Source organism: Pinus tabuliformis, chromosome 8 (assembly GCF_031772625.1).
Source record: "Pinus tabuliformis cultivar Carrire ecotype Pingquan chromosome 8, CPIR1, whole genome shotgun sequence".
NCBI lineage: Eukaryota > Viridiplantae > Streptophyta > Pinopsida > Pinales > Pinaceae > Pinus > Pinus tabuliformis.
The window spans coordinates 1,716,140,835-1,716,212,923 of record NC_142294.1 but is presented as its reverse complement, the minus strand read 5'-3'; the positions used below and the strand labels follow the sequence as shown (position 1 = coordinate 1,716,212,923).

The 72,089-nt window shown below is 37.3% G+C and overlaps 1 pseudogene; it reads right to left on the bottom strand.

The window, feature by feature from the left end:
- Nucleotides 1–34,874: 34,874 nt before the first annotated feature.
- Nucleotides 34,875–61,777, bottom strand: LOC149242898 (chaperone protein dnaJ 10 pseudogene; annotated as a pseudogene).
- Nucleotides 61,778–72,089: the final 10,312 nt, after the last annotated feature.

Below are 72,089 nucleotides of genomic sequence, written 5' to 3'. Positions count from 1 at the left end.
TGAGGTTCATCTTAGGGACCCTGACTCATTAGAGAAGGCATTCAGGTTGGCAAGAAAAGTGGAAAGAAAAATTATGATACAAGGAAGTCTATCCCTCGCAACTATACATATGGAAGTGTTGCTTCTCCTAGCCTTCCAAAACCTACATGGTTCACATCACAACAATTGGAAGAAAAAAGAGCAAAAGGGCTTTGTTACAATTGTGATAACAAAGACGTTAAAGGTCATACATGTGCTGAGAAGAAATTATTTTACATAGATTGTGAAGAGGAGGAAGAAAAGGATCAAGAAATATTAAAAGAAGATGATATACACCATGAACAAACCCTAGAGAAAGAAGAAATGGATCCGACCATATCTTGTAAAGCATTGGAAAGAATTACTAATCCTCAAACTCTCAAGATAGAAGGACATATCAAGAAGAAAAAGGTTCATGAAGTGAAAGATCACATCGAGAAGGAAGAAATGAATTCGACCATATCTTGTAATGCGTTGCCAATAATCACCACTCCTCAAACTATCAATATAGAAGGACATATAAAGAAGAAAAAGGTTCAAGAAGTGAAATATCACATCGAGAAAGAAGAAATGAATCTGACCATATCTTGTAATGCATTGGCAAGAATTACCACTCCTCAAACTATCAAGATAGAAGGGCATATCAAGAAGAAAAATGTTCAAGAAGTGAAACATCACATTGAGCATCAAAAAATGAATCTGACCATATCTTGTAATGCATTGGAAGAAATTACCACTCCTCGAACTCTTAAGATAGACAGACATATCAAGAAAAAAAATATTCAAGCAGTGAAAGATCACATCGAGCATCAACAATAGGTTCTCCAACTTTTAAAGGATAACGACAATTTGGTGCAGAATCGAATGAAACAATAGGTAGATCAACATCGCAGTGAAAGAATTTTTGATGTAGGCGATTGGGTATTTTTATAGCTACATCTCAAGCAATCTATTTATGAGAAGGAAATTTGGGCAATACTACATGCACTTAAGAAATGGCGACCTTACCTAATGGGAATACACTTCAAGGTAAAAATGGATCATGATAGTATTAAATACATTTTAGAACAAATATTATCTTTATAAGAACAAAAAAAATGGGTCACAAATATGTTGGGTTATGACTTTGAAACCATCTACAAAAAAGGGAAGAAAAATGTTGTTGCAGATGCACTCCCAAGAAAGGATGAGGATGTGGAAGCATTTTTTATGCTATTTATATTATCCAACCAGATTAGATAAATGAAGTAAGGGATGAATGGAAGAAGGACGAAGAAGTGTGGCCACTCATTCAAAAGTTGCAGAAGATTCCAGTTCAAACAATATTGCTAGAACTTGGTGAGGAAGGAAAAATCATATTGGAACCTAGAGCAATCACATAAACAAGAACCTGACAGTTACGAAATCGATTAATTTCAGAGTATCTCATCAAGCGGAAGAACTTACCCGCTGAATATTCCACAAGGGAGGACAAGAATTTTATACAGAAGCATCAAGAACTACTCAAGCATTGAGGACAACACTTTTTGAAGGAAAGGGGTAGGTTAGGTCCCTATACTACTAGTGTAACCCCTTATTGTTATTAGTACAACCCCCTTATTATATTGGTGTGCCCATGTAGTCTTGTCATTTTTATCATCCAAGAATTTTTCATTTGTGTAATGAAAAGGAGGTTGCCCCCTCGAGGAGGCTTGTTTCTAAGGCGTTTATCTATCTTCTATATCTTTTTGTGAGCTGCTTTCATAAAATCTAGGGAGGACCTTCACTCACTAATGGTTCATCATTACATTTCTTATCATCATTATATATAACATTAAACATGTTCACTAAGTGTCCATCACCTAAACATTCTTCGATCATGATCGGTTCATTTTCTTCTCCACCCTACTCTGGTTATTCTTCCATTAATGAGGTGTCAACAAGATTGGTCATCATAGTGTTCATATTTTGATTCAAGTGTCGGCATTTTTTTTCTAAATGTTTCTCTTGATGGAAAGTACAAAAATTATCCATGCCCAAACGTTTGTTATTGAACATTGCATTATAACATTAAGAATATTTAGTTGGTTGGGGGTTATTATTATTTTTAAATAAAGGTGGCCTAAATACTTGTTGTTATCTGTGGATTCCTCACTTGACATCCTCTTTAATTCTGATACTTCACTCGTGAGAAACTTCAAAGACTTCGCCAAGCTTTCCATATCAAAAGAATCCTTTCCTTAGCCTTAATGGAAGAGGCTTGAGTTTTCTTACGAGTTTATTTGGAATATTTAGACTCACCTGAATCATTAATGGCTCCAATTGATCACGATACCTTTTCAACAGTGATAGCCTCTGACAATTTTAAGTCCAAAGTATCCTTTGCATCTCTCTTGGCAAACACAAAAATTTTAGTTGGCAAGGAAGTTGTATAATATTATTTTGTGATAGAATGGTGGGGTTGCACATCTATGGGGAAATTGTCCATTAAATGGGTAAATTTCTAATTAAAATATTTTATTTTCTCCTTTTCCCCATCTTAAGACTAATTATTTCTTTTAACAACATGGAAGGAGTTTTATCATTTTAAACAACCTTTTCTAGAAACAACTTCTCAAACTCCCTCCAAATATGGATTGAATTGGTCAAAAGACTATGATACCATACCAAGGCTCTACCTTCTAGAATGTATGGAAAAATTCTACAAGTAATTTCATCAAAATTTACCTCAAGGATTCACAAATTTATGTAGGAATCATTCATATGATCTTCAACATTTTTTTCCTTATCTCGATCGAACTTTGAAAGCTTATTTTTCATATGTTTCGGAATGCGATGAAGGTTGTCTAAAAGTGTGAGTAGCCCTTAGGCCATCCAATACAAGTCTTGATCAACCATGTAATCACCTTATACTTCTTCCTCATAATTTGAATCAAAATATTCTTCCCCTTTACCATTCAAATATTCATTATAGTCAGGTAGTACTTCTTCCCTTGGCTATTCTTCATCGAAAAACTAAAAATATCCCTCATCACCTTCTACACCTTCCTAAATAGGTGGAATTTCCTATTTTTGAGCTTTCTCTTCATGAGAGTCTACTAACTCCTCAAGATTGGCGAAAACCAAATCTTCCACTCATGAAAACAATACACCGACACAAGTTCTTTCTTTCTTTCTTGGATTATGAGGAACACTGTGAGAAACAGGAAGTATCCCAAGAGATTTTGCAAACCGACATGTAATGGGTCAAAGTGTCAAGATTTGATTGTAATTAACTTCAAAAGTTTGTTCCGGACCAAGCTGAGAGGACCCTCCTATTTCAGGAGTATGGGTTGGAATGGAACTCGACGTGTTATTGTCTTTTGTGAAAGATGAATTATTAGGATGAGATGAATTTTCACCCATAAAAATGTGGATTCCTTTCTTTTAGTGCCGAAACGTTGATGGTGTTGGAACTCACCAACATACAAAGGGGTCTCCCTGATGTGAAGCCCCAATTAGACTACACATCATTTGGTATAAGATCCCTTCGATAAATAAAGCCTGTCTATCATTATTCGTAAAAAATTTCCTTGCTTGTTATTGTTAGCATAAGAGAGTAATGAATATGTACTTTTGAATGAACAAGTGAGTATGCCTTGTGAAATATTCAATTCTAGAATGTATTGAGGTTCTTTCACTCAAGGGAGAAGAAAGTGACCCTTTCATAGGAGAGTAATAGTACTAATACAACAGAGACACAGAGGATATATATATATATATATATATATATATATATATATATATATATATATATATATATATATATATATATATATATATATATATATATATATATATATATATATATATATATATATATATATATATATATATATATACAAAACAATCGTTAAACAACTATAGAAATAGTTCACATAGTAGTAATGATCGTTAAAACACAAGCAACATGCATTCAATAATATAAGTATCAAAGTCACCGAAATAGGTTAATTTATTTAGTAGGAAATAAAAACACGTACACTAGAAACATTGAAAGAGTAGTCTTAAAACATTTATGATATACACATGAAAGTGTGTTGGCTCAACAAGCTTCAAGTATTAAGTGAAATTTCCAAAATACACCGATACATTGAACATCACTAGCTCCAATAGTGGAGCGTTAAAGCTACCACTCACTCTCCAAAAGAACTATCTTCCTCTCTAATGCCTCGTAGGAGAAGAAAATGTGAAAAACCTTTGAATGAGAGATGAGGGTGTATATATAACAAATGAGGTGATTCTCCACCCCCCTTTTGACTCTTGGACTCCTCTCATGACTCTTGAGATTCCATCTAACTTTTCAAATTTATGTAAGGTTGTTTGATTTCAACATGATTTTTCACATTCTACAAGTGACTATTGGGCTTCCACTTTACATTACATTTATCGTATTATTGAAAATTAAATAACTACATCCACAAATGATGCGGCAAATGATGACTCATATCACACCTTGAAGTGACACTTTGACATGACATGACATGACATTGATGACATGGAATTGATGATGATGTGAAAATATTGAGCCATACTTCTACTCCTATATTTGTGTCTTCTTGAGAGATGATTCATGTTATTCCTCTTCCTCCTCCATAAGGCTTAAATATAGGTATTTTTCACTATGGTCTTCGTCTTCCAAGTTCTGTGGCAATATATTGTCCCTTCATCTTCTTGGTCAATGATCAACCCATATTTACAACTTCATAGCTGTCTTGTAGAATTGTATCCTTATTGTCCTCTTCAATCATCATCCTGTCATGTCAAGATATAATACCTACAACTAGATATCACTCAGGAAAAGAGAACATCAGCCAGAAAAACTCTTAGTCTAACATGTTTCACGAACATCAATGGTTGAGCTAGAAGTGCATACTGGATAGGGAAGAAGGCTCAAATATTCCATAGTGTACAATTCCAGAGGGTAGGAGTGTAAGACTGAAGCTTGTCACTATGCAATGCATAGTATTGGAGGCCAATAGGACATGATTTCATATTTGAGGGTCACATTGAGGCATCATTTCCCACTGTGACTATGTAATAAACTGTTCGGGAGAGAGAGAGAGGCTAATGGGTCGTGTAATTGCATAGTTCATGAAGGTGGGAAGGTATAATATTGCTTGCGACTACGCAATGAACATTGTCCAGTTCCATGAGGTAAGTGTACATGCTTGAAGCCTGAAACTACACAATGTGCAGTTGGTAGGGCATGAAGCTTTCCCTAATTTTACTAAGTGTGGGATCAACAAGGCAGATATGAAACCAAGTTTGGACATCAACATGATCACACACTCAGAACAACCAATGACACAACACTAAACAATCAACACTTAGAATCAACATGTTCCACTTGATGCGATGACAAGACAACATTCTCCTCCAAGTGGCACACTTAAGATACACTTTGTGAAGACAATGACGACACTAGTACGACAATTCACGAAACTTTGGGAATGGGTCTCATACACATCTATATTCTAAATAGGACACAGACAGAAAATTTGACCCTTGAAATGAGCCATAACTTTTTATTTTGTGATATGCGAGACTTACCATGTCAAAATATGACACATGGGTTTTCTCCACAAAGGTACTTGAAAACCTAGAGGATACACATGGAATGCCTAATACTACTAGAAAGGATAGCTTGAAAGGTCAAAGTAGGCTCTGAAATCTGGATGTATGCAAAAATTTTGAGGTTGTTGTAGCAAAAACAACATAACCACATGTGATCCCTGGAAATATCATCAAATCATAAAATTAATGGTTCTCCATGGATAATAGTAAACTACTTGGATAAAAGCTATTAAAACTCTATAAAATGGGATTGTACCCATCTACAAAAAAATTTATTTCATGTTTTACATAGATCCATTATATTGATCCTTCTTTATTCATGTGGACATATAGGACCAACATTCCTACATTAGATAGAGTGCCAAATCTCATATATTTTTCTCAGAAGCATGTACATGTAACGATCAACAGTCACATTCCCTAGAGATTGAAAATATACAAGATAGAAACACAAAAGTATATCCTAATGGAAATAAGAATCAAGTGACTCCTCCCGAGATCACGAAGAATGTTATAATTTTAAGAATGGAATGACAAAGTTATGAAGATGACAATGAAAGGATAATTAGAGCTTCGGATGAAAAAAACTAGTTGAACATAGTCATGCTATAAAGCTTGAGTGACATACATAAGAAGATGAATCATGTAAATGATTAAAACAATGATAGAAAGAGAAAAAATAGCTTTAAGATTCATTCTAATAGGAGGTCCCATAGTACCAAAAGAAGACATAGAGATGGGACATATAAACTATTTTGATTCACTTCTTGTAGGAATTCATTCTTTGTGGAATTGTTCAATACCTCAAGATCTTCTAATTGAATCTAATTGTTAATAACAGGGGAACAAATGTTTCCGATAAACTCACATGGAGATTTTTGAAAGGAAAATTGATGCATCTAATTAACACATTGGAACTTTTTTGGTGCCAAAATTCCGTTATATGATGCCTCTTTTAGTGGCTTTTCTAGTTTTGTTTTTTTTTTCAAGATTTTTCCAAAATTATAATTACCTTTAGATTTTTTGGAAACCACTCGTAGAAAAGGGTGATTTTGTATTATAGATAAAAAAAGTGTTTATTTTTAATTGTAAAGGGGTATGGATAAATGAGTTCAAAGGATAATCAATCTATATTGGTTCGACTTGTTGTCAATTCTAGTAAGTTTAATACCATATAAATTGTAATCCATTCTTTTTTGTTACAACATCTCGTATCAAAGCAAGAAAATGGTTGGGAGAGGAAGATAAGATCTTGCTTAGATGCATAGAGATATGCAAAATCTATAATGACAAGTAGAAGACCTGACAAACATGTTGTTAATTCAAATAATGATACGAAGAGGATATTTGTTTGATGAATATCCAAACCACAGAGACATAGATCAACGTGCAGAGATTGATGAAGAACAATTCAAGTGCATGAATTTTAAAGGGAGAATTCTCAAGACTCTAGAAGGATAAAATGATGGGATCAAACTAGAATCTTCAGAGTATGCAAGTAGCCTTAAATTAGGGGAGTTAATAGATTGGTTGAACAACAACAAAACTACATGGGTAATTTTTTTTAAATGGAATCATATGATAGAGGAAAAGAAGGTAAAATTCACATGCAACAAATTGAAGGGTCATGCAATGATCTAGTAGGATAATTTGCAAAAGAAAAGAACAAAAATGGAAAATAATTTGAATAAGAAGGTAATTGAATAACTACTTTTGGTTATTTTATATTTCAGTAAGATGTATCAACTGAATTATGATGTGAGTGGATAAGAAATTGGGGTTGTTTTAAGTCAAAGGGTAAGATCAATTACATTTTTTAGCAAAAAGTAGACTGATGCCGAAAAGAAGTATCATGGTTATGATTAGGAGCTATTTTCTATCGTACAAACCTTGAAGAAACGAAAACACTATTTGGAGTTGATGGAGTTGATGAAAGGCTAATGATGTATATTCTTGGAATTTTTTTAGGATTATATGTGGATAAAAATGAGGACAATGGGATTTGGTTTTGGCACAAGATGAATTTTCTTACAAGGATTCAATTAACAAATATTTTGAAAGAATTCCTTTGATATTGTTTATGGAAAGCAACCAAGGGTAAATATGTTATATTTGAGAAGTTTTTTAATTCTCTAAGGAGATCATGGTCTAACCTTAATCATCTATTAAAAAATAATATAGTTTTCGCTCATTTCTTCTTCTCTATGAGTCAATATGCCAATAATTCCCATTTTGACCATGGCAAAATACTTGTTCCAAATAAATTAGAGCTTTTGGATTTTTGCAAACACCAAAATACTAGCATTTTGATTTGCAATAAGATTTGTATCAAAGGAAAATAGGCCCTTGTTTTGTTTAGTAGTACAAGAAATATGATAAGATATATATTTAATAACACATAAAGATAGATTATATATGAATGGAACACATAATTATGCTGAGAGGTGCTCTACAACCCATTACATGAGGAAAATGTTGTCACGTAACATTACATTAAAAAATAAAAAATATATATGTGTTTATTAATTACACCATAAGGCGTTCCCTTTGGGAAAAAATCACCTAGTTCCTACTTTTAACTCCTCTGCACTATTAGATCCAATGTGAGACGATTGAAAGTTTTTCGACCCTTATATCCCACAATTTTAACTGTCAAGTGAATCTTGATTTTTGGAACCGTTCAAATTCTTGATATTTATTATAACCCATAAACATAATGCGGGTACTTCTCGAGTAAGAAATTCATCCTTCCAACTATTAAAGTATTCAATTTACCTCTAGACTCGACCCTTCTCTATCTTGTGAAGGAAAACTGCATCAAAGGCTTTGTATATGGGGAAATTGTTGCAAAGTGTAATTTCTTGTGTATAGCTATGTTTCCCTCGAGAACGCGGTATTATAAAAATAGAGAGATGCATAAGGATGAAATAAAATCCCATTAATCGAACTTCTTGGATAATGAGTACATTATATAGGCACACGTAGATAGATTCTAGGACAACCTAGATCCAAATAATTCGGTTCACCAACTCGAAACACAAACTATAAAGACAAAACTCATGATATATAGACTCAAACACTAACTAAGAGAATAGAACTCATCAACTCGATCTAGAATGTATATCTTTTTTACATTTTTCCAACATCCCCCATTAATGGAGAAATTGATTTTCAACAATGCCTAGTTGTTGTCAACATATTTCAAATTTCATCTTTCCAAGAGGCTTGGTAAATATGTCAGTTACATTTTCACTTCTATTACAATAGACTAAATGAATCTCATTTGATTATATATTTTCTCTTACAAAATGATGCTGAACTTCACTATGTTTTGCTCTAACATGATAAATTGGACTATTTGCCAACTTCATGGAACTCTGGTTGTCACATTTGATGCTTGCTGGTCCTCTCTATTTTTCTCCAAAATCTTCAAGAATCATCCAAAACCAAATAGATTCACATGTTGAATTGGTCAAGGCTTTGTATTCAGCTTCTATGGATGATAAATGAATAGTTGGTTCTTTCTTGTTGCTACATTATACGACCCTCGATCATACATTGAATGCATATCCAGAGGTTGATCTTCTATAATTAGGATTTCTAGCCCAATCTGAATCAGAAAAACCTGATAACTCAACATTAGATTCATCTATATACAAAATACAAAAATAATGTGTTCCCTTCGAATATCAAAGGACTTTCTTTGCTACTTTCCAATGGATTTCACAAGGCTTAGCCATAAATTGACTAAGGATGCTAATATAATACGCTATATCTGGCCTGGTAGTGGTGAGGTAGTTCAAACTTCCCACCAATTGATGATACAAATTTCCATTCACTTATTTAGATCCATCATAACGGTACAACTTGGCATTCTTTTCCAAAGGAGTAAGCACTAGTTTTCATTTAAAAATATGGAATCTTTCAAGGATTATCTTTGCATATTTTCTTTGTGTGATGATTCTCTTACCAAACTCCCTCCAAATTTCAAGACCCAAACAATAACGAAATTCACCAAGATCCTTGATTTCAAATACCTGTAATAACTGAATTTTTATTTCTTCAATCAACTTGAGTGCACTGCTAGTTATGATAAGATCATCAACATAGAAACATATCAAGGAAATGTTCCTATCTTCATCTCGCTTGATGTACAATTGAGGATCACTTTTGCATCTTACAAAACCTTTGTCATAAAAGAATGACTCAATTTTCACATACCAAGATCTTCGTTATTGTTTCAAACCATACAAAGCCTTCTTTAACCTGCAAACAAGATGCCCTTTTCCCTACTTTACAAACCCTTCACGCTGAACTAAATAAAATTATTCATTTAATTCACCATTCAAGAAAGCAGATTCATCAACGGGGACTTGGATGGGGTCGGCTCTGCATCATAGGATGAAACCCTACTGGCAGGGGTTTACAGGCCGTCCTACGGCCCTGTAAGCCCCCTCTCCATCCGTACTATCCCCCTGTACTTCACTTTCCGAGCCGGTATTTCCTTTTCTCTCTCGACCCGCGGCTCCATATACTTTTTTACCCTTATTCCCCCGTTTCATTTTTTACCCTTGTTTTTACCTGGCTGCACTCCTCGCATCGGAACGACGCATCCTGATCGGCCGACAGCACACGGAGGTGGTCGCTTTCATTCTTCATCCGGAGAGAGCGACCTGTGAACCTGCATATCCACAACGGTCTCCCCGCGGTCGGTGCCGACGGTTACCAGGTTACGAGGCGGGCACTAGCAGGCGGTTACCAGATTTCCGAGGTGGGCACTTGCAGCTGTCGACATGGACTCAGAAGAGGTGGATTATTTGGATTCCCCGCTGGCGGAAAGCTCCATCTGGCACTCCACATTCTCATCATCTGGGGGTCTGTACAGTGGGAATATGTCTGCTAGTTTCGAGCATCTCTCTCCTCCGATTGACCCGTCTCTCCCCTCCTCCCTTTACCCTGGCGAGCCCTCCTCCTGGAACTCCTTTGCTGTTCCCTCCCTGACTTCTCTTGGTTTCCTTGCGGACTGTTTACAGTCATCCCCGAATGGAATTGCCCCCCATATGCCGGAGTTACCCTCCCAACCCCTTCTCCTTGCAAATCCCTCGGAGATCCCTTCTCACCCTGTGGAAAACCCTCCCCTTTTAGACTCTAACCCTCCCTCAGCCCCTCTTGTTCCCTCTTGCAGTTATCACGCCGTTCCCCCCCTCCCTGAAGCCATCCCCACCCCCGGGTCTAACCCGCTCCCCCCCCCCTCCTGTTCCCCCCCCTGCGGGCTCACAGGCTCCTGCAAACCAGGGCCGCATGTCCTCTCGTCCCTCTAAGAAACAACGTTGTTTTAAATCCACAGCCGAGGACGCCTTCCTGAGGCTGGAAGAGGATATTCAGTGGGGGGACGCCATGGATCTGGCGGACTGTGTCCTCGTGGGTCGGATTCGAGGCAGACATACCTCGGCGGAAAAAATCAAGCAATGGGCCACAGAGATCTAGGGTCAATACCTAGCGGAGATCCCATCTGTACAGACGTTCGTGCGAGGATGGTTCGCACTCAGATTCACAAGGGCGGACCACACGAGATGGGTTCTTTCATCTTTTTGGCACTTTGAAAAAGCCCCGGTCCTGCTCAAACGGTGGACGCCCCTCTTCGACCCGGAGACGGAGCTGCTAGGCATTGGACCGGTCTGGGTCAGACTGCCGGGCTTGCCCCTTCAGTACTGGTCCGACGATATCTTCAGGAGAATTGGGAACGCGCTCGGCACTTTCATGGAAACTGATAAATCCTACATCTCGACGGGCTCGATGGCTTATGCAAGAATTCTAGTGCACATGGATACCAGAGGAGGAGTGCCGGAAAATATCACAATTCAGTGGAAAACCACCTCAAGGAAGCAGAAGCTTGATTATGAGGGCATCCCCTATCGATGCAGAAGATGCCACCAGGTGGGGCATCTATACAAGGACTGCCCCCTTCTCCAGAAGACCCAGCAGGCAGCTACAGGCCAGGATCCGCCCACTACAGAAGGTCACCCAGACCCCCCTGCAGCAGTGGCACCAAGAGCAGACCACATCTTAACATCTGACATGGTGGAAGCGCCTCCAGCACCTCGCCGCAAGAAGCAAGCATCGAATTCGAATCGGTCGCCATCACCTCCACTGACGCGTTCAAGAGTTGCAAAGGGAGCCGTCTTCTCTTCGGGTACGTCCTCTATATTGTCTGCCTCTGTTTCTCTACTTGCATCTTTGAGTTTATCAGCCTCTAGCATGCCCCCCCCCATCAGGGTCCCCCCTCCCTCATCCTCGTCTGCACTTGACCTGGTCAAGACGGTTTGCCCTCCACACCCCCCCTCCCCGTTCACATTATGTGTCTTGCCCCATCCCGAAGCCATCTGGCTTTCCCACCTCCTCCTCGCTTCCCTCTTTCCCCCTCCCCTCTTTTCCTTCGCCCTCCCCTTCGGTTAACTCATCTCCGAGATACCCTACCCGCTCGACCACTAAGCTGAAAGTCTCGGACTCCATTGGGCTGTCGGTGGAGTCCCTTATCCTCTCGCCCAAGCAGGGGCGTGGTCGACCTTCCTCAATGTCAAAAGCTCAGAAACAAGCGGAGGACGAGGTCCTCCAGGGTAGACAACATACTATTCATAGGGCCCTTAGAGCGCAGGACACCCTCCCCCATCCCCCTCCATGAAAATCTTGTCCTTCAACTGTAGAGGGTTGGCCAGCCCGGAAAAAAAATCGGCCCTGAAGCGCCTCTTACTATCGAACCCGGTGGACATCATTTTTTTACAAGAAACCTTATGTAGCGCAGACTCGGTAACCTCCATTCTTGGTCTATGGCTGCCTGGGTGGACTTTTACAGCCATTGATGTATCAGGCCGTTCTGGAGGCATTGCTATTGGCTTTAAGAATAATTCCATACTTCTAAAGAATATCTGGGGTGGAGGGGGTTATTTGGGGGCAGACATATACTCAAAAGAAATGGAGGAAAATTTTAGAATCATCAATGTCTATGGACCCTGTCTAAACAGAGAGCTTTACTGGCAAAAGCTCTTCAGCTCCCCTCTTCTCCAAGCTGAGAATATTATATTGGGTGGAGACTTAAATTTCTCTTTGGGTTTCTCTGAATCATGGGGACATCTGGCACAAATCGATCCCCTCTCTGACTACTTTGGGCAGCTGCTAGAGGATCATCATTGGATTGATCTCCCTTCTGCAAAAATCCAATACACATGGAAGAACAACCGATCAGGGGACCAAAGCCTAGCCAAAAGGCTGGATCGATTCATCATCAAGGAACGGCTCTGCAACCATCACCCTAGATCTCGGCAGTGGGTGGGAAGTGGTGGGATCTCGGACCATCGGCCCATATATTTGGAGATGGGAGCAAGACAACAGACCCAAAAAGCCCCTTTCAAATTTAATTCCACTTGGCTCAGGGATCCCACTTACACCAAACTTATATCTGATTTCTGGAAAGCACATCCGATTCCTGAGGACGTGGACCCTGCCACTGGCTTTGTCAGGAACCTCTCCGAGATCAAAGGGATTTCAAGAGAATGGGCAAAAATGAAGAGAAAACAGGATGATCAAACTTTATCTCTGGCTGAACAAGCTATCGAGGCACTTGAATCTCACACAGATGGAACTTATATAACCCCAGACCAGAAATCTATGTATGAAGGCCTCATCAACAGGAGAACACAGGTTCTTAGAGACAGGGAGGACTCTTGGAGACTAAGGAGCAGAGCCATTTGGCTCAAGGAGGGGGATGAGAACACAAAGTTCTTCCATCATTTTGCAAATGGTCGGAAGGCGATCAACACTATCTGGGAGCTGCAAGACGATCAAGGACATCCGGTTAGCAACCCTGGAGAACTTGCCTATCTAGCCTTAGCACACTTCAGGAACATATACAAAGCCCCGGAACAAGCAAGTCTATTAGAAATCATGAGAGTGGCAGAACTCTTTCCTAGATTTGTGGATGATGAAGTTGCAGAGGAGCTTACAAAAGAAATTACATTGGAGGAATTGGAAGCTACCATCAGGGGATTCCAAAAGGACAAAAGCCCGGGACCTGACGGCTGGACCATTGAGTTCTATTTAGCTTTTTTCGAGCTGCTAGGACAGGACATTCTCAAAGCTATCAATCACTGTAGCCTTACAGGATCTGTCCCCTCGAGCATCAAAGCCACCTTCATTGCCCTCATCCCCAAATCTGATAAGCTGGAATCTTTTAATGATTTTAGGCCTATCTTGCTCTGCAACTACCTATACAAGATTTTGGCTAAAATCCTTGCGAACAGACTAAAGCCCATCCTCTCGGCCAATATATCCTCCGAACAATTTGCTTTCCTCCACCGACGCCAAATCCATGAAGCTATTGGCACTGCTCAAGAGCTTCTTCACTCAATGCAGAGCAAGAATCTGAAAGGAATGATCCTCAAGGTAGACCTCTCAAAAGCCTTTGATAGGGTAAATCTGCTATACATCAGAATGCTTCTCACCCATCTGGGCTTCCCTTTCCTTTTCATTAAAAGAATCATGAGTTGTATCTCCGATGTACCGTTCAGTGTCCTCCTAAATGGCTCCCCCACCCCTTTCTTCACAGCCGAAAGAGGCCTCAGACAAGGCTGCCCCCTATCTCCCCTACTGTTCCTACTCATCATGGAAGGGCTAAGCAGGCTGATTGCTTCTGAACACAGGAGAGGTCGAATAAAAGGGATTAAAATTGCGGACAACTGCTCCCTTACTCATCTTTTGTTTGTGGATGATGTACTTATCTTTTTAAATGGAAGCATGGCTGACTCATCCACGTTACAACACATTTTTGATCTCTTCCAGAAAGCCACAGGTATGGTTATAAATGTTCAGAAATCCACCATAACATCTCTTGGTTGTACTCCACATGAAATCATCTACACAAAAAATCGCTTCCCCTTTCAAATTCATCCTATGGAGGAAGGGCTGAAGTATCTGGGCTTCCGTGTGAAACATGGTGGATATAGGATAGCTGACTGGATATGGTTAATCACAAAGCTGGAGAAGAAAATAAATGTATGGTACAATAGATACCTTACAAGGGCTGGAAGACTCACTCTTATAAAAGCAGTGCTGGAAGCTACGCCGGTGTACTGGATGTCTCTGGCATGGATACCAAGAGGGATCTTAACCAGGCTTCAAAAAATTTGCTGCAGATTCCTATGGAAGGGAAACAAACAGGGAAACCTCTTTGCTTGGGTAAAATGGGACACCATTGCAAGACCAAAAAAATGGGGAGGCTGGGGAATAAAGAGACTAGATTTATTTGCAAATGCTCTGGCAGCAAAATTGGGATGGCAACTTCTCACATCTCATAGTCTCTGGAAACAAGTGGTTATGGAAAAATACATTACACCGGAAAGCATTTACAGCTGGATTCGCAGGGAACACAGGGGTAGTGGAAGACACTCAATCATCTGGAAAGCAGTGCTCAATTCCCTCCCCCTTATTCGGGAGGGACTTACATGGAGAATCCATCAGGGGAATTCTGTCCGCATTGGTATAGATCCCTGGATCGGATGCGGAAACATGCATAGGCTATCTGGGTAGCTCATAGCACATCTAAATGATCAGGGGGCCACACATGTTGCTCATATTGCAGACCAAGAAAACTCCTGTTTTCTTCATCAGGCTTGGAAGACAGCGCCAGATCTCCTCATTCTGGAACAATGGAGATAAGAATGGGAGTCATATACTGAGGCTCTCACACAAGCACACATCAGAATATCGGAGGAGGAAGATGAGATTGTCTGGGCACTAGCTAAAAATGGATTATACACCCCAAAGGAGGGATACTTGCACCTCATGCAACCATATCAGCCCGACAATACACAACAATGGTGGAGAGCTATTTGGCATCTAAAAGCAGCTCCCAGAACGCGACTGCTAATGTGGGCTATCCTTTACAACAAAATTCCTACTGGGGCAAACTTAAAAAAACGATCCTTCTATGGACCTTTCTGGTGCCATTTATGCAGAAGGAATGAAGAAGACACTGAGCATCTCTTCCTTTCCTGCCCGGTAGTTCAAGAACAATGGTCCCTCCTTACCTCACGCTCTCCCTCCCTCCAGCAATGGCATGGCCTCTCCATCATCGATGCTTGGAAAAACTGGCAGGAGCAGCACTCTGGAAAAGATAAGAACATCCCACTCCTCATGTGCTGGTCCATCTGGACAGCAAGGAACCGTGCAATTTTCGACCAAAAACTTCCTCACTGGCCTAACATTATTGCCCACATTTTTGCAGACCTAGCACTCATCCCTGATGATCCTCCACCAGCCCCTCCTCGGACTATAACCCCAGAACTCATAGATAAATCCATCCCCTGGGCCTACTTTGATGGCTCAGCCCAAGAGGAAGGCTGTGGGGGGGGAGCCCTCCTCTACCTCAGAGAAAACCACTATTTCATGCTCCAAATTCATCTGGGTCGGGGCACAAACAATTATGCCGAGCTCACTACTGCAAAACACCTCATCTCCTTTGCACATGAGAAAGGATGCACTAAACTACAATTGTTTGGGGATTCGCAACTTGTCTGCAATTGGCTCACCAGAAAATCAATTTGCAATGCTTTCTCTTTGAGACATATTCTGGATGAGGCACTCAGACTAACAGATGCATTTGAAAAATTTGACTGTCATCATATATACAGGGAGCGCAACGTTCGGGCGGACTACCTTTCCAAGCAAGCAGCGCAGAGGCAAGAAGCGGACTGGCTAATTCAGGAAGAACTGGATGGAACCTTCTTTCAACACTACCACAGACCCTTTGATGATCAACAGGCACAAAGGGGCGCTCAACATTGAAAGGGGTCCCATCATACACAGAATTCTGTTTTTTCTATGCTTTTATATATAATCTGTCATATATGAACTGTACCGTCCCAAGGCGGATAAACATAGTTGTTTTAAAAAAAAAAAAAAATTGGGCAGCAAGCTACAGCTGCACAGTATGATACAGCACCGGAAAACATACACAGTATATGTTTTTTCTTACTCTATTGTCTTTTTTGGATATATACCTCTCTGAGGTGGCACACTCCCTGCGTGGAGATAAACAGTTTGGGGAGAGGAACGACTTCTTTTTGCTTACCTGTTCAGTTTTGGAACTATCACTACAAGTTCTTTTAGACAGCTTTGAGAGGCATCTAGCCTCAGTATGCATATGCTCAGCATCTACAGAATGTAATTTCTTTTGACTTAATAGAAATTACGACTTTTTCTACGAGAAAAAAAAGAAAGCAGATTTGACATGTAACTGATGAATTTTCCAATTTTTTTTGTAGCTAATGCAATCATGATTCTAATCGTATTCAGTTTAGCTACAACTTTAAAAGTATATTCATAATCAATGCCTTCTTTTTGTGAATAGCCTTTTGCAACTAATCTAGCTTTATACTTATCAATACTACCATCAACATTAAACTTTGGTTTCAAAAACCATTTGCATCCTATGAGAACTTTATCTTTGGGAAATTTTGTTAATTCCCATTTTTCATTCTTCATTATGGAGCTATATTCTTCATTCATTTCATCTCTCCATTCTTTATATTATCTAGCTTCTTCATAACTTGAAGGTTCTACAACATTCATTACATGAGACATCAATGCATAATCTTTATATCTTATAAAATGCTGAATTTGATGTGATGACCTCCTCGGAGTTTTACTATTTCTTCAGTTCTAGACCCTGATCCAATAAGGATGAGGCGAAACAGAGAGTGTTGTTGACCCATTTTTTGGAGCTTCTTCCTGTTATTATCCTACCAATCCATTTTAAACATCTAAAGCAATTCTATTCATAAATAGTGACATATTTAACCAACACACCTAAATCTGCCCAACAGAAATATGTTTCAAATGCATAAAAGGAGAACAATGATGCATAAAGGAAAGGTAACAATACAAAGAAGGAAGCCCTAGGCTCTCAGTTTGGGCCCAACCCCGAGAGCTATGGCTCCTATAGGAAACTCAGAGTTGATATAAAATCGAACTGCTTCTCATTATCAAAAAATAGTCATAAGTCAAGAGTTATGCCAAGATGGCTACAAGAGAACAAAGTAAAGCTAGCAACACTATAGTGCAAAATATGCAACGGTTTCAAAAGTCCCTCACGAAGGCTGATGCCTTAACATTTATACACCACGAGGGCCCTAGCTGGCTTCCTAAATCTATGGGACTTGGCTGCCCAAACTTTGAGTAGACAGCTCCTTCCAAAATCTGCTTGGCTGCCTTCTAGATCCGGTTTTGGTGGCCTTTGGAGCTCGAAGTTGGGGTGAAGATCCCGAGGAAGGATAGTGAATGCCATAGACAACCTGCCCACGAATCCTCACCCCAAGCTTGGCTGTCTTCTAGCCCATGATTGCTCGGTTTTGCTCCAACATGTGTCAAAAAAAGCTGAAATGAGCACATATTAGCCACCTAGGAAGAGTGACTACCCTTATTCGTACAAATGACATAAACATACTGAAAAATAATGCATAAGCTATGAAAAATGAAGGATTGAACAAGGATAATTAGGCCAAATGAGCCCAACAAGTTACCAAATTTGGGGCTCATCATCACCCCCCTGATAAAAGGGTTGCTCATCCTCTGAGTAACTAGTCCAGCTCCTCGTCTTTCATTGCTTTAATCGCCACCCTCACATCCCAGGCTTCTGAAGTAGTATCCTCCTCACTATCATGGAATCTGGCCTTCCTTTCCACCTCTTCCCACTGCTTATGCTCTTCTTCTTCTGTGCTTCCTTCTAACAATCCCAAAAGCAAAGGTGGACTTAGCTTGAGGCCGATCCAGCTGGCCTGGAGGTTCTACATAGACTTCTTGTAGGGAGGCACTCATGCCAAGGCCCCTTAATTCTAGTTGGAGTGTGATATTCCCTGATTTTGAGGCTGTGGGACAATGTGTTCCACCTACAGGTGCAAGCATGAACACAATTGTCCCCTAATAATCGCTCCATATCCTCAAAGTGTGCTATGGCCTAAGCCCGCCGATCCATGTACTCTAATAAAGCCTGAGAGTTGGTTGCTAGGTGCTGGTGGGCTGATATCAATGTTGTGGGGTCCCCTGGCTCTGCTCTAACTAGCAGTGGTTCATGTAGTTCTCGGTTCATGACATTTCTGACCTCTGTTGTTCTCTTTTCTTCGTGGTTTAACCATGAGGTCATTGCCATCAACTGCATATCCCCTACTGTTGTGTTGGGGTCCCATGAGGTTACATTTGGAAGGGCCAAATTATGCAGGTAGAACTCTGATAGCTTGGCCTTGTCTTCTAATGAACTGTTGTTACATAAATCCATGAACTGCTGGGAGTTTTGGATTTGTTAGATACCCCTCTGTGCCAATGTGTTAATTTGGAATTGCAGCCACTGATCTCTTAGGTATAGGCCATAGGATTTGGCCGGCTGCCTACATTGCAGAGCGTCCATTGCCCAACTGGCCATGCAGGCCAGTTGTGCCTCCTTTTCTTGCATCTGCTGTTTTAGAGATTGTATCTGTATGCCTGCCTGCAATTCCATTTCCAATAGTTGTCGGTTTAGTTCCTCAAGATCAGCTTGCACTCCTTCTTTTTCTTGGGGTTCTGTTGTGGTGTCCTTGGCTGTTGTGTCCTCTTCTTTCCTCTGTCCCTGTAGCTGTAGTTGTCGTTTGAGCTGCTCATTTTCTTCCTGTAGAAATACTCGCTGGTAGTTTCCCACATGTTTTGCCATAGCCAATTCTCTTCTTGCCTCCTTGAGTTGTTCCTCCAAGGGACCTATATCTGCTACTCCTTTAGACTTGACTATTCTCATCCATGTGTGGGTCCTCACTCTTTCTTCCTCTAGTGCAAAGAAAAGCGACAATGTGAATTTCTGTGGAATGATTTTTTCGGCCTCCAAGAAGTTATAATAAGAGCCCAAGCCGGGCTGGGGGCTAGGTTCCATAATGCGCTCTACCTCCTCTTCCTTTTGTGGTGATTTGGTTGCCTCCCCTTCCATTCTTTCAGTCTCCTTGAGCCTAGCCAATATTTCTTGTAGAATAGATTCAGCATCCTGTAGAGAGGCTTTTGAAGCCAATCTTTCCATTCTCTCCCTCCAGGTAGATGTCTTCGGGCTCCCCCGCTCATAAGTGACTGATGCTTTGGAGGGAGACTTCTCCTTTGGCAAGGTAGGGGTGTCTTCAATGGTAATTGGGTCTTTGGATGGAGGTTGGGGTCTGCCGGTTTTAATTCTTACACTTCTTCTCACTTTGAAATACAGAGGAGTCTCTCTCTTTCATTTTTCCTTTGGCTTGGGAGAGGTACCTAGGGTGGCCAGCACAGCTGCTGCCTCCCTAGCTAGAATTTCGGCCGATTTCTCCTTCTTCTTTCCTTTTTCCGGACTTCCTGTAGAAAGTCCTGTAGTGGTTGGTTTCTGGCTTCCTGTAGAAGCCGTTTTTAAACTTCCTGTAGAAATAGCCTTTTGGTTTTTTGTAGAAGCAGATGGCACCATTTTAGCCTGCTTGGTGGAGGGTGCTTTTTCCTTTAGCTTGGCTGAGGCTGCCTTAGGGGTGCCCTCACTAGCTTGGACTTTCTCAGTCCTTTCTACCCTGCTCTGTAGTCTTTTCTCCCTGGGTGTTGGTGTAATTTTACCACCCCCTGTTTTGGCAGCTTGGCTTTTTTCTTGTGTTCCCTTCTGTTCTTTCTTTGGTGTTTTGCCCGGGGTTTCTTGTCCTTTAACTTTCTTCTCTGCCTGAGTGTGCTCCTTCTCCTCGCTGTTGGAGGAAGTGAGCTCCTCAGCCAAAATTTGGATGTCATCACCCTTAGACAGATTCTGAAAAGTTTCCCAGGAGAGAGGGACGGTGTAAGTGTGGAGTGCATCTTCCACGAGGAGCTTGATAAGCCCATGATGGGCTAGCTGGTCTGGCATCCCCTCTCTCAGTTTGGTGGCACACTCAATCATGGACTGCAGGAGGAAGTAAGGAATGCTAAACTTTTTCTCTAAGGGTAGGTCCATTTGGTGCCTGCGTTCTGTGAGCAACCGGAAATTACAGCCATACACAATTCTAATTCGCGCTTCACACGTAATATACTTCATAATTTGGAGGCTGACTTCACTCCAGAACGGCTGTAGGCTAGTTCTTCGAACTCCATTCTTGTCCTCTGAAAATTGTTCCTCTGGCAAGAAGAACTCTTTTTTAGCTTTCTGACCCAATTTCCTCTCCTCCTTATCCCAGGGTACCCCCATCGGTAGATCAGTTACTCTGCTAATGAACTGTGGGGTGAGCCTGAGGGTCAATCCTCTGAAGTTGACAACAACCAATGTCTTAGGCTTCGGCTTCAAGGACCTTAGGAATTCTTCTCTAATTTCGTCATCGTGACCTTGAATTTTGTCACAGAATGACATCCAGTGTGCACAGGAAAACAAGTCCACCACCTCAAGGGTTTCCCGTAATTTCTTGGAGTCCGAAGGATCTTTTCTAATGAATGCTCCTCACATGGTAAAAAACTTGTTTTTGTTGTTCTGAACTTGCCTGCTCGTGTACAGAAGGAGAGCTTCGGGGTTTTTCTACACAGAACACAGAGCTATGTCTCTGCTATGCACACAGTCATATAAAATTCACAATTTCCCACTGGTGAGCCTTGACAGTGGCTCAATTTTGATTCAAAACCCTGGAGAAAATCTTGCGTGCAGACTACGACGACAATTTCATGCAGCGATAAGAAAAAAGCTTTTGAATTCATAAACAGACTTGATTCACACTCTCAACACGTCGAATTCACCACCTTTTGAATTATTTGCATGGGAAAGTTATGTTCAGGCCTACCTCACTAAGAATTGCCACCCTCGACGTGAACAGTCCAAGCTTCCCCGTAATGCCGAGCTTCCTATAGTGCAGCTTCCAATAGAAATCATGCACGACTTCTGGATAACGTTACAGTGGTTCTGGATTTTCTGAGCAGCAACAAGACATTGGAACAGGCCGAGAACTCAGGCTAACAACCTTCAGAGGATTGAGGACGCGTACTCGGCTGCCAAACGGTTGTGAGTAAATGACTGCAGTGTATCATAAGTGATTTAGCCGGCCGATTTTGAATTGTTGCGGAATTCATGGCGCGGGGGTGAGCTGTCCCAGTCGATCCATTGGCCGACGTCATAGTCATCATTCCGCTATAGGTCCCTGACCGTGGAATCCTTCCCTCTGCATTCACCACTGCCATTCCTGTTATACTGCCGCTTCTCTCCGACTGGACGCTTCCCACGTGTCAATTGCCCATCTTTTCGACATAACCAAGGCCATTCGGATCCGACGAGGCCGTCGAACTGGTTGTGGTGGCCAGTTGAATGGCTACCCGACTTGTTCAATCCGTTCATTCTCACAGTCATGCACATTTAGAGTATAGCTTATGTAATTTGACGAAATAAGGTTAGGCACTTACCTGTGCGGCCGTGGACGTGGGTTTTTCAGGCTTCAGGATGAGGAATGCTAGATCTACTTGCTTCTACTTCGTGTACGGGTGCTAAAGCTACTCTTCATTGGCTGCTACTGGCTACGAGATCTTGAGACCGGATTTCCTGGTGGTGTATGCTACATGCGGCGGTTTCATGAGTTGCTGGTGTCTCCATGGTATGTGCTCCCGCCAGATTAGCTGCTACAGGATTCCTGTAGGACATCTTGTAGCCGTTTCTCCTCCTGGGGTGCATGCTAAAATAATTGAGTCGCGTTCACAGGTGCAGGGTCCTGAGATTGCCTTGACAAGTAAAGTGTGCGAGCCTCTACATGCTTTATTTCCTCTTTAAAAAATCTTCTTCTTTTTTATCTGACAAAACAAAGTTCTGGGATGACTGTGCAGGTATATTCGGCCATATGGCAGCAATGGTGGTGAAAGGAGGTGAAGGATGGAAGAAAAGAGTGGTTGCATGCCTCCTCAACGGGCTTCAAGCTTCAAATTCTTCTTCATAATCGGTCCTGGCCTGCCCAAAGGCTCTACAGGATGTTTCCTGTAGAAATACAGAACTTCCTGTAGAAAGTCCTGTAGCTTCCTGTAGAAGGCTAAACCATGACCAGATTGTGTCCAAACCTTGAAAAAAATGAGTGTTCATGGAGGGAGTGTATGTGAGGTCGCCTGGTAGCTTGGTAGGGACCCTTGTCCTTGAGTTGAGAGGCCTCGTTTTTGCATTGTGTGCCTGCAACCTGCAACAATTTCCAGAGATTAAGCCTGTTTTTTCTGTTTCTTCCTTCTTCTTTTTCTTTTCCTTTCTTTTTGTTTCTTCCTTTTTTTTCTTTTTTTCTTTTTTTTCTTTTTTTAAGAGACAGCAGGGGCGCCTCAATGAGGTTTTCACCCCTACTATCTGCCTTGGGCGCCTCAGAGAGGTTTTAACCCAAGGATCTTTTTATTCCAATTCTTTTCCAAAGAGACAACAGGGGTGCCTCAATGAGGTTTTCACCCCTACCATCTACCTTGGGCGCCTCAGAAAGGTTTCCACCCAAGGATATTTTTTATTTGCATATATATATATATATATATATATATATATATATATATATATATAATGATGCTCAGGGTATGCCCAAAATAGAGGCAGAACCCTTCTCTATGACCAGCACTGATTTTTCCATAGTTTTGATGAACTCTTGCCTCGAAAGAGGTTTCCTGTAGATCTTTAGTCGATGCCCATTGACGATCATGGGGATGGCTTCTTCATCAATGGTCCGGATAAGGACAGAACCATTTTCATTACACTTCTCCACTGCATATGGTCCTAGCCATCTTGTCCTCAGCTTCCCCTTGAAATACTTATGTCTGGAATCATACAGCAGCGCCCAATCTCCCGGCTGGAATTATTTGTCATTGAGGTGCCAGTCGTGCCATATCTTCCTCTGAAGTTGAACCACTCCTAAGTGAAGGAGGGTCTGCATTCGATGTTCATCTAACCCATTCAGCTGCAATAACCTTTCTTGTTGAGCATGGCTGAGGTCTAGGTCTAGCTAAGCTGCCATCCTCAATGTGTTGTACTCAAACTCGATTGACAGCAAAGCTCTCTTCCCATAGACCAACTTATAAGGTGTGAAACCGGTTGTGGTCTTCCAGGTGGTTTTGTAAGCCCAAGTGGCCTCATCCAGGCGATCTACCCAATCCTTTCTGCTGCTGCTCATCACCTTAGTCAAAATCCCTTCTAATGCTCTATTAGTGACTTCCACCTGCCCATTTGCTTGAGGATGATATGGGGTGGAAGTCCTATGCTTGATCTTGTGATGAGTGAGCAAGTCTTCAATTAAGTTGGAGGTGAACTGGCTTCCTTGATCGGTGACAAGTTCTCTTGGGTAGCCAAATTTGTAGAAGATGTTTTCTCTTAAAAACTCGGCCACCTTTTCTTCTATCGTTGCTTTGATTGCCTTGGTTTCGCCCACTTTGTCAGATAGTCTGTGCACATAATTATGTAAGACCTTTGCCTTGAAGGAGGGTTGATAGGACCCACAAAATCCATACCCCACTTCTCAAATGGCTCAAGAGTCACTTGAGGTTGGAGAGGAATTTTTTCCCTTGGAGTCGGTTTCCCCATCCTTTGGCATCGGTCACATTGGCTGATATATCTTCTGACATCTTGATGAAGCGTGGGCCAATAGTAGCCTACCTATAGAATTTTGAAGGCAATCCTCTTGTCTGCAAAATGTCCTCCACAAGGCCCATCGTGACAAGTTAGGAGGATGTCAAAGACTTCCTCCTCCCTTACACAACACCTTAAGATCTGATCGGGGCCAAGTTTGAACATGTTTCCCCTGATCTAAGTGAATGAGGCACTTTTCCTCATGATTCTGCTCTTCTCCTTTGAGGATATATGCGGAGGGAACTGTGCTGAGACCAAGTAGTTTACTATGTCAGCAAACCAAGGAGAGAGTACTGAGATAGCGAAAAGATTTTCATCTGGCATCTGGTCATCCACTGTCCCCTCTTCACCCGCAGGTAAATCCAATCTAGACAAGAAGTCAGCAACAACATTTTCTTTACCTCGTTTGTCAACGATAGTCAAATAAAACTGCTGCAAAAAAAGTAACCATCTAATAATATGAGCATTCACATCAGGTTTATTCATTAAATATCTAATTGCAGCATGATTAGTATGTACAAATGTTTGATAGCCAGTGATGTAGTGTCGGAACTTGTTCAGGGAATGGACCACGGCCAAGAACTCTTTCTCAGTTACAGTATAATTCATTTCTGCCTTGGATAAGTTTTTGCTGACAAAGTATATGGCATATGGAAGTTTTTGTTCAACTTGTCCTAAGGCTGCCCCTATGGCTTTGTTCGAGGCATCAGTGTGGATGTGGAAAGGTAGGGCCCAGTTTGGACCTCTCAAGATCAGGGCGGACACCAACTTATCCTTTAATTCATTCAAAGCCCTCTGACAGTCATCAGTCCATTTAAACTCAGCATCTTTTGCTAAGAGGCCAAACAATGGCGAGGCTAGCTTACTAAAGTCTTTAATGAATCTTCTATAATATCTCGCTAAGCCTAAGAAACTCCGAACATCTCTTACCTTCTGAGGAGGTGGAACCTTTTTTATGAGAGCAATTTTGTTAGGATCCACCTATAATCCTTGGCGAGAAATGGTATGTCCTAGCACGGTCCCTTCAGTCATCAGGAATTCACATTTTTCAGGACTGAGGGACAGGTTCATCTCAATGCACTTGGTTAGAACTTTTCCCAGATTGGACAATGCTTCCTGGAAGTTGGACCCATAAGGAGTGAAGTTATCCATATATATTTCCACCGAATCATGGACCAGCTCAGAAAAGATGCTCAATACTGCTCTCTGGAAAGTGGCAGGAGCGTTGCATAGCCCAAAGGGAAGGACTCGGTAGGCAAAGGTACCCCAAGGACAAGTGAAGGTGGTCTTATCTTGGTCCTCCGGGCTGATTTGGATCTGATTATACCCGCTGAACCCATCTAGGAAAGAGAAAAACTTCTTTCTTGCCAGTCCATCCAACACTTGATCTATGAAAGGCAGAGGGAAGTGGTCTTTCTTGGTGGCTTTGTTCAGTTCTCTGTAGTCCACATAGATCCTCCACTTCCCATTTTTCTTGGGTACCAACACCAGAGGGGAAACCCATTCGTTGTCCGAGATGGGGTAGATGAATCCTGCATCCAACAATTTTTGCAATTCTTCTTTGACAATGTCCTTAAGGGCTGGATTCATTCTCCTCTGAGGTTGCCTGACCGGTCTACAATCTTCTTTAATGTAGATGTGATGGGTACAGACCAAAGGATGGACTCCTTTCATCTCCTTATAGCTCCAAGCAAAAGCATCTAGATGACTGGCCAGCAAGCTACACAGCTCCTTTTCCTGGGAAGGGGATAGGGAGGAGTTGATCTTTAAAGTTCTCTCGGGACCAAAATCCACATTCTTAACTCTGGGAGAGGTTGGATCAGTCACAGAGAGGTCCACTAAGGTACTGGCTTGAGTATCCTCCACCAATTCCTCTAAGGACAATGCACTAGGAGGTGGACTCTAAATCAAGGTCTCAATCAAATCATCCTCGGTTTGAGGACCTCCCCTGGTGGTTTCTAAGATGCACAAGGGTGCAGAGTATACCTCATCCTCTTCTCCTTCTTCCAACCAAAGTGGTAAGTCATGCTCTAACAGAGGTTGGGCAGGAGGGTATAGGACTAGCTGCTTGGACATAGGACTATTTTTCATGGTCATGTTTCCTGCTCGGCAGCTTATGTAAGCATCCGCAGTGGCTAACCAAGGCCTTCCCAAAATAACGGGGTATCCAGTAAGCTTTGCCTTTAGTTGAAGGACCAAGAAGTCCGCAGGATACTCCCAAGAGTCAACAGAGACCAAGACATCCTCCACAATCCCTTTGGGAGTCATGGTGGAGCGATCTGCCAGCTGCAGGGCTGTCGAGGTGTTCCTTAAGGAACTTTGAAGGTTGATTTTGAGCATGGTGTCCCTGGTCATCACATTAATGGCAGCCCCTAGATCAATCAAGGTGTGGGGTATGATGGTGCCATTGATGTGGACATCAACTACATGACTCCCAGGATCCAAATACTTCGGACATATTACTTGCCCCAACATAAGATCAGACAGTTGCCATATGACATTGATAGCTGAGGCATCTCTTTTTCGCCTGCCTGGGTGCCTGATACACTTTTCCTTAACCAGTTTTTTGTATATCGATACATCTTTGATGGCGTGGAGAAGTGGTATTCTCACACACAACTGTTTGAGTTCTCCCAGAAGCTCATTATCCTCTGGGTTGGGTTGTGTGGTTACTGTTAGTCTCTCAGGAAAGGGTGGAATGGCTTTGGATTCACTTTCCTGTTTGTCTTCCTCATCCTCTAGCGGAGGAGGTTGGCGATCTCGAAGAGTCTTCCCGAATCGCAGGTTGATCTCCTGGATCTCCACATCATAGGTAGGGCATGTTGTTTCCCCAGTATATACTGGCTGGGCCTGTCGGTTGTTGGGGTTCAAGTTCGGTTGAGCAAGCATTTGGGGTTGTCTTGGAGGAGCAGGAGGTAATGGTTGTGGTTGAGCCGGTGGTGGAGGCAAAGTGGCGGGAGGAGTGTTATATTGGGGCCTCCACCCCGGTTGAGGTGCATTCCATTGAGGCTGTGGTTGGACATGCGAGTGAAACGAATGAGTAGTGGGTTGAGTATGGTATTGAGGCAGGTAACACCACAGAGGAGGTGCAGACCAGGAAGGATGAGCAGGGGGACCCCAAGAAGGCATAGGAGCAGATTGGTTGGGGCTATAATAAGCTTGGGATGCCCCTTGCATCCCCTGCTGGTAAGGTCTAGGTCCATGCGGCCTCCTTTGGTTGAGGAAGTAGAGAGTTTCACACGGTGCCTCAGTCCCTTGGTATATGGATTTAAATCCTGGTAAGGTTGGGCATTGGTTTGTGGGGTGGTCCTCCTCACAAACGAAACATACCTCTACTGAGTGCAATGGACACTCGTTCTTAGGGTGCTTCCTTGTACACCTGGGACAGAAGATGGCCAAAGCCCTCTCAGCTTCCTCTTTCTTTTGCTGGATTCAGAATGTATCAAGTTGCATGGCAATGGTCTGTCTCACCTCACTTTTGAGGTCCTCCAGCTGATTAGCAAACTCATGCTTGGAGAAAGTAGTACTAGCTGAAAGTGGGTTTCCCCTACCTCTTTTCTGGGCTGCCCTAGAGTGGTTTCTAAACACAGTATTTATATCCTCATAAGGTAGTTGGTAAATATCTCCTCCAGCTAGCATGTGAAGGGTATCTAGAAGGTCTTCAGGGACTCCTCAGAGCAGGACCAGCTTTAGAGATTCAGGGTCAAGTGTGCACCTGACCCGTTTATAGCTAAGTTGGAACCTTTCCTCGTAATCTTCTAAAGACTCATTGTTTCCCATGGTCATTCGAAATATTTCTCCCTTGGCTTCCTTGGACCTACAATAGTCCCGGTATTTGGTATTGAAAGCTTGCTACATCTGAGCCCAAGTGGTGATACTGTTTCCAGGTAACCCCATAAACCAGCGTAGTGCTGCATCCTTGAGGGTAGAGAGAAAGAGCTTCAATTGTTGCTCATATTTTGTATAATCATAGTTTCGACAAAGAACAACAAACTCAAATAGGAAGGTATCAAGGTCTTTCGTAGTCAACCCATATAATAATAATAAATATATTTTTAAATTTACCACAATGTTTAAATAAAAGATGAAACGTTTGTGTATATATATATATATATATATATATATATATATATATATATAATTAAAATAGTATTTAAATAAATATTATAATTTTTTATATATATTATATATTTTTATTTAAGATATAATTATATATAGTTACTTTTAATAGTGATTAGCATAATCATATTAATAAATAGAGTTAGCCACATTAATAATTATGAGATGTATGGTATGGATTTAACTTCAAAGCCACATTTCTTATTGGTGCATATAAAGATTGACTTCTGTTTTATCAAGATATTTTTTTGGTGAAATTGACCGTATGACTAAATTATTCTCATGGAATGACATTGATTCTCATCTAAAAAGGAAACATTTAGTTGATGGCTAGTTCAAATGTTTTTATAGTTTTTCTTTCATGGAATCTATAATATACCCACTCAAATAAAATGATAAAAAAAATATTGTAAAAATGTGCATAATTTCAGGAATTTTGCAAACAATATTATCACATCATTCATAAATATATGTTAATATAAAATCGAAGAAAATTTTAATGGGAAGATAAATTTTACAATATTACACTTACAAAGCATAATAAGTAAGTCTTTTAATATATAGCAATAGTAACTAGATAATTTCACCATTTTTTTGCTAAACTGTAGGAACAAGCTACTATGTAGTATTGTTGAGAAAGAAAGTCACTCTCTTGTTTTGGTTAGCGGAAATATGCTTCAATATATTAACAACAATGGTACTCATTTTGTCTTGTAAGACACCTTCAACCAAATTGAGGAAGTGGTTGAACGGAAATGGAGGAGTCTTTGATCTGAAAAAATTGTGATACTAAAAACATATAAAATGGGATTATCAATGAAATTATCTTTACTTAAATTGTACTGGAAAGAGTGGAATATAGATATGATGTTATTTTCATTCTTAGTAACTTTATATCAAAAAGTCAAATTGCTCTAAAGAAGAAGTGTTTATTAATAAGTATTTTAGAAATTCTATTAGCTAATGTTTGAAGCATTTTTAATATCCGATCAGCATTGCAGCATTCATTATAAGCTGCAGTTCTTTTTTATAAGATAAGATTTTAAATATGGGTTAAAATAGAAGAATTAAGTATCTTGATATCCAAAATTCTTTAGATTCATTGAAATTCCTATATATATGTATATTGAATAGATGTTTCTATCATTTAAATTTTATGTGAGATTAATTTTATTTTCTATTATTTCAAATTTCAACTCTAAATTTATAAAAAATTCAATTTTTAACATTTAAAAGATTTATTTTATTTTATTTTAATTTAAACTTATTATTTTAATTATTTTTAACATTATAATATGTTTTCAGTTGTGTGTTAATAATATGAAATTTCTATATTATGTTTTTTAATAATGGCAGTTAGTGATGATGATGGTTAATATCTCCTAAGACCAAACTTTGGTCTATCAGACCTAAAGAAACTAATTATTTAGTTTGATTTAAGATTTTATTCCTATGCTCAAAAAGCTTAGGGAGAAGCCTCCCAAGTACGTTAATGAAATACTTTTTATATATTCCAATTTTTATAAATTAATTATTTTCAAATTGCCAACTATTACAACATTATTAAAATTTCAAATGTGTTTTTTATTTTTTTATTCTTTATGTAGCTAAACAAACATCCTAGATAATATGTGATTTTAAATTTAAATACAAATGTTAATAAATAGAGTTGGTAATTAAAATTATTTGATAATATGAATACTTAAAAGCTAATCACAATTATTATAAATTTTATTGTAAATTTAGTATACATATAAGAGTTGAAATGAATTATCACAATTTTTATTTGAAATTTTTATAATAGTAAATTTAATTTTAATTTTTTACAAACTAAAATAGTATTTAAATAAGTATTATTATTATTATTATCTAATTTTAAGGTTATGATCAAGGGAGACATCAAATTGGTGTATAAGACTTTATTGCTTATGAGACAAGGGACTCACCTCCCACTGCTAAGTCTACAAGGCGACATACTTTATCCCCTCTAGTTTTGAATTTTTGACCGATTAAGAAGAAACACATGCTCCTCACCATTATATATATATATATATATATATATATATATATATATATATGACTTAAGATATAATTATATATGGTTACATTTCATAGTTACTAGCATAATCATATTAAAAATTAGGATTAATTGCATTAATAATTATTAGGCATATGGAATGGATTTAACCTCAAAGACACATTTATTGTTTGTCCAAATAATTATTTACTCATGTCTCATTAAAATAATTCTAATTGTCAAATTGACCATAGTTATTTTTGAAAAGCACAAAAAACTTGACTAAACTACTTTGATGGAATAACATTGATTCTCACCAAAAAAAAAAAATTAAGACCATGGCGAGTTCAAGTGTTTTCTTATGGTTTTTCTTTAATGGAATCTGTAGTATACTCACTCTGGTAAAATGATAAAATGTTTATTGCAAAATTGTGCGTAATTTTAGGAATTGTGCAATCAATATTATGACATCAGAGATATATGTTAATATAAAGTGGAAGAAACATTCAATGAGAAGATAAATTTTACAAATATACTTACAAAGAATAATAATTAATTCTTTTAATATATAGAAATAGTTAATATAAAGTGGAAGAAACTTTCAATGAAAAGATAAATTTTACAATTATAATTAATTCTGTTAATATATAGCAACAGTCATCAGATAATTTCACTATTTTTTAACTGAGCTCAGGGACAAGCTACTACATTGCACTCGTTGAGGGAAGAGGTTTGTCAATTTCTTTTGTGGGTTTCTTTAGGGATGCTTATAAGCGATGGTGCTCTTTCTTTTCTGTTAACAAACCTTCAAACAAATTGACGAAGTTGTTGCACTGAAATGGAGGAGTTGTTGATTTGAAAAGGTAGTGATCATCAAAACATATTAATTTTTCTATGACACTACGGGATTACTTTTACCTCACTTGTGCTGGAAACAGTGGAATATAAATATGATGGTATTTTCATTCTTAGTAATTTAATATAAAAAAAAAAAATTGATTAGTAATTTAATTCAAAATGAAAATTGCTTTAAACAAGAAGTTTTTTTTAATAAGCACGTTAGAAACTCTATTAACTTTGGTTCCGAGCATTTTTAATCTCTCATCTCAACATTGCATCATTCATTATAAGTTACACCTATCTTATTAATGTCACTTTTCTTCAGAGTTCTCTATATGTGTCATAAATCTTTATAATTATAAGATGAGTTTTTGAATACTAATTAGAATTGCAGAATTGATTCTTATAAGATGAGTTTTTGAATACTAATTAGAATGGCAGAATTGATTCTTTTAGTGTCTAAAATGATTTTGACTCGTTGAATTTTCTATATATGTATGTTGAGCAAGTTTTTTTTATAATTTGAGTTTGATGTGATACGTGATTCCTAGATTTTCATTTATTTATTTTTTTTTCTAAATTCATTTTAAATTTTATATTATTAAATATTAATTTTATTTTTTCGTATTTAAAATTTAAACTCTAAAACAATTTCTATTTTTAATATTTAAAATTTTTATTTTATTTTAATTTAATTTTATAATTATATTTTTTCAGATATTTTCAAATATATTTTAATAATATAATAATTTTATATTATTTTTTAATAGTGACCACTAGTTCATACCAGTCGTAACTATTTCATCAAGTAAGAACAATTTCATAAATGTGATAAAGCTAATTTACATTCAAAAACATCCCACCAAACAATTAAAAACATCTTAAAAAACCATAGTACAATTTTCAAAACTTTTTATATTAACAAAATAAACTATTTCAAAATAAAAATACATAAATTCATATTTTTATATTAAAAAAAATTAATATTATATTTGATATATAAGTAATACCAAATTCATAAGTAATACCAAAACTTTGTCACTCCTGCGATCTAATATGCCTGTGAGGTTTGGGGTTGCAGCGTCTTCAGAGAATCATGGAGAAAGATTGAGCAAATCCAGAAGCGTTTTATAACTTATAACTTGAAAATTAAAAGTAATACACCCTATCCTATTCTCCTTATAGAAGCAGGTCTTTCCCCTATTGAGAGCCTAGCTATGATTAGGTTTCTGCTATACAAGCACAAATTCAATAACATAGACAATCATAGACTTCCTAAGCTAGCTTTAAATTCTAGCCAAAACCACCTAAGGCTCAATCGAGGGTGGCATAAAGACACAAGGGCCTAGTTAAACTATTGGGAGATCAACGAGAATGATGCATTGCAAAACATAAATAAAATTAAAGATATTGTCACTTCTAAGTTCAAAGAAAAAATGTGGTGTGAAAAAGATATAACGGCTAAAAGAAAATTAAGTTATTATAAGAAGGTCATCAACCCCACCCTAGAAGATCAAAAGTATCTCTATATTTTAACTAGCTCAAAGAAGAAAATTAATATAGCAAAGATTAGAACGAATTCTCATGAGCTCCATAGTGAAATAGGTCGTTGGGTAGTTCCTAAAACGCCATGGATGGAAAGGGAGAATAGGAACATCGAGGATGAAAACCAGTTCCTAAAACGCCATGGATGGAAAGGATCTGCCATATATGTTAGAATAGGAATATCGATGATGAAAACCACTTCCTCTTAGAGTGCCCCGCATACAACCACATTAGATCTCAGTTTCACAATCTTTGTTACAATACTGACCTTCCTAGCCTTTTACAATGTCAAAGTTATAGTGAGATCGAGAGGCTTCTCTCCAAGCTTTTTGAGCATAGAAATAAACTCTTAAATCAAAATAAATAATTTCTTTCTTTAGGTCTGATAGACCAATGTTTGGTCTGAGTGGACGTTAACCATCATCATCACCATCATCATTAAAAAGTTTAATGTTATATTTGATATATATAATATAATATGAAATTGAAATTTCTTTAATTTTCATAATTTTACTTTATTTATTTTTTAAATAATTTTACATTACTTTTTCTTATATTTAATTTATGAACATAAATTACATTCATCATGGGTCAAATGGAATGGAAATTATAGATTAAAAATATATTCGAAATTATATCTTAAAAATATAAATTTATTATATATTTTATTAAAACTAATATCTTTAAATTTAAATTTTATATATATATATATACTCGGAAAGAATTTTTTAGTTTTAATTACACTTCTGTACCGTCCAATTCAATGTTAGACTATTGAAATTTCTTCACCCTTGGATCTCACTGCTTTAACTATTTAACTGAATTTTGATTTGTGCAACTATTGAACTTATTGATTTTTATTATAACATGCGAACATATTGCAAGTACTTCATTGGTAAGAAATTCATCCCTTCCTGTTGTTAAAACATGCGAACATATTGCAAGTACTTCATTGGTAAGAAATTCATCCCTTCCTGTTGTTAATGTTCTTCATCGAGACTCATGACACCCACACCAAATCACTGGTCATGTCCATGGCCGGCATCAGATCCTCTACGCGAGAATGCCAAAGGAGAATTTGATTGATTAAGCTATGAAGTCGTCAGTGTACACAGACTCGCTGGAACTTTCCCTTCCCTTGCTTATCTTACACTGGCCACGACGCATCCCACGCTTCAGCGCCTGAGCTCAATCCCTAGTTCCTTCCATAATCCTGGCGAGTCTCTCATAATATTTGGCGAGGCTCAAATCCCCAGCCGCCTGCTGGATTTAGATACTCTTTTTCTATGTTCCCAATATATTTGCAACTTCGTACAACTTGGGTTATGTTGTTTGTATCTGCAGATTTAATGGAAAATATTCCATATTTGATAGTCATGGCAATTTCACCGAGAAACCGTTTTTTTTTATTTCCTTTTAAATAAACTATTATCGGTTGGGATTAGGTAATTGAAAAGAAATAGGCCGGTACTCGAAGGGAAGATTCATCATTCATTACATCTCTCTGCAGTGCAATCCTTTTGAAAATAATTGGGCTTATTAGTTTTTATATGTTTCTTGCCTCTTCAATTTCATTTTGAATTTGCTAAACTTTTGTTTGGTAGCACAAGCTTTCTGTCTGGCATCATTAGAACTAATCAGAGCATAATAAATGTTTCAAATTCCCCCACACTATTGGTAACCGTCCAGTGCTTGAATAATTTTTTTCAATGGCATTTAATTAGATGTTTTACTTTTATCACTAATCGTTCTTTTTATTTTATTTTTGGTTCCCATTAATAATTTCATTTTATTATTTCATCTTCATTATTGCATTGATGGTTCTTTTTCACAACCAAATATTGCATGTTTGAAGGTTTAATTCTTATTTCATCTTCATTATTGCATCGATGGTTCTTTTTCACAACCAAATATTGTATGTTTGAAGGTTTAACTCTTATTGTAGTGGATTATCCGCTCGATTTCATACGATTAAAGGATGAAACTATCCCATATACACCTCCTGTCGAGGGCGACCCCCCTTTCCTATACACTTTTACGTTCTATGGGCAGTTCAACATCTAAGTACCACAACCTTTGCTAGAGATTCCTTGTCTTGAGTGTCGTGAGAATAACTAGCAGAACTTCAATTCAAAACACTTCATAAATCTAAACAATTCGATGTGTTGTGAACGATACACCTGCCAAATAAAGATTAACACCTGTTGTATGATACAAGAAGGGATACACCTGTATAGAAAAACAATCATATAACAATGCATCAAAAAAGTCTCTGCCACTTATTCATACAACTTTATGTATTAACGCACTTATTGCATGTCATCAACCCGCACTTACGACTTTATGTATTAACGCACTCATTGCATGCCATCCACCTAGATATGGTTAAAGCGTCTACCCCATTGCCTTGGTGTTTGCCTCCTTACCACTTGGTATGTTATGGTGAAAGGTGTCTGTACCTAAGCATTTATGGCTTCTTTGTTATTGCCTGCAACAGAAAAATGTAGGAGTTACCATGCAAAAACAGTTGAGGATATTGCATGCTACAAAAAAATGCAGGAGTAATAACCATGCAAAAAGTATTGAGAATGTTGCAAGTTTGGCTTGTTTGCTACAGAAAAATGGAGTTACTATGAAAAAACAGTTGAGAAACTATTGATAATGTTGCAAGTTTGGGTTGTTTGGCCATTGTATTAGCATCAAGGACGAGTTACTATGAAAAAATAGTTGAGAATGTTGCAGGTTTGGGTTGTTTGGCCACTATATTGGCATTAATGAGTGGAGATGGGGTGGCAAAAAAGCATACCATACATAGTGATATATGCATGTTGGATGGCCATTGTGTTGGTATCAATGAGTGGAGATGGGGCGACGAATAAACATACTGTACTTATGTACATATGGAGAAGTGAGGTATGCATGTTGGATTTATCAAGTATCTTTTGAGTGAGGAAGAAAAGACTGTTGAAATGATAATTTCAACTGCAGCACTTGCCGGAATTCACCATCAACCAGCGAATGCAAATAGTTTGTTTCTTTTCTCGTGATGCGATCTAATCGCAAATCGCAAATTGCATCCTTTCCTATTGTTTCTGTCGGGTTCTCTTGATTTCTGCCGATTGCGATGTTGCGATGCGAGCCGATCACAAATAGCACACATATGTTAACGTTCTGCCTTGTGTTTTATGCCGATTGAAATTCCGCGATGCAATCTGATCACTACCGCAGATCGCACCTTCCTCAAACCAATCTTAGCCATCCGATTGATATCATGATTTGATGTATAGGCCTGCACCATATTACTTGAAGTGAAGTGAATTTTCATTTTGACCGCCGATTTTATTAGTAAAATATTTAATGAAATTTACTACGGGGTTGGTAAATGTAGGTAAGCTTTTAATTTTATTGTTTTTTATTATGTACGAGAGTATGGAAACAAGAAAATGTAATGTACGTTTTGTTGTTTGGTGAAAAAAAAGGGGGGAATGCACAGCAGCGCATGAGCATGTAAAATTTTCATTTACACACAGCAGTGTGAAAATATACAGCTGAGACAAAGTAATTTGTTTTATGAGAGACAGTGAAGGTTTTTGGAACTACATCTGAAGCAGTCTTTGAGTGTAATCCCTCTGTTAAGAGGAAGATCTTCTTGTTGTAACAACCAGTTTTATTAATGAATGAAAATTTCAATGTGGATATGTGAAACTCTGTTTTGAATACAATTTTTTTTCCTGTGTTAAGATCCTGTGGTAAAAACAGAGCATTATTCTCTGTTTAGTTTATTCATTTTTGTTCTGGAATTATCAGAAATTCCCATCATGGTACCAGAGCTTGTCCAAGCTCTTTGAAGGTGTCAAAGAAGCTGAAGGAAGGATTTCTTGTTGCAGTAGATTCTCCAGCAGAGTGAAGACTCAGTCAAGGAAGAATCTAAGGTATTTCTCAAGTAAGTTATTTTAAATACACGGTCAAGTATTTTGAAGCATAAGTTAAGAGTGCAAGAATGGTTGGAGCCAACACTAGCATGGGTATCTGTTATACTCAGCTCCCACAATTTAATGGGAAAAACTATGACTATTGGACAATAACCGTGAAAGCTTTGCTTGCTTCCCAAGACTTATGGGAATTTGTTGAGGATGGTTTTGAAGAATCAGCAGATGAAAATGAGTTTAATAATTTAACTCAGGCAGAGAAAGAACTGTTGAAGAGCTATAAGAAGAAGGATTCAAAAGCCCTCTACTTCTTGTATCAAGCTGTGCATGAGAGTGTATTTCCAAGGATAGCAATAGTTAAGAGATCCAAAGAAGCATGAGAAACTCTCAATACAGCCTATCAAGGCATGGATAAAGTGAAAACAACGAAACTACAGTTGCTGAGGAGAGATATTGAGAATCTTTGCATGAAGGAGTCAGATAATATTGACTCATTCTTCACACATGTGATTGGTCTGATCACACAGATAAGGTCTCATGGAGAGATTCTTGAAGAAAGGAGGATTGTGGAGAAACTATTTAGGATCCTACCTTCAAGGTTTGATGTGATTGTCACCACCATAGAATAGACAAAGGATCTCACAAACTTTTCAGTTGATGAACTACATGCATCATTGATAACACATGAGCAGAGATTGAGTAGGAATGAAAACTCATCTCTAAAACATGCCTTTAAGACCCAGATGTTCTTTGGAAGCGGAAGAGGTTAAGGCAGAGGAAACAAGAGAGGAAGAGGAAGAAGCCAAAACAGAGGTGGAAGAAACAGTCCAGCAAATTCTCAAGGAAGAGGCAACAATCCAAATCAAAATCAAGGCCAAGGCAGCACCCAACAAAGTGGACAACATCATGCTCAAGGACAAAAGTATGATAAATCCAATGTCCAATGTCACTATTGTAAAAAATATGGGCATTATGCAAATGAATGTAGGAAGAAACAACATGATATGAGTAATAGAACTAGTGCAAATTTCACTAGAGAAAATATCAGCCAAAATAAATTATTTTTAGCTTGTAATATGGCTGAAGAAAAGAGTGAAGATGTATGGTTTCTAGACTCTAGTTGTAGTAACCATATGACGGGAAATATAGCCCTGTTTTCTATGTTATATCAGAATGTGAAGTCACAAGTCAAACTAGGGACTGATAATAAAGTTTCTGTTATGGGAAAAGGAGACGTAAATGTATTAACAAAGAAAGGTGAAAAGAAAACCATAGCAAATGTTTATTATGTTCCTGGAATGAAATGTAACCTCTTAAGTATTGGATAACTTGTTCAAAAGGGTTACAATGTTTTCTTTGTGAATGATGTATGCACCATAATGGATAGAGCACTCAGCAAACAATGTATTGTTGAAGTGAAGATGATAAGGAATAGGATGTTCCCTCTCAGAATGAAGGCAGATTTGAAAAATAAAGAAGAAATAGCAGCAGTGACTCAAGAGGTTTTCCAAAGCGAACCAAAGGATGAAAACTAGTTGTGGCACTTGAGATTTGGACATCTCAACTTTGGAGGTCTTAACTTGTTGTATAGAAAAGGAATGGTAAGAGGATTACCATTGATAGAGAAACCAGATAGCCTTTGTGAAGGTTGTATCTTGGGAAAACAACACAGAGAAAGTTTTCCATCTCGGAAAAGCATAAGGGTAAAAGCACCCTTAGAGATTGTCTACTCAGATTTATGTGGACCGATGCAAACTCCATCACTTGTAGGCAGCCATTATATACTAACATTTATTGATGATTTTACTAAAAAAGCTTGGGTTTATTTCCTGAAGAACAAGAGTGAAGTGTTTGAAAGATTTTGCAACTTCAAAGCACTTGTAGAAAACCAAAGTGGTCTGCATATCAAAGTTCTAAGAACTGATAGAGGAGGTGAGTATATCTCCAAGGAATTTCTATGGTTTTGTAGAGAAAATGGAATTCATAAGCAGTTTACCACTACGTACACTCCGCAGCAAAATGGAGTTGCCAAAAGGAAGAGTAGGACAATCATAGATATGACAAGGAGTATGTTAAAGACAAAGCATTTTCCAAATGATTATTGGGCTAAAGTTATACACTGTGCAACATGCATTTTGAATAGATGCCCTACAAAAGCAGTCATGAACAGAGTGTCGGAAGAAGCATGGAGTGGGACAAAGCAAGGAGTCATCCACATGAAAGTTTTTGGATATGTGGCTTATGCACACATTCCAGATCAGCTACGGAAGAAGTTGGACAACAAAGGGGATAAATGTATTTTTATTGGATATAGTGAGGAATCCAAAGTTTACAGGTTGTATAACCCATCCACCAAGAAGCTTATTGTGAGTAGAGATGTTCAGTCTATTGAGGAGGAAGCTTGGGATGGAAGCATAGAGAAAATAGTGAATGTTAAAAACTCCTTGTCTCATGATGAAGATGATGAGGAGATGGCTGAAATACATCCCCAAATAGCAACACCAACACAAGGACAGCAAGGGACACCCTTGAGGAGAAATGAAAGTGCTTCTACAAGCACACCACAAGGAGGAAATTCAAGTGCTTCTTCAAGCACTTGCACACCAAATGAAAGAGGAAAGAAGTTTAGAAATTTAAATGATATTTATGAACAAGAGGTAGCAAATGAAGGTATGAATTCTTTGTTTGATTTATATTGTCATGTTGAAGACCCTATTCATTTCGAAGAAGCAATTAAGGATAGGAAATGGATAGAAGCTATGGATGAGGAGATCAATGCCATAGAAAGAAACAAGACATAGGATTTGGTTGAACTACCAAAGGAAAAGAAGTCATTAGAGTTAAATGGGTCTACAAGACCAAGAGTAATGCTAAAGGCAAAATAAAAAGACACAAGGCAAGACTTGTTGTCAAAGGATATAAGTAGCAGTATGGGAGAGACTATGAGGAAACGTTCGCATTGGTTGCTAGAATGGAAACAATGAGAGTAGTGATGTCCATAGCAGCACAAAACAAGTGGAAAGTTTACCAAATGGACGTGAAGTCAGCATTTCTAAATGGAGTGTTAATGGAAGAGGTTTACATTGAACAATCTCTAGGCTATGAAAAGAAAGGCCAAGAGCACAAAGTGTGCAGATTGAAGAAAGCTCTTTATGGACTGAAGCAAGCACCAAGAGCGTGGTACAGTAGGATAGATTCCTATATACTGGAAAACCGATTTGAAAAGTGTGAGGGAGAACCTACCGTCTACATCAAAGAAAAGGATGGTAAATTACTAATTGTTGTGTTATATGTTGATGATGTTATTTTCACAGGTAATGATGATTATCTTATTGAAAAATTCAAAACAGTCATGAAAGAAGAATTTGAAATTACTGACATGGGTTTGTTGAGATACTTCTTAGGAATAGAAGTAGAACAAAATGGAAATGGGATTTTTATCTCATAAGCAAAATATGTTAAGGAAGTGTTGGAAAGATTCAATATGCAGGAGAGAAAGACAACAATCACTCCCACAGTGATGCGATTAAAACTTAGCAAAGAAGACATCAGCAAGGATTTTGATCCTAGTTTGTACAAGAGCATAGTTGGTAGCCTCATGTATTTGACGGCAACTAGGCCGGATATAATACATGCTGTTAGTTTAATTTCCAGATTCATGAAGAGGCCAAAAGAAGCACATTGGCAGGGAGAAAAAATGATTCTGAGGTATGTTAAAGGTACTAAAAGGTTTGGCATTTTATATACTACTTCAAAATGTTCAGATTTAATTGGATGCACTGATAGTGATTGGGTTGGAAGTGTAGATGATCGGAAAAGCACATCCTTTTATGTTTTTCACATGGGTTCAGGAGCCATTTCATGGGCTTCTAAAAAACAGCCTATTATAGCATTTTCTACAGTAGAGGCAGAATATGTGGTAGTTGCAGCAGCAGCATGTTAAGCAATTTGGATGAAAAGGATGTTAAAGAGTTTATGCCCAGAGCAAACAAAAGGAACTATAATTTTTTGTGACAATAGTTCAGCTATTGCATTATCCAAGAATGTTGTGCTTCATAAGAGAACGAAACACATTGACACAAAGTTTCATTACATCAGAGAATTAGTAAACAATGAAGAAATTGTTTTACAACACTGCAAAACTCAGGAGCAGGTTGCAGACATTCTGACCAAACCATTGGGACAGAAAAGTTTTGAATTTCTGAGGAAATGTCTGGGTATGACTGATAACCCAACAGTTGAAATTAAAGGGGAGTGTTGAAATGATAATTTCAACTGCAGTGCTTGCCAGAATTCACCATCAACCAGCGACTGCAAACAGTTTGTTTCTTTTCTCGCGATGCGATCTAATCGCAAATCGCATCCGTGCCTATTGTTTCTATTAGGTTCTCTTGATTTCTGTCGATTGCGATGTTGCGATGCGACCCGATCGCAAATCGCAAATCGCACCCATATGTTAACGTTATGCCCTGTGTTTTATGCCGATTGAAATTCCGCGATGCGATCTGATTGCTACCGCAGATTGCACATTCCTCAAACCAATCTCAGGCATTCGATCGATATCATGATTTGATGTATAGGCCTACACCATATTACTTGACGTGAAGTAAATTTTCATTTTGACCGCCAATTTTATCAGTAAAATATTTAATGAAATTTACTACGGGGTTGGTAAATGTAGGTAAGCTTTTAACTTTATTGTTTTGTATACTCCCCAGCCGCCTCCTGGATTTAGATACTCTTTTTCTATGTTCCCAATATATTTGCAACTTCGTACAACTTGGGTTATGTTGTTTGTATCTGCAGATTTAATGGAAAATATTCCATATTTGATACTCATGGCAATTTCACTGAGAAACCGTTTTTTTTTATTTCCTTTTAAATAAACTATTATCGGTTGGGATTAGGTAATTGAAAAGAAATAGTCCGGTACTCAAAGGGAAGATTCATCATTCATTACATCTCTCTGCAGTGCAATCCTTTTGAAAATAATTGGGCTTATTAGTTTTTATATGTTTCTAGCCTCTTCAATTTCATTTTGAATTTACTAAACTTTTGTTTGGTAGCACAAGCTTTCTATCTGGCATCATTAGAACTAATCAGAGAATAAGAAATGTTTCAAATTCCCCCACACTATTGGTAATCGTCCAGTGCTTGAATAATTTTTTTCAATGGCATTTATGTCCAGAAAATGTAATGTACGTTTTGTTGTTTGGTGAAAAAAAAGGGGGGAATGCACAACAGCGCATGAGCATGTAAGATTTTCATTTACACACAGCAGTGTGAAAATATACAGCTGAGACAGAGTAATTTGTTTTATGAGAGACAGTGAAGGTTTTTGGAACTACATCTGAAGCAGTCTTTGAGTGTAATCCCTCTGTTAAGAAGAAGATCTTCTTGTTGTAACAACCAGTTTTATTAATGAATGCAAATTTTGATGTGGATATGTGAAACTCTAATACAATTTTTTTTCCTCTGTTAAGATCCTGTGGTAAAAACAGAGCATTATTCTCTGTTTAGTTTATTCATTTTTGTTCTGGAATTATCAGAAATTCCCATCATGGTACCAGAGCTTGTCCAAGCTCTTTGAAGGTGTCAAAGAAGCTGAAGGAAGGATTTCTTGTTGCAGTAGCTTATCCAGCAGAGTGAAGACTCAGTCAAGGAAGAATCCAAGGTATTTCTCAAGTCAGTTAATTTAAATACACGGTCAAGTATTTTGAAGCATTAGTTAAGAGTGCAAGAATGGTTGGAGCCAACACTAGCATGGATATCTGTTATACTCATCTCCCGCAATTTAATGGGAAAAACTATGACTATTGGGCAATAACCATGAAAGCTTTGCTTGCTTCCCAAGACTTATGGGAATTTGTTGAGGATGGTTTTGAAGAACCAACAGATGAAAATGAGTTTAATAATTTAACTCAGGCAGAGAAAGAATTGTTGAAGAGCTATAAGAAGAAGGATTCAAAAGCCCTCTACTTCTTGTATCAAGCAGTGCATGAGAGTGTGTTTCCAAGGATAGCAACAGTTAAGAGATCCAAAGAAGCATGGGAAACTCTCAAGACAGCCTATCAAAGCATGGATAAAGTGAAAACAACGAAACTACAGTTGCTGAGGAGAGATATTGAGAATCTCTGCATGAAGGAGTCAGATAATATTGACTCATTCTTCACACATGTGATTGGTCTAATCACATAGATAAGGTCTCATGGAGAGATTCTTGAAGAAAGGAGGATTGTGGAGAAATTATTGAGGATCCTACCTTCAAGGTTTGATGTGATTGTCACCACCATAGAATAGACAAAGGATCTCACAAACTTTTCAGTTGATCAACTACATGCGTCATTGATAACACATGAGCAGAGATTGAGTAGGAATGAAAACTAATCTCTAAAACATGCCTTTAAGACCCATATGTTCTTTGGAAGCGGAAGAGGTCAAGGCAGAGGAAACAAGAGAGGAAGAGGCAGAAGCCAAAAAAGAGGTGGAAGAAATAGTCCAGCAAATTCTCAAGGAAGAGGCAACAATCCAAATCAGAATCAAGGCCAAGGCAGCAACCAACAAAGTGGACAACATCATGCTCAAGGACAAAAGTATGATAAATCCAATGTCCAATGTCACTATTGCAAAAAATATGGGCATTATGCAAATGAATGTAGGAAGAAACAACATGATATGAGTAATAGAACTAGTGCAAATTTCACTAGAGAAAATATCAGCCAAAATAAATTATTTTTATCTTGTAATATGGCTGAAGAAAAGAGTGAAGATGTATGGTTTCTAGACTCTAGTTGTAGTAACCATATGATGGGAAACATATCCCTGTTTTCTATGTTATATCAGAATGTGAAGTCACAAGTCAAACTAGGGACTGATAATAAAGTTTCTATTATGGGAAAAGGAGAAGTAAATGTATTAACAAAGGAAGGTGAAAAGAAAACCATAGAAAATGTTTATTATGTTCCTGGAATGAAATGTAACCTCTTAAGTGTTGGATAGCTTGTTCAAAAGGGTTACAATGTTTTCTTTGTGAATGATGTATGCACCATCATGGATAGAGCACTCAGCAAACAATGTATTGCTGAAGTGAAGATGACAAGGAACAGGATGTTCCCTCTGAGAATGAAGGCAGATTTGAAAAATAAAGAAGAAATAGCAACAATAACTCAAGAGGTTTTCCAAAGCGAACCAAAGGATGAAAACTGGTTGTGGCACTTGAGATTTGGACATCTCAACTTTGGAGGTCTTAACTTGTTGTATAGAAAAGGAATGGCAAGAGGATTACCATTGATAGAGAAACCAGACAGCCTTTGTGAAGGTTGTATCTTGGGAAAACAACACAGAGAAAGTTTTCCATCTGGGAAAAACATAAGGGTAAAAACACCTTTAGAGATTGTCTACTCAGATTTATGTGGACCGATGCAAACTCCATCACTTGCAGGAAGTCATTATATACTAACATTTATTGATGATTTTACTAGAAAAGCTTGGGTTTATTTCCTGAAGAACAAGAGTGAAGTGTTTGAAAGATTTTGCAACTTCAAAGCACTTGTAGAAAACCAAAGTGGTCTGCATATCAAATTTCTAAGAACTGATAGAGGAGGTGAGTATATCTCCAAGGAATTTCTATGGTTTTGTAGAGAAAATGGAATTCATAAGCAGTTTACCACTACGTACACTCCACAGCAAAATGGAGTTGCCAAAAGGAAGAGTAGGACAATCATGGATATGACAAGGAGTATGTTAAAGACAAGGCATTTTCCAAATGATTATTGGGCTGAAGTTATACATTGTGCAACGTGCATTTTGAATAGATGCCCTACAAAAGCAGTCATGAACAGAGTGTCGAAAGAAGCATGGAGTGGGACAAAGCAAGGAGTCACCCACATGAAAGTTTTTGGATATGTGGCTTATGCACATATTCCAGATTAGCTAAGGAAGAAGTTGGACAACAAAGGGGATAAATGTATTTTTAACTGATACAGTGAGGAATCCAAAGCTTACAGGTTGTATAACCCATCCACCAAGAAGCTTATTGTGAGTAGAGATGTTCAGTCTATTGAGGAGGAAGCTTGGGATGGAAGCATAGAGAAAATAGTGAATGTTAAAAATTTCTTGTCTCACGATGAAGACAATGAGGAGATGGCTGAAATACATCCCCAAATAGCAACACCAACACAAGGACCGCAAGGGACACCCTTGAGGAGAAATGAAAGTGCTTCTACAAGCACACCACAAGGAGGAAATTCAAGTGCTTCTTCACGCACTTGCACACCAAACGAAAGAGGAAAGAAGTTTAGAAATTTAAATGATATTTATGAACAAGAGGTAGCAAATAAAGGTATGAATTCTTTGTTTGATTTATATTGTCATGTTGAAGACCCTATTGATTTCGAAGAAGCAATTAAGGATAGGAAATGGATAGAATCTATGGATGAGGAGATCAATGCCATAAAAAGAAAAAAGACATAGGATTTGGTTGAACTACCAAAGGAAAAGAAGTCATTAGAGTTAAATGGGTCTACAAGACCAAGAGTAATGCTAAAGGAAAAATAGAAAGACACAAGGCAAGACTTGTTGTCAAAGGATATAAGTAGCAGTATGGGAGAGACTATGAGGAAACTTTCGCATTGGTTGCTAGAATGGAAACAATGAGAGTAGTGATGTCCATAGCAGCACAAAACAAGTGGAAAGTTTACCAAATGGACATGAAGTCAGCATTTCTAAATGGAGTGTTAATGGAAGAGGTTTACATTGAACAATCTCTAGGCTATGAAAAGAAAGACTAAGAGCACAAAGTGTGCAGATTGAAGAAAGCTCTTTATGGACTGATGCAAGCACCAAGAGCGTGGTACAATAGGATAGATTCCTATATATTGGAAAACCGATTTGAAAAGTGTGAGGGAGAACCTACCGTCTACATCAAAGAAAAGGATGGTAAATTACTAATTGTTGTGTTATATGTTGATGATGTTATTTTCACAGGTAATGATGATTATCTTATTGAAAAATTCAAAACAGTCATGAAAGAAGAATTTGAAATTACTCACATGGGTTTGTTGAGATACTTCTTAGGAATAGAAGTAGAACAAAATGGAAATAGGATTTTTATCTCATAATCAAAATATGTTAAGGAAGTGTTGGAAAGATTCAATATGCAGGAGAGCAAGACAGTAATCACTCCCACAGTGATGCAATTAAAACTTAGCAAAGAAGACAACAACAAGGATTTTGATCCTAGTTTGTACAAGAGCATAGTTGGTAGCCTCATGTATTTGACGGCAACTAGGCCGGATATAATACATGTTGTTAGTTTAATTTCCATATTCATGAAGAGGCCAAAAGAAGCACATTGGCAGGGAGAAAAAACGATTCTGAGGTATGCTAAAGGTACTAAAAGGTTTGGCATTTTATATACTACTTCAGAATGTTCAGATTTAATTGGATACACTGATAGTGATTGGGTTGGAAGTGTAGATGATCGAAAAAGAACATCGTGTTATGTTTTTCACATGGGTTCAGGAGCCATTTCATGGGCTTCTAAAAAACAGCCTATTGTAGCATTTTCTACAGCAGAGGCAGAATATGTGGTAGCTACAGCAGCAACATGTCAAGCAATTTGGATGAAAAGGATGTTAAAGAGTTTATGCCCAGAGCAAACAAAAGGAACTGTAATTTTTTGTGACAATAGTTCAGCTATTGCATTATCCAATAATGTTGTGTTTCATAAGAGAACAAAACACATTGACACAAAGTTTCATTACATCAGAGAACTAGTAAACAATGAAGAAATTGTTTTACAACACTGCAAAACTCAGGAGCAGGTCGCAGACATTCTGACCAAACCATTGGGACAGAAAAGTTTTGAATTTCTGAGGAAATGTCTGGGTATGACTGATAACCCAACAGTTGAAATTAAAGGGGAGTGTTGAAATGATAATTTCAACTGCACTGCTTGCCAGAATTCACTATCAACCAGCGACTGCAAACAGCTTGTTTCTTTTCTCGCGATGCGATCTAATCGCAAATCGCAAATCGCATCCGTGCCTACTGTTTCTGTTAGGTTCTCTTGATTTCTGTCGATTGCGATGTTGCGATGCGACCCGATCGCAAATCGCACCCATATGTTAACGTTATGCCCTGTGTTTTATGCCGATTGAAATTTCGCGATGCGATCTGATTGCTACCGCAGATTGCACATTCCTCAAACCAATCTCAGGCATTTGATCAATATCATGATTTGATGTATAGGCCTGCACCATATTACTTGACGTGAAGTGAATTTTCATTTTGACCGCCAATTTTATCAGTAAAATATTTAATGAAATTTACTACGGGGTTGGTAAATGTAGGTAAGCTTTTAACTTTATTGTTTTTTATTATGTACGAGAGTATGGAAACAAGAAAATGTCATGTAAGTTTTGTTGTTTGGTGAAAAAAAAAAGGGGGGAACGCACAGCAGCGCGTGAGCATGTAAGATTTTCGTTTACACACAGAAGCGTGAAAATATACAGCTGAGACAGAGTAATTTGTTTTATGAGAGATAGTGAAGGTTTTTGGAACTGCATCTGAAGCAGTCTTTGAGTGTAATCCTTCTGTTAAGAGGAGGATCTTCTTGTTGTAACATCAAGTTTTATTAATGAATGCAAATTTTGCTGTGCATATGTGAAACTTTGTTTTGAAAACAATTTTTTTTCCTGTGTTAAGATCCTGTAGTAAAAACAGAGCATTATTCTCTCTTCAGTTTATTCATTTTTGTTATGGAATTATCAAAAATTCCCATCAAAGACTAGTATTTTCTATAATGGTACGCAATTGCAGTAGCCCTAACTTTCATCACATAAACCATCACCAAGCTACAAACCTTTGCATGTAGGAAAAAAAAAATTGGAACTTATTCACATTGGTTAGGAATCACTTATTCAAATATATGTTAGAATTGCAGGTGAAATGACAACGTCACTGTGAGCATGAAACATAGAAATTGTGGCATAAATATGCCGTCTGTGACTGAGGTTGAAAATCAAGAACTTTGAAGCCGTAGGTATTTCTACTGCGTCCCAGCAGCCTCACAAAAATTTAGAAAATGCTAACGTGCTACCGAGGCTTGTTGGAAGGGTGCTACTTAACCCTTTTATTGAATGATCAACGAAATTCAATTTATATTTGATTTATTTTACATGCAATTCAAACTTTTTGATACAATTTTCTTTTCATCAGAGAGTTCATGTCCCTTTCAATTAAATTTCAGCCGTTTTTAACCAAATTTGAACGAATTCACAACAGACAATTTTGTTCCATTTTACATCAAATCTCTTGTGGAATTTGATTGAACTTGAAACTGCGACCGAATTTGATAAAATTCAAGGAGAGTTCAACAAATATTCCTATAATGGTTTGAAACCTTTCATGTCATCATTTATGGTATTTATGTCTTTAACTTTCTTTGAGTTTTTCCATCCGCGCAAGATTTTGTGATATTTTGGTAAAGAATTCAAGTTGCAGTGAGACATTTACAGTATTTGTTCTTATTATCGGCAATGGAGAAAATTCTAGAAACTTCTGCGAAGAACATCTCAGTGGAGGTAGTTGCTGAACTTTCCCACATACAATGTTAAATTGTCTACAGAAATGCCTACGAAATTTCAGAGATATATGTCTAGGAAACAAAAGGAAGAACCTAAGATTATTGACTGCATAAGACACGTCCCTTTCCTCCATGCCTGAACTAAGCTTGCTACGCCTTCCGTGGATCCAATTGGTGAAGTGTAATGTTGTCATTAACATAGTCACCCATATTCGTTCGTAGCACCTAAATGTTCACTGAACATAGCGCCTCCCTCTATGTAGACGTCATAGTAACCTCCCCTCTATGTAGTGTGGTTGGCTTGGCTATTGGTCTCAGGTCTAGTGCGACCAACCTCTGCTTGCTCTACCATTGTCTGATCCAAATAGAGCTGACCACAGTGTATAGATTCAGATCGGTACAGATTCAGATCAGTTGATAACTCACAGATGACCACCACCTATCATGCATAAAAATTATTCACAATGTGCTACAAGCCACACGTGGACGTTTTCATGCAAAAACATAGCTGACTTCAAAATAAAATGCCACAGGTTGACGTTTGCATGAAAAAGCACAGTTGGCTTCCAAATAAAACTTATAAGGATATGTTCTGATTTTCAAAAATTTATATAATGACTTTAGAGCTCATACTTAGGGTAATGTGGTAAAGTAATGCACTGATCAAATAATGCAAAGAGAAGCTACAATAAGAGGTACATTCTTCCTGCCCAATCAAATAGCTAAGAAACTTTGGTTAATGGTTATTTTCCCCGCCTACACTACTCAGTGACTCATAAGCTTTGGTTAAATGAGTGACATAAGAAACAAGTCAACACAATTAATATGTATAATGAATTTAAAGCTCAAACTTAGGTTAATGTGGTAATGTAATGCACTGATCAAATAATGTGAAGAGAAGTTGCAATAAGGGGTACATTCTTCTTGCTAAATCAAATAGCTAAGAAACTTCGGTTAATGGTTATTTTCCCTGCCTACACTACTCTACTCAGTGACTCAGACACTTTGGTTAAATGAGTGATATAAAAAACAAGTCTAACACAATTAATAGGCAGTTAGCGGCATACTGTTCGCTATATACCTACCTCGACAGGTATAATAAGCTTCAATCTACACACAGGGTTCATTTCATATTTACTCAGTGACTCAGACACTTTGGTTAAATGAGTGATATAAAAAACAAGTCTAACACAATTAATAGGCAGTTAGCGGCATACTGTTCGCTATATACCTACCTCGACAGGTATAATAAGCTTCAATCTACACACAGGGTTCATTTCATATTTTGAAGAGGAAACTTTATTATAAAGACATTATGATATCTCAAAATACTTTCAAAGTTTGAAGATGAATCTTTGTGATAAAGATGATATAATATATAAAAATATTCTCACGAAACTTTAACGATATTGAATTAATGTCTAAGTTTATGTTGGAACAATTAACTTCGTTATGATATATAAAAATATTCTCTGAGAAACTTTAATGATATTGAATTAATGTATGTGTCTATGTTGGAACTATTGAATTAATGTACAATTCTATGTTGAAATTCGGCATATGTGCTTTATGAAGAGATGGACATATTGAATTAAGGTATAAGTTTATGTTGGAATTGGCCATACTCCCTTTATGAATTGATGGACATCATGTTTTGATTTTTATTCTAATATTTTGTTTTTTGTTTTTTGATAGAGTAAAATTTGCTTAATATATGTTTAAAAAGGAGAGAGTATAAGTTATATGTTTATGTTGGATGTGTAGTGTTCGACAACATTTTTTTGAATTAACAAAGTCAAAAATGTCCATTGTAATTAATGTGATTCTTTGTACTATTTTTATTTAAAATAGTAATTTTTATTTTTATTTTTATAAATGAATATTGTTAAATGTGTAATTGAGTAAAATGTATTAAATTGATATTCTAATTTTTAAGATATTTATTTAAAAAAGTCAAAGCATGGTGAGTTTTTTTTTATTAAGATTTACTCTAGATATGTTAAGAATGAATCTATCTCAAGTCCCAAACAAGATTCTTCATACACCGCTCAATTCCGACTTCCACTCTTCTTATTCTAGCTTACACCTTGACACTCATCCTCCTTCCGTAAATTTATACAATGAGGCATAGGGTAGCTATTGCATATAGGAGAATTTAGATCTGATAAGAAAAATGTGATACTCTGTTATAATTTTCTTTACAAATGTGATATTGAGTATGCCCTGAATGTTGGAAATTTCATGGTTAATATAGTATAAGCTAAATGCAAATTTACAATCTTCTATACTATTTTTTTTGTAGCATCAGATGCGCTCTAGCCTCAAAAATGGGTGGAGAGGTTAAGGCACATAAGTTCTAAAGAACCCAAAAATTGTATGGTGAAGTTCCACCCAGATTGTATTTTATTAAAATAATTAATATTTTTAATGGAGTTCCTAAGTCTAAGCTTAGGAAAATTAAAATATTAATGTGTATTAATCAAAATATGGGTGAGAATAATCTAGAAGACATATCAAGTCAAGTTTTAATCTTAACCATTGAATAGAGACTTAATCTCGGCCGTTGAAGTCTCAATGAGAAAAGTATAAGAAGGAGGCTTGGGGTTCATTTATAAAGACACACATAGAGAATGAATTGTTCTGGAGTTCAATTTCTCGGGCTAAGAAGCTCAGAATTTGAATTGAGTGATCATTCTACAACACAGGTGCAGGAATAGTTTAGGAAAACTAGAAAGAGAGGCGGAGTGGTTCTAGTGGAGGCATCACAGCGACTAGAAGGACTGACACTTGGCTAATTTGAGCCTAGGCAAGCCTAATGCAGAGCAAGAAGAGCTAGCACAGAAATGAGATTGCCCTCACGTAGAAAGTCAGAAATTATCGACGAACTGTCGGAATAGTCGAGAGAGGTTGATGCAGAAGTTCCAAAGGAAGAATAGGTAGTGAAAAATTTGACACAAAGCCTGTAAGGTCGATGCAGGGCCTATGCAGGCCCAACAAAGAGATAGCCACGGTTAGCTAGTTTTGTTACCAGATCACTTGAAATTCGCGAGTTGAAGTGAGGTAAAAATCACTCAATTTTCCACCATTATATTTTCTCTGTCACTGGTTTGCCAGGAAGGAAACCAACATTGTATTCATAATTACTTCTTAATAATATAAAACTCTCCGAGTTGTTTTACCAGTTTTCCCGCATTGGGTTTTTTCTGGGGACTATTTTGTCCAAAACTAATTATGTCATATGTATTTTTTTCTTTGCTCAACTTTTATTTCATGTAATAAAATTTAAAGTAGTGTAAGTTGTAGAATTAATTTAATTAAATATTTAGAAAATAACTTGATAAAGAATATTAAATCAAGTAGGAGAAGTAAATTCAATTTTTTCTACAGTAGGGGTTCCTTGGAAGGAATATTCACATGATATTAGAGGGTCAACATTGAAATAGGAAGAACAAATATAGCACTGCGTGGAGAGGCTGATAGGTGCATTTGGCAACAATTTGAATCCCATTGAAGGGATTGCGTAGTCGTTGCTGGGAAGCAGAGATTTCGAGGAATTCTCTCTCTGAGAGAGTCCACACAGAGGCATGATTTCCAGTTCATGAACTTGCAAAGGCAGAGAGAGTGACACATAGCTTTATTGTAGTGCTTGAAGGACGCAGTTTCTGTCAGGGCAAAAATCCATCGAAAATGAGCAAAGACACAAGGAAGAGAAATTTTCTCTTCGGAGCACTTTTCTCACCAAAAGTTTGAATTCTTCACTTGTTAGACAACAAATCCATGCTAAGCAGTGACTAGAGGAGTCAGCTCAATAGTTTGGGTGAGATGAAATCACATTGGCTCTGATCCAGGTGGATGTTGGTGGCCACCCACCTATCCCATTTGGACCCCCACAACTTTCTCTTTCAGTTTTTCTGTTTCCTTATTTATAGCACAATTTACTATTTTTAGCCGTTTTTTGGGTCCTAAAATTCCGGAGCCTTTTTGAGGCCCTAAACGACGTTTTTTGGGAAATCCACCGCCAACAATTTTTTTAACTAAAAATCGTATTTTCCGTCGTATTCTTTGGAGAGATCTTTCCAACGGGCTATCATGCGCGTGAAACGGAGATAGTACGACCAATTCGCGACCCCGGGAAGTTGATGTACCAACTTACCCAAAAACGGGGCCCACAATTTGGCGTTTCATCTTCTATGGTTAGGTTTTGGAATGTGAAGGGTTTTCCATTGTTTCTCAACAATAAATAGGCCCTCCTCATTGTAACACAGTTTTTTTGGAGAACAATTCAGAGGCATGTAGCCAACACATCTCTTCTAAGAGATAAGCTACCATCGCCCTAGCTGGGTTATTTCCATTTCTATTTGTAAGCATATTTTAGTATTTTACATTAATGAAATGAAGTATTATTTCCACTGCATATTTGTCTTTATGGTTATCTCTGTATTTTATTGCGTTCATGTTTAAATCCAGATCAGTGGTATCAGAGCGGTCTGCTTTTTCTCTGTTTTTCTTTGCATGTCCCCAACGAGGTCGGGATATAAGGAGTTAGGTCTGGAACTGGTCGAACCTTTGCAAGACCAGCCTCACAAATCTCGACGACCTCCCATGGCGGATGAGAAGAAAAACGAGGGGGCAGGAGATCCTATCAAAATCTTGCTCGAAGAAGCCCTCGAGTGACAAAGCAACGTGATGATGGAAAGCTTTGCCCAAATCCTTAAGCGGCTACCTAGAGGCGATGCATCGACTTCCAAGAGCTATTCTAGAAATGCCACACCGTTTAAGGTACAAGTTAATTTTGAAATCCCCATCTTCGAGGGTCAAATAGACGCAGATGTCGTAGGTAAATGGTTAAATCTGCTCGATGGGTATTTTTCTGTTCATGAATTTTCAAGTCGGGAAAAGATTGTTTTCGCTCTTCTCAAAGCAGCCCCCCACGTCAAGGACTGGTGGGAAACCTACTGCGAACAGAAGGATGAAAGTACAGGCTCACTGTTTTCAGCCGCACCCACTTGGAATGACTTCCACGATGCCATCAAGGAGTAGTACTACCCTGTTAAAAGCTATGAGGACAAATACATCAAATGGACCACACTGTGGCAGGGACGAGACCAAGATGTGCCGGATTTCACAAACATTTTTCATACCCTTCACACACAATTTGATATCAAAGATTCTAAGCTGCATCTGGTACTCAAATATCGCGGCTGCCTACACAGATACATCCAGGAAGAGATGGAGTTCTTGAACGTCTCCTCACTCGGCACAACATACCGCTATGCTGTGAAAATTGAGCACAAGTTCAAACAGAAGAAGCGAGAATTTGGATCTGCAAATCCAAAGCCCAAAGGACAAAGCCAAGGTGGGGTGACCCAAGACAACCCATCGAAGCCGCAGGAAAAGAACAATACCACGAAGCCGAAGAAGGACACAGGAAACTGGTGTGAGTTCCACAAGAGTCCCACTCATAACACAAGTGAGTGTCGGACCAAGCAGTCGCTGGTGGCCGAGTTGAAGGCTTCCGATTCAGATGCATGTTCCGACTCTGAGTCAGGACCCGACAAGGGGAATGACAAAGGGAAGAAGATCATTGATGCTGATCCCAGTGCCACTGTTGCTACTACCAAGATCCAGAAAAATGAGTCGGGAGATCCAGAGGAGGGGGAATGTATTTTCCACTCACAAATGTGGGTGAAGGGTTCGCCGCTACAATTCATTGTCGACAATGGCAGCCAAAAGAACCTCATTTCAGCAGAGGTCATGAAGCGGTTGGGCCTACCAACTACACCACACCCACAGCCGTACAATATCGGTTGGCTTCACGAAGGACGAGATCTCAAAGTTCGCCAGCAGTGCCACCTTCCCTACAGCATCAAGCCCTTCACAGACGAGGTATTGTGTGATGTTACACCTCTGGATGTGTGTGATGTACTATTAGGCCAGCCATACTTGTGGAGGCGACATGCTGTGTATGAGTCAAGGCCTCGCGCTGTCATCATTTCTTTGGATAATTCATTATACAGGATACCGGAGGTAGCCCCACCTACCGCCACCTCTTTGATCACTGCTAAGAAAGGCAGCAAGCTCATCTCACAGACTAGGAAATTTATTTTCTGTCCGGTTCGCTCCCAAAGTAAGGGGAAGATCGTTGCTACATCCATGACCCCCACGAAGGGTTCCTCCACACAGCAGCATCAACAGAGGGATACAGTCGTGACAGAACACAGGAACAACTTCTCCTTACCTGGAGGGGTACCACACAAGTTTCAGGTGGGCGACAAAGTTTGGTTACATTTGCAGAGGGATTGCCTTACTAGAACCCATCAGAAACTCAGACCACTTCGACATGGTCGTTACACCAGTAACAAGGCTACGGGAAACAATGCTTTGAAGCACAACATTGCTCCATTCCTTCGCTTGCACTGAGTGTTCAATGTGGACCGTCGCCGACCATGCTCCCCACCATTTCTGGACACATCAGAGATTGCAGAACAACTCACCAGAGACTGAGCTCAGCAGAAGCTTCCTCATCTCAGGGAGGAACTCAACAAAATGGGGACCATTGCTTCCTAAGGTGGGAGGAATGATCCAGGTGGATGTTGGTGGCCACCCACCTATCCCATTTGGACCCCCACAACTGTCTCTTTTAGTTTTTCTGTTTCCTTAATTATAGCACAATTTACTATTTTTAGCAGTTTTTCGGGTCCTAAGCTTCCAGATCCGTTTTGAGGCCCTAAAAGACGTTTTTTGGGAAATCCACCGCCAACAATTTTTCTATCTAAAAATCATCTTTTCCGTCGTCGTCCTCGGAGAGATCTTTCCAACGGGCTATCATGCATGTCAAACTGAGATAGTACGACCAATTCACGACCCCGGGAAGTTGATGTACCAACTTACCCAAAAACGGGGCCCACAATTTGGCATTTCGTCTCCTAGGGTTAGGTTTTGGAATGTGAAGGGTTTTCCATTGTTTCTCAACAATAAATAGGCCCTCGAGCCTCATTGTAACACAATTTTTTTGGAGAATAGTTCAGAGGCATGTAGCCGACACATCTCTTCTCAGAGATAAGCTACCATCGCCCTAGCTGGGTTATTTCCATTTCTACTTGTAAGCATATTTTCGTATTTTACAGTAATGAAATGAAGTATTATTTCCACTGCATATTTGTCTTTATGGTTATCTCTATATTTTATTGCGTTCCTGTTTAAATCCGGATCAGGCTTAGAGATTAGGATAGGTTGGAATGCGCTTCCAACTATGTCATATGGAAGACCATAATCTTAGTTGTTTTGGAGGATTATGATCTTGAAGGCTATGTCAAGAGCATTGTAGTTGTTCCTACAGACAATGATTAGAGAAAGAAGTACAAGGCCAAGCAGGGGAAGGTGAAGAGGTTCAAATTCGATGGAGTTTGAGATCATGTGGTATCACACTTTCAAGGCAAAGATATAGCTCTAGAGATGTGGGAAGCTTTGTCTTTAGTCAATGAAGGCTCTTCAAAACAATGGAAGATGTACCAAGAAAGAAATTTATAATGGACATTGAATGGGGTAACTTCTATCTTCATTGTCTTCAAGACACCAGAGACCAGCTTGCTATAGTAGTTTCTACTCCTCAGTCTACCGTGATGGTAAGGATGACACTGAATGGAGTCTCGGATGAATAGCATGTGTTCGTCCAAAGTATATTGGGAAGGGAAAGAGTACCTTCATGGGAGGAGATATGGGTAGTTGTTCAACACGAGGAATTAAAGAGAGACCTAATTAATGTCAACCTCAATGGCAGTAGTGGAAGTGGAATGAAGTCCAAGGAGGAGCAGGAAAACATGGCTCTAACATCAAAGGGAAAACAAAAGCAGAAGTGGAGGAAGGAAATTTCGAAGGTGAAATGTTTCAGATGTGGTGAGATTGGCCACTTTTCATCCCAGTGGCCTTTGAAGCAAAAGGATAACGATGAGAAACATGATCTTAAGGCTACTCTGGAAAAAATTGATGAAGATAAGTTTTCCATGAGAGCCCGCGAATCTTCAGGAGGGAAATGGGTTGATATTGAGTTGTAGTTGGGAGGACTACATGTGGGTAGGATCCTTGAGGAGTCCATCTCTTGGATTAATTCCTTACTACAAGAGCTCGAGAATCAGTAGTAGTGAGATGGACATAATGTCAAATGATGCAGTGGATTGTTTGGAGAGACTGATGCAGTAGCTTGAAACGAAAGACTGATCGGCAGAGACCATGGTTAGCAGTAGTGCAGATGGAATAGTTTAGAAGTTAGTAGTAGCACAGAATATTTAGAGAGTCAGAGACTATTAGTAGTCTGATTCTTACATTCACGTGATGTTATGTTGAACACAGTAAGTTCAGAGATTTCAGACGCTTTTCCATTGCTGAGCAACAACAATTAGAAAATGACTGATTAAAGTATATTAAATCAAGTAGGAGAAGTAAATTCATTTTTTGGTGCAGTAGGGGTTATTTAGACTAGAAGTTTTCACAAATACAAGATCAAGAAAGATATGCCTAATAGCTAACACCACAGAGTAAGACATGTTCGCTAATTCCACAGTTTTTATCAAACCCCTCTCATTTTTGGAGTTATTTTCTCAATAGACTTGTTTTTACTTCTCTTGAAGTGATGAAAGCCATCGTTGTCTCATATAGGAGAATTTAGATGTGATAATAAAAGTGTGATACTCTATTATAATTTTTTCTACCAATGTGATGGCAAGTATGCCCTAAATGTTGGCAATTTCATAGTTAATGTAGTATACCATAAATGTAAACTTACAGTCTTCTATTCAAGATCAAGAAAGATATGACTAGTAGCCAACACCATAGAGCAAGACATGTTCACCAATTCCATGATTGTCACCAAATCTCTCTCTATGTTGGAGCTCTTTCCTCAATATCCTTTCTTTTATTGCTCTTGAAGTGATGAAATCCACCACTCCATTATGTTTTACTATCTACACAAAGAAAAGAAAGCAACCAACTTCATATTATCTACTGAAATATAAATCAATTCCTTTTAAGGCACTCAAAAATATAATGAAAACTTAGAAAAACACTCACTAAGTATGAAATCAAATCAACATAAAATGGTTAACGACATCCATATAAAACCCTCACCAATATGTAAGTATGATTTGTACAAAATCTAGGTTCATTATAGTACAATCTTAAGATTATTTAGGTTGGTAAGAAGAGTGCCTAAAGAAAAGATAACATAGAACAACACATTCTCAAGAGAAAAAAAATTCATGAATGAATGACATAGAATTTGTCAATTCAGTGTGAACTCTCCTCACCTAACAATGGAAACAAAGAGATAGAAAGCTATAAATAGAGAAAAGTCCATGCTTCCTTTCCAGGCAAAGAGATGTTAATGATGAAGTGCATGTGATGTTGTGATGTATTGTATATCAGGAAGGATGAAAAATTAATAAAGGATGAATATTTGAATAGCTTATATAACACGTTGGGTTTTTCCTCTAAACAAGTAGTTATATGAAAGATGTTTTACAACATTAGAAGACGAGGATTGACAATAAACAAGGGGGAAAATAATAGAACCTGAAGATCGAAATGGTTTAAAGTTGACATAGATTGTTCAATTTTTCCTCTAAGAAAGTGAGCATATATATGATTTTTTTTTTAGATCTAAGTATTTACAACACATATATAGTAACTTGAGAAAACCCTGAGTTTTTTTACAAATTCTATTATAACCTTTCTCTCCATCCCGTAGATATTGCAGAGCCTTCTAAACATAGAGTCTATTCTAGTCTATAACTTGATCCGCAATCATAGGAAAGGGCTAGGGATGTCACAAGCTAAAATAAATGGTCTTTCTCATTGACGTAGTGATGTAGTGACATTATTAGTTGAAATGGATCCTATTAGCTGAATGGTGGCTAGAGACACTGAACAATTCAAAGTATATATCTATTATGACATCCATATTTCCCATAGACCATTGATCATTCCCATCTTATACAACAATTTCTAACAATAATCACCCAAGTTGCACTCCAATTACTAAAACCCCCACCCATGTTGGGGAGATCGCAATGTAAAATCAAATGATCCTGTGGTATTTTTAAAGGGTTCATATACAGAAAACGAAATGATAAAGTCAATATTGAGATATAATAACTGAGTTCTAAATCATTATGACAAACAAAACATCACACTAGCTCATAAAATATATCCAATGCTCCAATGATCTAAGATGATGTCTGAGTTTTGAATCATGATAGCTAAGTGGCAACCAAAACTATGTTGTAGCCACAAGAAAAGCGTGACAAGAAATCACAGAATATAGACAAGGCTACAATGAACCCCATACAAGGTGCTCGACCTCACAAGTATTTTAGTGCACCTAGAACATCACCCTAGAAATTCTATACTCTTAATCAGTTAAGAATAACCTAGGATATCTAGGGTGGATGCTGAGGTGTGTGGTACAAGAATTTAGGATGCTTTTTAAAGGGCAAGGGAAATTAGATATGTCATCTTTCAAAGAAGCATTAATTAGTGTTATATGTTATTGCCTCACAGAGTTTCCTTTGCAACAATTGGTTCAATTTCTAGTATATGTATATGTGACAGATATTGCATGTAACATTACTTAAAAAAATTCACTATTTTATATAAGAATTCCCCTAATTAAAAAATTTCTTTTATATTCGAGGTTCGTAAGTATAAACGAGGGAAAATTTTAACGATGGAAAATTATCTTGAAGTTTAAAAATATTGGTGAATCTCACTAGTCTCTAATATGAAAACTATAAAATGTTTACTAATATATTTGTAAAATTATTCAAATTTATAATCATTTTATATATAGCCTCTATATAAGGTTGGTGATTTTAAAGGTAAAATAATTTTATATCGTAAAATTTGGGTAATCATTTTTATAAAAAAATGGAAATTGATGAATCTTGTTTTTTGAAAAATCATGGAAAATTAGCCCACCTAAAAAATAAAATAACATAAAAAGATGCTTTACAGCCCATTACATGAGGAAAATGTTGCCACGTAACGATACAATAAATTAAAAAATATATATTAATGAATTCCCTCTAATATTAGCGATATCTAGGTTCTAAAAAGTATATTAATGAATGCGCTCTAATATTAGGGACATCTCTGTTCTCAACAAGAAATGCATATATTAGCTATAGGTAACCACATTATAATTGATTGAAAGTTTAGCACAAGAAGTTTAAAGTTGAAAATTTCTTTGAATTAGAAAGAATCCAAGGTTGACATAATTATTTATATGTTCATTTATGTTTTCTATCCTTTACTAAAATAGAATCACATGTATTTGGCCCAAGTTAAACAAAATGGAAATATGGATGAATTTTATTACAAAATTCATTATCTCTAATTCAAAAATCCTATCTGTTTGTACAAATCAGAAATTAGAGTTTTCAAGCTATAAAAATAGTGTACATGTAAACTCTTAAAAGCAAAACATTGAATTAAAACAGAGTAAAATAAGTCTAGGAATTAAGGTGGGCTGTTCCATAAAAGTATGAGTAAACACTCTCATTTTACTCTAACATACTTGAGAAGTTAGCTTACTTGAGAACTTAGTTTATTTGTCTAAATTCTTTCACAAGAAATATATTCTTGTATAGTTACCAACTTAATTAGAAGTTTTCAAAGATTTTTTCTTTTCTTTGGAGATCAGTTTAGTGTCACTTTAGCTCATTTTAGAAATTGGTTATTCCAAAATCAATTTTGTTGAACTAAAACCTACTAACATATTAAAATCAATTCATAAAATGGTTCTTTCAACATCACTTTCTTTCCATTTTGGTGTTAAAAACCATATCTCATTTGAACTCACATTCTACGAAATGAAACCCCCTGTTCTAGAATCAAAGAATGATCTCATAAAAAAATGAGAACCACTGCGCTAAAATCAAAGGAGATCTTTCTTGGTAAATGACTCTAACCTTTCTAACCTTTCCTAGTAGGAAAAAACACCAATAAGGAAACCATTAATGTAATACAATGCTAATGGTAGGAATATTTTCCTTTTGTCGACTTGAGATAAAAATTCCCAATCGTTGAAATGAATTATAGCTCTACTATCAAACAAAAACGGATCTTAGAGGACGAGATAATTTTTATTGATTACTCGCAATGTCATGGACATTATATGGTGTTAGAAACTAAAATTAATGGATGCCATCTGAAATTACGGAGGTCTTAGTTATCAACAACAAATGTATATCTTGGTTATAGGCACATGACAATTGATTAAAACAATTAGCACAAAAAGTTTATCATTGAAAATTTCTTTTGGTGAGGACAAAAAGTTTAACATTGAAAATTTCTTTGGGTTTGAAAGAATCGAAGGCTGACATAATTATTTCTAGCTTCGATTCATGTTTTTATTCTGTAGGATCATATTGCATTGTTCTTAAGCATATTCTATTGCTCTTAAGAATATTGTACTGTTCATAAGCAGTTGCCCAGAACAATCCTAATATTTCAAAATAGGTCATGAAAAACGAAAACCAACGTAGAAAATCTGACTAGCAAAAAACCTCCAAATTGAAATAGTCAAATAGGAAAGTTAAAATAATTTTGCATTTGGTTGGAAAAACCTTTCTTGCAAGACCGTTCCAAAACCGCAAAACGGTATCCATTGATTCACGCAACCACGAGCTAGTTCCACAGCCCTCGCAGAAAAAAGGAGTATTGGTGCCATGATTCTTTGGTGATGTATCGGGAGAGATTGCATCATCTTTGCATTCTCTCTTACCCAGCCTACGAGAAGTCTCATTTTCTGGAATTCGATCTTCATTTTGTAGTTTCGCAGTTCGGAAAATCTGTCCGAGAGTCTTCAAACCTTCCGCACCACCTTGAAGTTCTTCTTTCGTTGACCTCTTATCCTGCAACACCATCTGGCAAACGTGCGACAGGGTGCCTTCAATGTCAGGCACATTTACTTTCGAAAGTGAGCTGACAATCAATTCTTTGTTGGACTGCAAAAATTCTTCAAAATCAACTTCACAATAATTCTACTCTGTACTCTGCTGCTGTTTGATATCTTCTAGTAATCATAGTAGCGCAAAAGCACCTTTTGCTGCAGTGAGTTGAGATTTTATAGAATGCCCTTTGCTTCTCAACCATTCTGCTATAAATGGCAAACCAAAATATATGGCCTTCTTTCCAAGTTCCTTTGTTGCTTGTCTTTCATACATGTAACCGATTTTCTGCACCATATTATTTCCATTAGCTGAACAACACAGCAATTTAACCTCAGATTTAGCTTGGTGTATAAACCCTACCTTGTCACCTTTTACATACTGATTAAGACGATCCTTCAAAATCTGCGCAAGTTTTTCTTCTCTTTCCTTTATATTCTGTTTTAGTTTCTTCGTATCTGTCTCATCACCTTCAGTCAACTTATCAAAAGGAAACATTGAAGCCGTTGAAAGTTGACCTATATAGTCTTCAAATAAGTCGCCTCCAAAGAGCGCAGCAAAGACTGCGGTTGGGTCCATCATTATTTCCATTGCTCTTGGGCCTCTTAATTACTACCTAGCTATACATTAGGGCTTTTGGAGGGTGAACTAGTACATTTTCTTGATGATCCTTATGTGTGATCAACAAATTCAAGTTTACCCAAGCGACATCTAGGTTACATCCCTTGACAAAGACTCCTTAATTGTTCAAGTCATCGTAAGAACTTTCTCCCTATATGAGAATTTTTTAGAGTGACACCTCCATGTATAATATCTCACCTTACTCAACTATGTGTATACTTAAATTAATAGTTATAACTACCTTAACACTATTTCGAACTCAATTCTTATATTCGTGATCTAAATTATATCACTATATTGTTTTTCATCCATCTCAATACTTTCAAAGAGGAAAAAGTGCAGGAATCAACTCACACAAACGGTTTTATTGGTGGGACTAAATTTTGCGAATTGGGGTACGAATCCCTCCAGTAGAATTTTGAGGCATCAAATGGAAATTTTTGAGGGAAAATGTTTACCACTTTAGTGAAACACGTTTTTTCCTATTCTACACCAAATACTTTTCCAACAACACAAGAATTCCTTCAATTAGACTTTGAATGCAAAAGTTACGTTACTTGAAAGTTGAACTTCCTGTTTTCTCCACCATAATTCAAGAGGATGCCACATCAACCCCGTTACTGATGAAAAACGTGATAGCCATGTAATCATGATGAAGAGGAATCTAGAAGAGGAAATATTGTAACTCCAATTAAAAGTTGAAGGAGTAGAACCCAACCACTAGTAAGTTATATGGCTATGTGATAATCGAGCCACTCACAGGAAAAGGGGTTCCATTCTTTCATTAGATTTTTTCCATAGACGAACAAAGTAGCCAAGAGGGATGGCGAGAGAACACAAAAAGACAGTTCTTCATTTAGTAGCCCATAGGATAGGGCCATTAATTCTTTGTATTCACAACCATTTCTATTTAATGAAAGAGAGTAGGGTGACCTCACATTTCAACTCTGTTCCTTTTTGTCAATAAAATTATCTACTAATTCACGCAAATATTATAATAGTTTTGCACAACGATTACTTTTTTGGTTAGGTGAAGAACACAAAAGCTTAGTAAAAAATGTCAAAATCTTCTATGGATCCAAAAAGAAAAAGATTAAAAGGCCCAAAATATCCGTAAGATAAAAATGTAAGCAACATTCATTAAGGAGCAAGAGGATGGTCTGGGGATGGGTGTTCTGGAGCATTGCCCAACAAATCAATATGAGTTAAGGTTAGGTCCCTATGATAATAGTGTAATACCATTATTGTTATTGTTAATGTAGCCCCCATATTGTTTTTGTTGTGCCCCATAGAATCCTACTATTTTTATTGTTATGCCCTTCAATTATTATTGTTATGTAGGCTGTGATTATATTGTGACCCCTTAGACCCCTATATATAGAAAGGATGTCTTTTCATTTGTATCATCCAAAGATTATTCATTTATGTGTTGTAAACGAATTTTCCCCCTCAAAGAGGCTATTTCTCAAGTTGTTGATCTATCCTTTATTATATTTTGTGAGATGGTTGCATAACATTTGGTATGAGAGCTTTGGATTCTAGGGTTTCACTTCTTCAAATACGTTATCTTGGAATTTCCGTTACAATATTTCTTACAGGAGGCTTCAGAAGATGAATGGAAACCATGTGGAGTCAAAATATTGGTGAACTCCATGTATGAATTTCAGATCTTAGTTCACTATATTTTCAGATATATGATCTGAGGAAGTTAGGGATTTTGCAGGCTCTAGAATTCCATATTAAACAGGTGACCTAGGTAAAATCATCAAAAATTTCTCTATGAGCAACAGTTTTGAATTTTGTAAAAGGTGACCAAAGGTGTACAGACTGTAGTTTTTCATGTATCATTTTTAGGGCCAAAGCTTGAAACATGGAGACATGCAACATCATATAAGTTCGCTCTATTGAATCAGTCCATAATCAGGCCATCGTGTGAGATTGAACATAATTTTATATTGCAGAATCCAATTTTGGTTTGACTTGTGGTGTTGGAAAGAAAGCGCATAGGGCTAGCACAGGAAGGAATTTCAGACCTTGGAGAGCCAAAATTATAGAGATACGATAGTTTGAATGTTTTGCTCCAAAAAACAAGGAAAGAGGTGTGTGTGTGTATATATATATATATATATATATATATATATATATATATATATATATATATATATATATATATATATTAATTGGAATAAGATTTGTTTGAACAATCAGTTTGGAGTGATTCAAATTGCATAGAGAAGAATAGATATCATTATTTTGATCGAATATGTCTCGAAACAAAAAAACGGGCACAGCTAGTAAGAAAACATAAAAATTTAATATGATACATGAAGAAGAGGAAGAAATGCAACATGATATATCAAAGTTACATGACCAAGCGCAAAAACTTTCACTCTCCCAAAGAGAAACCAAAAATGAATTCGGAATGATGAATGTTAAGATAGATAGTTTAGAGAAAAAGATAAAAGGAGACATGGATGGTTTAAAAGGAGATAGGGAAGGTTTAGAAGAATACATGGAAGGTTTGAAGGAACATTTGACAAAGTTGCTTCAAGAAAAGCTTCCCTGTGGTGACAAGGTAATGCATGGAAATCGTGATGAGGACAAAACGAATATGAACTATTATTTTACAGACTCCAATGTTCGGTTTAAGACCCACCACATTCCAAATATAGATATAATAAAGTTTGATGGTAAGGATCTAGTAACATGGATACTACATGTGGAGCAATATTTTGATCTCCATGATGTGCAACACTCATACTTGTTAGGAATTACATCATTATATTTAGAACTCTATCAGTTTGTATCATATTGATGGATTTGTTCTCATAAACCAATTGTCATGTAAGTTTTTATGGAGGAAATGATAGAATATTATGAGGATACGAAGAGCAACACCTTCTTTAACTAATTAATAAATCTCAAACAAAGGGGTTCAATGGTGGAGCACATTGAAAACCTCTAGAAACTAAATATCAAGGTAACTAATATACTAGAGGAGCATAGGATTGATGTCTTCATAGAGAATTTAAAGGCTAACATCCAGCATGAGGTTCACCTTCGGGAACCTGATTCATTAGAGAAGGCATTGAGGGTGCTAAGAAAAGTTGAAAGTAATATTATGGAAACAAGGAAGTCTACCACTGACAACTATAAATATAGAAGTGTTGCTACTCCTAACATTCCACAACCTACAAGGTCGAAACCACAACAATTGGAAGAAAAAGAGAAAAATGGCTTTCTTACAGTTGTGATAGAAAATACACTAAAATTCATAAGTATGCTAAGAAGAAATTATTTTACATATATTGTGAAGAGGAGGAATAAAAGGAACAAGAAACATCAAAAGAGGAGGATACACCAGAATCTGGCCATATCTTGTAATGCATTGGCAAGAATCACAACTCCTCAAACTCTTAATATAGAAGGATATATCAAGAATAAAAAGTTAATAGTGTTGATTGATTTGGGTATTACCTATAATTTTACTCATTGTAAGATAGCAAGGAATTGAATTACTTCCTTTATACAACACCACAATCTCAAGTGATGGTTTCAAATGGAAGAACTATACATTTCTCTAGAAAGTGCCATAATATCAAGCTAACCATGGGGGAATGTGTATTGAATATTCCAATGTTTTCCATTCTAATGGGTGGTGTTGATGTTGTACAAGGACTCTAATGGTTACAATCTTAGGGGATGATAGCTTTTAATTTTCAAGAACTTCTCCCCAATTTTTTTTGGCAAGGAAAGGAAGTTGAATTAAGGTGTATCGTAGAAAAATAGGAAATATAATAAAATTTAATGGCATGAAAATGATTCTAAAGAAAGAACGATATGGCATTATTACACAATTATTCCCATTAGAGATTTAAACATCAAAATCATCTATTTTTTAAGATCTCCAAATATCAATGGACAATTATTCCAAGGTATTTGAGACACCCAAAGACCTCCCAACTATTAGTGATCATGATCATGCTATTCATTTGATCCCAGGAAATGTTCCTCCAAACATCAGGCCTTACAGATATCCCTATGCCCAAAAGAGTGAAATTGAATGTATGGTTGCAAAAATGCTAGAGGCTAGTATAATTCAACCTACTCAATGTTCTTTCTCTACTCTAGTAGTATTGGTGCACAAGAAGGATGGATCACAGTGTATGTTTCCAGATTATAGGGAACTTAAAAAGACCAGTATTAAAGAAAAGTTTCCTATTGCTATCGTTAACAAATTATTTGATGAATTACATGGAGCTATTTACATCACCAAGTTGGATCTTCATTAAGGATGCCATCAAATTAGAATGAAGACTAAAGACATTTCAAAAACAACATTCAAAACTCATAAGGGTCATTATGAATTTTTGGTCATGCCTCTTGGCCTTACTAATGCACCTTCCACATTTCAAGGTTTGATGAATTCTATTTTCAAACCCATAGAAAATTTGTTTTACTATTTTTTGATGATATACTAATCTACAACAAGTTTTGGAAGGATCATTTTCAAAATGTTGACAGGGTGCTCAAACTATTGGAGGAGAAACAATTATATGAAAAAACCTCTAAATGTTTCTTTGGAGTACAGGAGGTGGAATATTTTATTCATATTGTATCTCATGAGGGTATTAAGGTAGACCCTAACAAAATTAAAGCCATTAAGGAATGGAAAATCCCAATAACCATAAAGCATCTTCGGGGATTTAATGGATTTATAGGATATTATTGTAAGTTTGGTAAGAATTATGGAATAATACCAACACCTCTATCAACATTACTAAAGAAAGATGCATTTTCTTGGACTTTAGAAGCAACTAAGTTCTTTGAAAATCTTAAAGAGGTAATGTGTCAAGCACCGGTCTTAGCTACGCCAGACTTCACAAAAACCTTTATTGTCGAATGTGATGCCTCAGGAAATGGAACTAGTGTTGTTGTAATGAAACAAGGAGGAACCATTTGTTTTGAAAGTGGCCCAATCGATGTAAAGTATTTACACAAACCTATTTATGAGGAAACTTTTGAAATACTACATGCACTAAAGAAATGGAAACCTTACGTAATGGGAAGAAACCTCAAGGTAAAAAAGTCATGATAGTGTTAAATACTTTTTGGAACAAACATTATCTTCAGAATAGCAGTAGAAATGGGTCACAAATATGTTGAATTATGACTTTGAAATCATTTACAAAAAAAGGAAGAAAAATGATGTTGCAGATGCACAATCAATAAAGGATGAGGATGTGGAAGCATTGCTTTATGAAATTTCTATTATCCAACCTGATTGGATAACCACGGCAAGGGATAAATGGAGGAATGACAAAGAGGTGTGGACAGTCATTAAAAAATTGGCAGAAAGACCCGAATACTTCTGAAACATTTAGCTAGAAAAATTATTCATTATGGTACAAAGATCGCTTATATATTTGTAAGAATTACTAACTCAAACACAATATTATTTTGGAATTGTACACCTCCCCCTTAGGAGGAAACTCAATATTTTTAAAAACTTATCACACAATCAAGAAGGAATTTTTTCGAGATGGCCTTAAATTTGATATTCAAAAGTTTTTGGTAAAATGCTTGGTTTGCCAACAAAATAAAGTTGAAAAATTAAGACCCCAGATCTGTTACATCCTTTAGCCATTTCAAGTCAACATTGGGAGGAGGTCTCAATGAATCTTATCACACGTCTCTATGTTCTCTATTTTGTACATAATTAGACTATGAATGCACACACAATAAAAAATAACTTATAGATCCAAAAATATAAGGATAAATAAGCCATAATATTGTTGATTTTATATTTGAAAGTATATTTGATCAAATATACCATGATAAAATTTCCAATGGAATGTCCACAGCAATTTACAGATCAATTAGAAAAATGTTTACTAAGATGCAATGGGAAACATATTGGATGAGGGTAATCAAGCTAGTCTCACGTACCAAGTTTGTATTTTAATATCATATCAAAGGATCCCAAATATTTATGAATTTCATGGGAAGAAGTCTAGGTTCAAGGGTTTTGGAAGGGCACATTCATGGTTAACAAAATTATAGCTTCATTGGGAAAATCATTATAGATGAACTAATGAGTAGTATCTCCTTCCCTATTCCAAATCTCCTACAAGTGGAGCATATAATAAAGAGTACCAAGGAACCCTCGAAAAGTAAGGAAGTGAATTAAACATAAATCTAAGTTTATTGGTGTATTCTTAGGGGATATTATGAATTCAAATGAAATATTGGATTTTGGAAGATCCTCATTTCTTGGAATATTTCTGAGCTGAAGGATTGCAATTGACATCTCTCAAAAATTGGATTAAGAATACCTTTGACATTGTATTGGGATACATTATAAGAAGTATGGGTGATGTTAACAAATGGTTAGCTTGGTTCATTTGTACATTTAAAGATGTTGAAAAAATATTGCAAATTTTATGGAAAATGATTACTTATGATCTCCTTGAAAAGTGACATCTGGACATTAATGTGCACTCAAAAAAGGGAGAAATTACCCCCACCTAGGATAGAATGCATGGATTTCAAAGGATTCTCTAGGTTAAGGACATATCCCAGGAATTTTGTAATTTTGTAGGCCTCTACTATGAAGTGGACAACTCATTTCAAGTTGCAAGGTGTATAAGCATGGTGAGAATTGTTGTAGTCCTTTACCTAGCCAAAAGGCTAGAAAATTCAATTATTATTAATAAAGATGCTAAATTTTCATATCATCTTCTTGATTATTAAGGAATTCCTTTTAAGTATGGATGTTTCCATGAGCATGGGCACCTAGTCATGGATTATGTGCTTCATTTCTCTGGAAAGGTAATGGTATTAAATCCCCCACCTCTAGTAAAAGAAAATGAACCCTTGATATAGGGAAAATTCGTTACCCTCTCTTTACAAATAACATAAATGGAATATCTTTCAGTTTCAGTCTAAATAATAGAAAAAAATTGGATTGATTAGGAGTACTCTCCTCTTATGCAACGAAAAGAAAAGGTATATCAAAAACTTGAAAACTAGGCTCTTCTAGGAGGAAACCCCCTTTACATGACATACATGAAAAATCATTGGATGATACAAATGACAAGACCTCATTGACATATATAGGAGTCTAAAGGGTCACAATATAATTAGAGCCTACATAACAACAATCATGTAAGGGCACAACAATAGCAATAAGGGGGATATACCAATAATAACAATAAGGGGGATACACTCATATTATAGGGACCTAACATGTGCCTCTCCCTCAAAAAAAATGTTGTCCTCAACACTCAAGTAGTTATGGATGCTTCTATATAAAATTGTCATCCTCCCATGTGGAATCTTTAGTGGGTAAGTTATTCCACTTAATGAGATACTCTGAAATTGATCAATTTTATAGATGTAAAATTATTATTTCAGCGACTACTTTAGGTTCCTATATTATTTTTCCTTCCTCACCAAGTTCTAGAAAAATTGTTTGAACTAGGAGCTTGATGCTGATAACCTTCTTTAAGAATGAAACATGGAAAATTTGGTGTACTTGGGAAGATTCATGAAGCTCCAATTTGTATGTCATAGTAGTAATCTTTTGCAACACCTTGTAAGGACCATAGTACTTGGGTGATAATTTATAATCCTTCTTATATTTCTTGAGGGATATTTTCTTGTATGGTTATATCCGTTAAAATACCCAGTCACCTACGTCAAAAATTCTTTCCCTGCGATGTTGATTTTCCTGTTGTTAGATTCGATTCTGCGCCAAAGTGAGCTTGTCCTTTAATATTTGGAAAAATTGTTGTGGATGCTCAATGTGATATTCCACTGCTTGAACCTTGGAATGTTCTCTTAAAGATGATGTTATGAAACCAACTCACAAAAAGATAGAAAAGATAGTTGAATGCCTTATAATTCAGCCTCTTCGAGGGGGAAACCTCCTTTACATTACACAAATGAACAATTCTTGGATGATACAAATGAAAAGACCTCCTTTTTATATATAGGAGTCTAAGGGGTCATAATATAATCAATGTTGACATAATGATAATAATGTAAGGGCACAATAATAACAATAGTCTGCTTCCATGGAGCACAATAGTAACAATATGGGCACTACATCGGTACATCAATATAATAAGGGGGTTGTACTAATAACAATAAGGGGTTACACTAGTAGTATAAGGGCCTAACATGCCCCTCTCCTTCAAATATTGTTGTCCTCAACGCTTGATTATTCTTGATGCTTTTGTATAAAATTCTTATCCTCCCATGTGGAATCTTTAGTGGGTAAGTTCTTCCACTTTATGAGATACTCTGAAATTGATTGATTTCGTAGCTGTCAGGTTCTTGTTTCTATGACTACTCCAAGTTCCAATATGTTTTTTCCTTCCTCTTCAATTTCTAGAAATTTTGTTTGAATTGGGACCTCTTGCAAATTTTGAATAAGTGGCCATACTTATTCGTCCTTCATCCATTCATCCCTTACTTCTTTTATCCAATCTAGTTGGATAATAGAAATAGCACAAAACAATGCTTCCACATCCTCATCCTTTCTTGAGAGTGCATCTGCAACAAAATTTTTCTTCCCTTTTCTATAGATGATGTCAAAGTCATAACCCAACATATTTGTGACCCATTTTTTTTGTTCTTCTAAAGATAATAGTTGTTCTAAAAAGTATTTAAGACTATCATGATCCATTTTTACCTTGAAGTTTCTTCCCATTTGGTAAGGTCTCTTAAGTGCATATAGTATTGCCAACATTTCCTTCTCATAAATAGCTTTCTTGAGATGTAGCAGTAAAAATACCCAATCACCTACATCTAAACATTTTTCACTACGATGATGATATACATGTTGTTTCATTCCATTTTTCACCAAAGTTGCATTATCCTGTAAAAGTTGGAGAACTTGTTGTTGATGCTCGATGTGGTCTTTCATTGCTTGAACCTTTTTCTTCTTGATATGTCCTTCTATCTTTAGAGTTTGAGGAGTGGTAATTTCTTCCAATCCTTTACAAGATATGGTCAGATTCATTTCTTGATGCTTGATGTGATCTTTCACTTCTTGAACATTTTTCTTCTTAATATTCCCTTCTATCTTGATAATTTGAGGAGTGGTAATTCTGACCAATGAATTATTACAAGATATGGTTGGATTCATTTCTTCTTTCTCGATGTGATATTTCACTTCTTGCACCTTTTTCTTCTTGATATGTCCTTCTATCTTGAGAGTTTGATGAGTGTCAATTCTTGCCAATGCTTTACAAGATATGGTTTGATTCATTTCTTCTTTCGCTGGGGTTGGGTCCTGATGTATATCCTCTTCTTTTGATGTTTATTGATCCTTTTCTTCCTCCTCTTCATACTCTATGTAAAATAATTTCTTCTTAGCACACTTATGACCTTTAGTGCATTTGCTATCAAAATTGTAACAAAGCCTTTTTTCTCTTTTTTCTTCCAATTGTTGTGGTGTAACCCTTGTAGGTTGTGGAAGGCTAGGAGAAAAAACACTTCCATCTCTATAGTTGTGAGGGGTAGACTTCCTTGTTGCCATAATTTTACTTTCCACTATGTAACAAAGCCCTTTTACTCTTTCCAATTGTTGTGGTGTTGCTCTTTGTATCCTCATAATGTGCTATCATTTCCTCCGTGAAAATTGACCACGTAACAAGTTGTTTATGAGAACAAAGCCCTTTATACCATAAAAATTGATCCGGTTCTAAATATGAATATGAAATACATACCTTTTGTAACAGTGGTACACGATGTAGATAAAAATATTGCTCCATCTGAAGTATCCAATTTACCGGATCCCTGCCATCAAACTTCCTCATCTTGCTTTTTCTTGATTTTAAGAGCTCGATTTTGAAACGACTGTAACTCTGTACTTTCAGATCTTTAAGTTTTGAAATTGTGATATGCATTAGCCCTTTTTTCCCTCTTTCCAATGCCACCAGTCGGATCCAAATTGGATTCTCCAAGGAAGAGTTGCGCCAAATCTCCCACAGTGACCTGATTATAGACTAGTTCAGTAGAGTGAAATTGTACAACATGCCATGTCTCACTGTTTTGACCTTTGGCTCTGAAAAATATATACATGAAACTACAATCCATCCTCTTTCTTTACCTTCTTACAAAATTTCAATCCGATGATCAGAGAGAAAGTTATGACAATTTTCCCCAGGTCACCTATTTGGAATGTAATTCAAGAGTCTGCAAAAAGACCAAATTTCTCAGATCATATCTCCGCAAATATAGCATGAAAAGATTTGAAATTCAGACACGAGGT